This window comes from Oxyura jamaicensis, chromosome 2 (genome assembly GCF_011077185.1).
Source record: "Oxyura jamaicensis isolate SHBP4307 breed ruddy duck chromosome 2, BPBGC_Ojam_1.0, whole genome shotgun sequence".
NCBI classification, from domain to species: Eukaryota; Metazoa; Chordata; class Aves; order Anseriformes; family Anatidae; genus Oxyura; species Oxyura jamaicensis.
The window spans coordinates 135,350,834-135,421,450 of record NC_048894.1 but is presented as its reverse complement, the minus strand read 5'-3'; the positions used below and the strand labels follow the sequence as shown (position 1 = coordinate 135,421,450).

Here is a 70,617-nt window from a genome sequence, read left to right as displayed (position 1 = left end):
GCTTGGGGTACAACTTGACCCTGTTCTGGGGGCTCCCAGGTCCAGGACCGTGCCCTGCAGGGGTGGGCGCTGTCTGGTAAAGCCCAAGCTCCTCAACTCCCTTCAGCATCTGGTGAGGGCCAGCTGAAGGCCAGAGGTACTCCATACACCCTGTGAGAGATGATTAACTGATGTGGGCTCACTAGTGGTCAAACGGAGGAATGGTTAGGGGACAGAAAAGCAGGGGAACACCATATGCCTGGGATTTGTCCTCTCTCCACCCCAGTAAACATTGGCCAAGCCAAGTTTGAAGGCTCCTTGTATTCATTCGGCCTCCAGATGAGAGCAGGTGCCGGGACGCTGGCTCGGCAGCAGAGTAGGATGAGCAGGACCCATACATCGGGTGAACACATCTCTGGTCAGTCTCCACCAGCTTTGGTGGCCTTATCCACCAGCAGCTGTCCTCACTTGGTTCCAGCTCTGTGGCAGCTGGAAAGGCTGAAGTGGTCTGTGAGGGAGGAGCTCTTCAGGACCTTTAGCCTGTCCAGGACTGCTGGAACATCGAGTTTGCTGCTGCAGGTTTGGCAGAGGAGCTGCCGTGGTGGGGTTTTCTCCTGAAGAAAGACAGTAAATACAGGAAACTACAGAGAAGTTTTCAACAGGACAGAAAAAAAAGTCACCTTGCACACATGATTTTTCTATTGAGATGCACTTGTCAGGAGCCATGAAACCAACACTTCACTAAGAAAGCAAAAGCCATGAAGGGTTCATTTGCTGACAGGCTCAGTCTCCCGTGGCTGTTGAACTCGAGACCTACAGGGAAGTATAATCATTTATACTGTGTGAAAAATACTGGGTTTTATCCCTGCCTGCCACTGGAACACAGATGCCTACAGATGTGGGAGTTTAGCTCCCATCAGCAAGCGAGACCAGAGAGTGCGGAAAGCTTCCCAGGGGGAAGCAAAAGCAAAACAACCCCCAAACCTTCAAAGACAGCTTAGCAAGAGAGGCAGATCCCACAAGCTGATTTCTGTAGGCTCTGCTTATCATTTCAAGTGCTGGAGGTTTTGCACTCTGAAGGCTCACTTCCTCTGCAGTGCTCACAAAGCGTCAGCATAATAATACGGAATATTTTTCCCTCCTCCCTGGTGTCAGTCATTATCTTCCAGCCTCCCATGTGTCTTATCTGGATCATAAATGCTAACCGCCTGGGGGCTCTTCAGCAGAGTCCCGCACAGCACCGGGACAATAAATGCACACAAGTGATCCCCCAAGGCTTGCTTTCCCAATGCTGTCCGATTTTTTAAGACACCCGAAGAAAACCAAGCAAAGCAGAGGGGCCATACCCACCCGCCGTGCTGCCTGCAGTGCTACTGCCTCTCCTATCCACACAGGGCTCTGTCCGTCTGTCCTGACGTCTTGCCAGCCCACATCCTCTGGCTTTCAGGCAGTCCCTAAGCCGTCAGCAGGAGAAAACGTGCAAAAACCCTGCTCCTTATGTCTCCAGACAGCCTCCCATGCATGTGCACAAACAAAACGGGACCAATGCAAGACAACCCTCATCACTGAAGGCTGGCTCTTATCTGGTGCATGTGGAGGTGCCCTGCCCCAAATGATACCTTCCCGCTTCTCAAAATGGCCACGGGATCTGGGAGCACCCGGTTCCACTTCTCTGCAAGCCAAACCCACTAAAGAAAGTTGAAAAAACTCTTCTCTTTAGGTTATGTGCAGAGGCAGACAGAGCAGACTGGTGTCCCCTTGTAAGAAAAACAACACAAGAAAAATAGTAGTACCATTTGGGGTGATTTTACCCAGCCCATTAAGAACTGTAGCTCTGACAAGAGAGAAATGCAGATGGCATAACCAGGGAGACGCCAAATGCCCTGTATTAGCATGTATGTTGACTCAGTAGATGACAATTTATATTTATATATTTTTTACTGTGGTCCCAACCTATTCTGCTGCATCACCTTACGCAGCCACAAACCATTTCCTAGCCAAAAGTTCCTAGCCCAAAGACCCCACATGAGATAAATTAACTGCAGTAAACAAGCAAGCAGCTAACTGGAGCTAATTATACATCTGCCAGCAGCCGTGCTTTTAAGCACCTTAAAGGTGAACATTTTAATTACTTAATGTGCTCTATTGTTCTCAAATTAGATATGAGAAAAATAACATTGATCCAATCCTTTTTTTATTTTTATGCACCAGAGTTGGAAGGCAAGTAGCTTTGTAAGGGGATTATGTGTGTGTTAATCCTGTTTAGCTATGATAAAGTTCTCTGCTTCCTAGCAAGATGGTTTAACCCTCCTCTAACAGCCGTAGCCAGCTCCTAAGGGAGGAAGCTGGGGAATATGAATCACATCTTGGGATAGTTTGAAGAAAGAAGGGTTTGTCTCATATCTTTTCCTATGCTGAATATTGTTTATCACATGAGCAGGAAAACCAAATAAAATTTAGAGAGTCCTGTAATAAAGTGGGTGAACTACATGTTCATTCTGGCATGGATCCTTTCTCACCCCATAGCAGACTTAGTGTACCAGTGGCAGCCTGAAAGCAGACAGTGCCCCAGTGAAGATGGAGCTGGGGATTGCACCGGTGTGGTGGTGGATACGCAGCAGGTCCTCCGATGGGAGCTCCCCATCCCTGGCGCACACCAGTCCTGATTTCCACCCCAGTGCCCTTCTGGGCAGACACACGAGTTCAGGTGTGCACTCAGGGTTTCACAGCTAAGATCCAGGTGCTTACACACAGCTCAAAGACTTTTCCAGAGTGTGTGAAGGGCTCTCCAGGGCATATGGAAAAAACATCACGGTGTGAGGGAGAAGCAATGGGCAGATGAAATCAATGGAGTGACACAGGACGAAGGCCTGGGCCCATCTCTTGCAATTCAGGCACTCTCAGGAGGTGCTGGGGTAGCCACATGCCTGTTGTGATCCTTGGAGGCTCCTTCTGAGGTCAGCTGCATCTCCAGAGGGCTATTAAACCGTCTGTGATCTACCTTGCTCTTTGAAGGTGCCTACTGAACGTTGCCTGTTATTGGCTGCCAAGGAGGCCTGTGGTGACCCCAGGCTTCTGTCACCTGCCTCAAAAGTGACAAGTTCCCCCCACCTCCCCTTCAACAAGGGGGTGAATCCAGGCCTCCAGTTGCTGAGGGAGATGAGCAAAAAAAACAATTGTGGATGGGACAGGGGAACAGAGGCTGGACCAGACTCTCATGGGGCCACCGCTGTCCCCTGCCGCCCACGGAAAGGGGAAGCCTTGTGGGATCACATGAGATGGAAGGACAGAGATGAGCCCTGAACGCTGCTCAGAAACAAAAGCAGCATTTTTGGTTCATATTTACTTTAAAATAGTTGGCATCCCATCAAGTACAAAAAGTAATTAGTCCTTGATGAGAGATCTTTGACGTATCAAGGCGGAAGAGTGTGGCTGATGGCAGCAAACACCCAGGCCTGGAACATGTTCGAAAACAGCATTTAAAGAGCAGAAACCAGAAATTTCACCTGGTACAAACTCACTTTGGTCTTTATCTCATTTATTCTTGCTTTAACCAAACAAGGGAAACAGCAAGATGCAAAGGTGATCAGCCCACCCAGAAATTCTGATAAATGCAAACCCCCAAACTTGAGGGCCTTAAAGTCCTGGCATTAGGGTCAAGACTGTGTTAAATCATCCACTTCTACAAATTGCAAAGTTTCCTCATGTAGGTGCAAGAGTATAATGCCTGCCTGGGTGCTCCAACCCACACAAAATAGGTTTCTCATTAAAAAAGAAGGAAAAGTTTAAGTTTATGCAGTAGCCAGATTCCTACCTTATCTTGGCTTTGGGCTTTGTGGACATCGAGGTCTTCAGAGAGGCAATGGGTGTTCAGTGCCTGCAAGTCCAGGTGATCTATAGTGGTGTATTTTTAAGTCAGAATGTGCTTGGAAATACCATGGTTACTTGGCATGGGGTCACGGCTCTTGTATGCAGCCAGTTTGAACAGCCAGTGGTGCACAAGGAATATCCACAGCCACCTCCATAGCCAAACCAATGCCTCAGCAGCCAAGACCTACATTTGCAGGATCTGCTGGGAGATACAGGCCCATGCTATCAGCTACTCACTGCAGCTTTCCTCAGAAAAGCCCTCTGGAAACTTGCTAGAAGGCAGATGGTCAGATACGCTAGAAGCAAGCGGTGATCACAATGGAGGCCCACAACAGGGACAGATTTGCAGTCAGTAAGCTGAGAGGCAAAAGTGATCGTGGTCTCGTGACAAATTGCCACACCTGAGAGAAGCGAAAGGTCTGAAATAATCTCACACCTCAGGGCAGATGTGGCAGGGCCTGGCTCTGCAGCCAGAGTGGGCCCAGCACCTGTGTGTGCCCCAACAAGCAGCAAAGAGCCCATGAGACCAAGCCCCCATTTGCGTGTTATTTATTTTAGAACAGCTCCAGCTGCATTTTTTTTTTTCATGTGTGCGGGGGCTAACAATGGGCATTAGTCTTCCAGAGGGCTACGATTTCCCTTTGAGACTGGCTGCAATTCAAAACCAGCATGAGAGCCTCATTTCCAGCCCCCGGCTGATGTCCTGTCTGCAGCCCTGATTCACCCAGCATCGCTTGGATGGGTAAGCTGTGAAGAACACAAGCTGCCCGCCTCTTTCATTGCTTGGAAAGTCAGATGTGTTAGGCCACAGGTGTCAGTGAGAAAAGCATGGAGCTGCTAGGTCTGGTAGGAACCACGGTGCTCCAACACGGCTTTGCACAGCAGAAACACAAATCACAGAGCAGCCAGAAAGAGAAATGTGTGTGCTCCGACTAAAACCTGTGCTCTGGAGATCTCCTTTGCCCTACGCATGTTTACCTACCTTAGTAAACACTAGTTTTAAATCAACAGCCGAGGTATTGGTCATGAAAGCTCTTTGGAAAAGGTAGGTAAATTGAAGTAACCCAGCTAAATAAAACGAAGACCAGAATAGAAATGGGGGTGGTGTCGCCTCACTTCTGTTTCTTTTTTTGTGTAGTACAGTATGTTTTCATTTGTAGGGATTAAGAAATGTGGATAACATTTTTGGATTTACTACAGAAGCATTTTTTTATTATTTTTTTTTAGCGAGTCCCATGATAATTTTGTGGTTACAGTCTGGGAACTGAAGATCTGGGATCTTACTCTAATCTTTGTCTTCAGCTTCCTGAGGAAACATAGACAAGTCACTTACCCTTTGGCTTCATTTCTGATCTTCAACGTGAACTTACTGACCACCCCCATCAGTGTTGCAATGTCCTATGCATTGTTTCAAAGAAATTCCTTTGACATTAGAGTGGTGCAAGGAAAAAAAAAATAGTACAGCATGAAAGCTCGTTAGTGGTAATGACGTTACCGCTGTGGAAAGCAAGGGGCCCCAATGAACGACATGAGCTGCCTGGACCTGGAGTCAACAAGGGGAACGCTTCAGCCTGAGATGTTTTGAGTTGTTTAGAGAACATCCCCAGGAAATCGCATTTCAGCTCTAATGCAGCTGGTTTCTCCGCCCCAATCTCTGTGCCACTCTTCCAAACGCACTTGAAACGTGGGCAAATGGAACATGCAGATCCGGATTTGTGATCCAAGTACAGCAAAGTCAGCGGATGGGCAGAGCCACGAATGTTCAATGAGTTCCAAGCACCATTTTGCATCACCTGCTGCTTGTACAGCACAGAGGGAGAAAAAAAAAAACTAAACAGCACCAACCCTAAATGTCTCTGCTAGCTCAAGAAGAGGTCATACTTTCCTTCCAGATAATTTATTTAATTAATGTAAATGTTTCCCTTAGTAGTACTTTTCACTGCGTTCTTTTTCCGTGTTTTTTTATGAAAGCAAGTACTGAAGTCAGGCTACAACGAAACCACCACAGGTTTCTACTGGTGGTGAAGAGTTTCTACTGGTAGGGAAGAGCTTCAGAAAAGCAAGGACATCGTGTTTCGTCCTGCAAGGAACAAGGGCTGTAATTTCTTCCCCCAGCTGCCCCCAGGCAAGTTAAACAATCCAGACTCCTTTTTCTCTAGGTCAATAGGAACATCTCAAAGCTGACAGATAGAAGTCATAGTAAATGGTACAAGTCAGGTGCCCCACTGGGGTTTGGGACTGAAAGGATTCTCCAAGCCTTTAAAACAAATGCTCAGTGACAACGGGGACTTATTGGAAAATGGAAATTCTTTGGGGATGGCATGAAGTCCTGAACGCCCACTGAACTCCTCAAATTCTGAGTCGCATAAAGATGTGAGGCAATATTGATCTGCAGAGTGGTTTCCCTTCCCCAAACCAGGCTGCAGGGAGGAGTGACGGGCTCATCTGAGCAAGCAGACAAGCTCAGAGCTTCACTGCAACAGGCTGAAATGGAGGCCAGCCTGGTGCGGCAGTGCTCCTGGGAGCAGAAACCAAACCACCCCTTCCAACAGCAGTCACCCTGTCCCACCCCGATGCCCCGCACAAAGTGCAGCGGTAAGAGGAGGAGAGCCAGAAGAACCCTGCCCAGGGCTTCAGCCCAAAGCTCTTCTGCAGAGAGCAGGGCTTCCTGCACACAGGGAAGGCCCTTGGACAACAAATTGGTAGTCTGTATGCCTGGTAGCAACCAAAATAGAAGTTTTTCTCTCGCCTATTCTCCAAGGACTAGAGCTATCATTTCACGTTTTAATTAAAAGCCTCCCCAAAGCTACTCATTTGATTTTATTTTGCTTTGGTTGTTCTGCAGCAAGTTTGACAACACGGGCGCTTTGCAGGCCTGCTTGTATGGCACATGTAATTAAAGTCAACAGGAGTTACGAAGCCTTTACAACTGAGCCAGGGTGGCTAAAGCTGGCAGCCCAAAATTAGAAGCAACGTTTGGAAAACCAGGTCCCGTTCCCTGTGTTTGTGTTACAGCATCACCTAGAGGCTGCAGCTCGGATTCACGTCCATCCTCCCGGGCACTGTATGCTTACAGGCAGACTCGGACGCCTTCAAGCACCCAGACACACAGCAGTCACTGTCACAGAGGCTACACTCAATCGGGCCCTCAGCGTTTTGATGAGATGGCTCACCTGGTAGATATATACATACACACGCATGAGCATTTTATGCATTTTTTTAAGCAAAACCCACTGAAATACCTAATTGGAGGGTACAACAATTGCAGAACGTACTCTGGATGACATCCATAGGAATGCTACTGCTGTAAATTCCCCTACTCCAAAATGCATTAAATGAGCTATCCAGTTATTTCACGATCATCTGCAAGCCGAGATCCATGAAAACTATGAAAATTAAATCCATGTGTGTGCTTAGTATAGTCTGGCTCTTACATTGTTGCTGATTATAGGAATTCAATGTTTACAATTTACATTCTTTCCCAGAGTTTTTTTTTTTTTTTTTTTTTTTTTCCCCTCAAATTGAAGTAAAAACTCCCTTGGCATTATCAGAATATAATTTGGACTGTTGAGGGCAGCAGGAGCGCTCCTTTGTGAGAGAGGCAAAGTCCAAGCACGAGGCACCGATCCTGGTCTGAGAAATGAAGGAAGCACAAGATAGGATCCAAATTAAAGTTTGAGAAAGTAGCTGGGAAAAAATTATTGCTACCGAACATTCCCAAGGCCCTTTGGGATAACCACAAGTTGGACTCTTTAAGGTATGAAGAAGGTTGAAAATTTTGCTGCAGCTGTCTGTAGTGAGCAGCTGGGTGAAAGACATGCTCCAGTAGAGTTGTACAGGATCTGTTCAAGGTGTTCTGTCAAGCATGGCCAAGTGTATTTTGTCAAAGGCAACGGATCTGAAATCCTTCAGAACAAAAGTAGTACTGGTATTCCTTCCAGACCCAAAATGGGTCTCTAGAGGTGGTTTATGCATGGACTCTTACACACAGGCGGGTTATTGGACTGATAGGTATCATACAAAACACGAGGAGCTGCTTTAAGCCCCAAAGTTGCCTTTCTTCACACCTTCACAGTTAAGTCCTTCTGAACCCAGGAAGAACGAAAGGCATAGCAATAACTCCAAAAGGAGCTGGAAGCAGGCAGAGCTGGTGCAAAGTAATGCCTGACCTCGTTAGTCCCAGGCTGACTCTACCTAGAGACCACTTGGATGGTCTTGCTGACCCTACGACAGGTGTACTCCGCCTACTGCCACAGTGCCAGGGCACTTCTCTCCAGGGCTTACCTCTCAAAACTTGCTCCATGCATCATATGGCTTCTGAGGGAGGCAGGTACACAAATCTCCTTGGGGAAACACCAGCAGTCAAGCTGTCCTTGTGCTTTGAGCCTACTGCATGAAGTCTTGGCAGGTTTCTAGTCCTACTTCCTGAAGAATGTGTCCTCAAATCCTGACCAGCCTCCCCACCCCCAACCACAGAATTAAACTGAGTAACCTGGGAGGTGTTTGTCCAAAATTCATTTTATCCATTTGTGAAACTGCACCTTTATGGAACTACCTTGATTTGTTGAGACAGGCCCAGTCTCTGCCAGGGCTCCAGAAAACAAAACTACGTGGTGACAGTGGATAGATAAACAAGGCAGAGCAAACCTGGAGGGGGGGGAGGAGCAGAATATTTCAAGTTATTTTGAACATAAAAAGCTTAAAATCATCTGAGAAGTCTCTGGTTAAACAACACCCCGTGACCATGTAGTCTTTACAATTCTCCAACACAGTCAGGAGAAATACCAGTGGGAGAAAAGTGTCATGGGAGAGCAGTGCCTAGGCCTATAGGCACATAGCCACGATGGAGCTGAATGTGAGCACTCAGATACCTAAGACCAAAAAAACAAGTTAAATAAAAATAAAGTTAATGAGCTCCTCTCTACTTCTGAGAGAGCAATTCTGATCAGAAGCAGCAGCTCCTCTAACACACTATCACTGAAAGACCTGCAGCTGCCACAGCAGGCATGGACAGCAGTGCCTTTTTCAATCAGCACTGGGTCGCATTCCCCAAGACAGACACCACAGCAGTCCTGGCTCGAGCTTCCTGTCTGTGCCAAGTGACTATCAAACACAACACGCAAGTTCTGCCACAGGAGGAGCGAGCAGAAATGTACCTAATGTGGCTACAGAGTGGCTAACCTGGCTCATCTGACTCTACTCTGACACTGCACCCCACTGCTCTACCCTCAACAGCAACTACTAAGGCACAACTACGAAGAGCAATCCTTCAGAAGCAGCAAGGTTCCATGCTTACAAAGGAACACATTTTTGATGTGTTACTTGTTAAAGGATGCTTCATTTTCCAATGCTTCATTTTTTTCCAGTATTTTACAACACTAATTGATCAGAAACAGGATATAAAAAACATCTCCTCCAATGCTGTAAGCTGTGTCTTGAGAGAGGTAGTTATTACAACGTTTCATCAGGTCTTTTCACACTCTTCAGAAGATCTACACACTCAACATTTGCCTCTTTGCTGTTCTCAGAGGTTGAAAAAACTTCCGCATTTCACTACAACCTCAGAAGTTTTTGGCTCTCTATACAAGGTAGTATTCAAGTAGATAAGCTATATTGAAGTCTTTCCCAACAAGTATTCACTGCCTGTAGAGAGAAAGAACTACGGAAAAAAGGGGAAGCCTTTGCACACCGGACATCAGGCTAATGCTAATAGCAGAGGAGCAATCAGCAGCTCACAGAAATTGCTGTTATGGAAACTATGGCAGCAGCGTAAGCCAAAGCAGAGTATTTCTGATACTCGATGACACCATTATGCTGGCAGAAGTTTACTTGCTAGCAGCCTGTCTCACTGTTCTTCCACAGGAGGTCTCGTTTCTCCTTTGAAGATCTGTCTTGAGGCCATCTTGCAACTCAGTTCTCTCGCCCAGTAGTAAAACAAATCCAAAAAATAACGGGATTGTTTAAGACAAAGTTTAACCTGTACGCTACAGAAGCTTCAGAAGACACTGAACTGTTTGTATTTTCAGAGTTGTTGCACTGAAATAATACATTGCTGCTCAGGAACTGCTACATTTGTCAGCGTGCAATTACATACAATAAAATAATTTCTAAAGGTATGTAATAACTTCTCAAGTACGCAATCTTTTCCCATGCCTTGCAAGTACAGACAGACACATGGACACAGGTGACATGGGTTGATTTACTGAGTTATTGCAAAATACAATACTTTGCAATCAATACAGAGCAACTCTATTCAAAACTATTGAATACATGGTAACATCTGTGTCCTCTTGTGATAACATGGTAAAAAATATTAAAAGTTTTAACAGACGGAACAATAAATGATCATCTTCACAGAAGAGTAACAAAAGCACTGGTTGAAATTACACTCCCCCTGGTTAATTGGATGCTGTATATAATCTATACAGCAACTCCCGTACTAGAATCCAGTACTCCAGGCTAGCACTGGCTCACTTTATGCCTGCACCTTAAAACTCTTCATTTTTATTTAGTCCACTACACAAAGTTCTTGCCACAACCCTCCGCTTATGCCCTGCTGCCCCGAATTAGCCTCCCTTCAATGACTGACATCGCTGACGGACAGCCTCTGGAGGGCCAACTCAGATCTCTCACTGGCAGCAGGGGAGATCACCCGAGGACAGAGAAAGAACATCAGAAGCAGGAGAGCAAGGAGGAGATGCTGAGGCAGAATAAGTAGTTAAAAACAGGACAGGGCATCTGTGACTATTACAAAATACTGTTCAAGCAGCAGAACTCATACATGGATGCTTGTTGCTAAACAGCTTGGTGATTTGTCATTGTAGGTGTCGCACACACACCAAATTCAGCAATAGCGTAGTAAAATGATAAAATTGGGATCACCTGAAGTTTACAGCAGTGATCAAAAGCACCTTTCCAATGCCTGCTAGTGCAAAGCTCACATCCAGAGACGATGGAGCTGAAAATACAGTTGTCAGTCAGCAGAGGACTTGTGAGAACACGTGTGAATTCCAGGCAGAACTGTTGACAGAGGACAGGAAATACCATTTTCCAAGCAGCACTTGAAGAGTTTACTTGTTTCCCCTCACCCTAGCCCTCCCTCTTTCAGAGTAGCAAAAACAAACAAACAAACAAAAATCATGGGAAATATTTAAAAAGATGTTGTCAAACAACATTTCTTCAAGGCCAGCGCTGTTGTAACAGCATAGAGAAGTCAGTTTCCAACAAGACAACACTTTGTATTTGCCTTTTGAGTATTTAGGGTGCAGTGCAGCAGTGTAAGCACCAGGTCTGCCATTACAAAAGGTGTGCTTGTCCCCACAGACGGTGTACTTCAGCATCTGCTTGCACACGTAAGTGTTGTAGATACAGCTGGTGTGCATACACCGTGCAAGTACAAAACCGGCTCTCACCTTGCACAACTACAGTACTTACTATACCGAAACCATTCGGCTTCCAACCTCTTGCTTTGGTATTGAATCAATAGAAAATTTACAATGTCATTCTTCAGTCTTACACAGACTGACTTATTAACCAAGAAAATAACAAAGTAATGAGCTGAATAGCCAAAGAAACCTACAGATACATTCATCAATACGCAGCACACCACAAATAAGGAGACAATAATACATGGATCTGCTAATATGAATGAAAACCAAGTTGTTGCAGGAAAGCCTGAAAGTCTTCCTATCTCTTTTTCCCACGTAACATTTAATGTCACTGTAGCGATGCTGATCTAGCAGCTTCCACTGTGTCACCTCTGAAGTTGTACACTTACTTGATTGAAAAGGGGGGTGGGGAACAAAGGGCCTTTGAGGAGTTCAGCAGCAACAGTTAAGTGCATTGAAAATGTCCATCATCTGTGGCGCACGGGAATTCATGGATTACACAGGATACTTTTTTTCTCCTATTTACAGTATCATACACTTGTATAAAGTCTCTGCTGTATTTTCTTTAGTAGTTACTCTGTGGCAAATCAAAGTAACTTATTAATAGAAAAAGAAAAGCCCAGGTTCTTCTGAAGACTAGTGGCTAAGGGTATTACCCTTACTTAAACTACCTACCTCTATCAGCCCCAAATTTAATTGGCACAAAAACATTTTGATAACTTAATACAGGAACAGATTGCTCTTGATTGTTTACCTCTTGATTTAATCATTATGTTCACACCTGGAGCGTTATCCACGTTACTAGACATTGGATTTAATATTTCAAATCCCTCATCCTCCCCCCCAAGAAAAAGAAAAGAAAAAAAGCTGCATGAAAGAGTCACTTTGCTGTTGGGTGTCCTACTGCATGATAGGATATACAAGCCAAGGCAGAGTATCACGGTAATATCATGCTAGTTCTCAGACACCAAAGACTACAGCAAGTCTTTACAAATAATTATGTTCACAGAAGTAGTAAGCAATTGGGCTCCAGCAAAAAAAACAAACAAACAAACACAAGCCTGCCTTATCATCAGGCTTGGTAGGGCACCGGAGCCTTCAAAGCAGTTTCTGCTTTCAGTCTGAAGGAGCTGGGATTTCTTGGTTCCAGCTGAGGCAGAGGCAAATCAAAAGGGAGAAGGAGAAACACTTGCAATGTGACGCAGCTGAAAGAATGGCAGACTTGCACCTGAAGATACAAAATGCTGCAGTAAAGAAGGAAAACCAACTAAATGAGATATCTGTCTCTGAGGGCAGGAGGCACGGCCCTCTCTATTTTGCAACAGGTTTTTATACAAGGATTTTAAAACGTTTAAAGAAATAGAATATGTAACAGTCAAGCAGAAGGACAATACAGAACAAAAGAACGATATTTGAAGGTCAATTTCACATCATTTACAAGAAACCTGGACCCATTTCTCAGCTGGTAAAACACTGTCACCAGGTCTGTAGAGCCTTTAAATAAAAGCAAGCAGCTGGCTACGAGTGTGGAAATTTTAAATATTTACTAACTGTCGTATAGAAAAGTTTAGTTGTGAGAAAGATGGGCAGTGGCTTTTAGTCAGAAGATTGCATACTCTTCTAGAAAACAACAAAAACACAGTGAAACAAATCAATCCAATCAACCATGCAAACTGATTATCAGTTTACTAACCTTCATGTTTATGTCCTCAGCTACAATATTACAATGCGCTTGTAACACCTGAACACAGAACAGGGTGTACCTGCTATGACTAAATTGTATTTCTTTCCAGCATACTCTTCATTAGCTTTTGTTGCCACATGCTGAAGAAACTAGGTCTAAATCAGTGAATGGCAAGTATCGGCAGGTGATGAGTTGCACAACACTGGTGGCTCCCTCTTGACCATCCTTTTCTTCAACACCTTTTTAAATTTTAAATTAACAAAAAAAATAATAATCAATCTTCCATTTGAAAACTCAGAACCAGGTCTGATTTTCTTTGTCATCTCTAATCACATCGCAGAGTATCTTCAGACACCTCTCTTATTTCTTGCCAATTCCATTCGTTACTTTTGATTTGGAGTGCCGATTCCTCCTTCGAGATGAATGGCTTTCACTATTGACCGTAGGTTTTGGTGGGCTATTGTCAGCACCTGCTGAGAAATAAAACACTTTTTGATTATTTGACATTGACATGTTCTTGTCTGAAAGATAGTGAAGGCTTTCTGGAGCTATAGCATTTACAGTATGGAGTCATTCAGGCTAATACAAACTGACTGGTACTTGCACTCCATCTAGTGGCCTAATTAAAAAAAAAAAAAAAAAAAGAACAATGAAAACAACTTCAAGACCTGTAAATGTCCTCCTCCCACAAGAAATTTCAGAAGTTTCTCATAGCTGAATATAGTGGTGAAGCATCTTCTCTTTTGAAATGCCATCAATAATTCAAAACTCTACACTTTTATTACTGGCAGAAGTTTTATTACTATCAGAATTGAAGAACTACGAAACTGAAGTCACAGATTCAGTCTTTCTTGACAGGCTCTGTTTGACTCCAAGAAAGCAAAGGGAGGCAATGGGGACTGAAAGAAGAATCCAAGAGCAGAACATGGAAGAAGCTGAAGTTTGCAATTAATGAAGGAACTGATAAAGTCAGAGAACAAATATTTGCTTGGTTAGATTTCTACATTATGTATAAAGGAGAGACTTTTTGAATGCAAGCAATTTTTCTCCATATAAAAGTCCACAAATGGACTGGGAATAAGTTAGCATCTGCATCTAGAGAAATCACATTTGGTATATAAAAGCTCAGTTGTAGGTGTTTTTCAAGTATATGATAAATAAGAAATATTTTAATGATACTAACACATCTGGAGCATGAGCTCTGACAGGTCACTTCCAGATGTGAAGCTTGATTTTTTTCAATAAGCCTACACTAAAGAGTGAAAGGAAGAGTAAATTAACTGACCTCTAGTGTAGGGAAAAGTAGTTAGAGAGGTGGGCTGCCTTTAAGTACAGAAGAAGCTGTTTGACTATCAGCGCTGCACTAACTAGGCAAGTGTCAGCAAGAACATAAGCTCCTGGGCACATACTTTACTTTCTTAAAAAGCAGGAGTAAAAGTATAATGCACAGTCACATATTTAAAATCATATATGCAATGTTTAGGTAGAAAACCCACCCAGAACACTTATGAAATACATAATGTCCTAAACCTACAAGAATGCAAGAATGATCTGGAATAGCAGGAGAAAAAAGAAACTGCTCCATGAAAAAATAAATACATTTCTTAAGAGTTGGAAGAAAAAAAGACAGTAAAACCAAATAGCTTCATTGATGATTTATCTGTATAGCTCCTGCCGGGATGTTTAAGGAAGTCCAGCTGTCTCCAAGGTAAGTTTTTCAAACATCATTTCCTAATGCTAAGCAATAATGCTCCCACTTTAAGAACACACATGTAAAAGTGTCAATACCTCTGCTGAATTTAGAATGAAGCCAGGAAGCATCTGGACTGTACGGGCTGTCTTCACTTTCTGATAAGGTCTGCAAAACACAAGAGGGACACGTCACTGGGATGCTGGTTCTTGAGACCAGCACAGACTTGTACATTGAAACTGGCAGAAGTCCTGGTAAAACATACAACCAGCACTTAAGACGCTTCCCTTCATAGTTAAGAGGTACAACATAGATGGAACAGTAAAAATTCACCATTTGCCAGGTGATCTGTTTTATAACCAAGTATTCTTAATATTCCCCTAGCATTCCACCTGTACAATGGGAACATTAGCTGACCATTCATCCCCGAATGCTTTGCCAAGAATTAGAGCCTCGTTTTGAGTATCCAAGAGGACAGCATTCTTTAGAAAAAACAGTGTAAGCTGGGATCTGTCCAAAGCTCACTGAATTCAGAGTTCTTTCTGTTGACTTCAGCTAGACTCCAAACCATCCCCTTCTCCCCCATGTATGTCTTCTGGTAAAGAATCCTAATATCTAGTAGCTTTGTTGTTTAACTCTGGTATAAAACAAGAACAGGTTTCCCAGTAAAATACCTTTTCTCGGTGGCCATAGTATTCTGCGTACCAAACCATTCCATATAAACACAGGAAAGTTGTAAAGGCCTAAACAAGGAAGGAGAGAAAAAAAATATTATTTTTTTCTTTTTTTCAAGTTCCCTGCTGGTTCAAGGTCTTTGAGTTCCTGGAGATTCTGCATTTGGAGACTTTCATGCTCTATTTCTCTCTGCATCTTTTTTCACAGCAATTAAAACTTGTGCTCCAACTTGAGGATGCGCGCACGTTGCGCCAGCCTGAGGCACGCAGACCAGTTTTCAGTGGGACCATATGATCACTCCCATACATGCAGGATCCACTGTCAGTATGATTTTTGTCCTCATCCTACAGAGTCACCCTAAAAGGGCAGTTGGTAGGCATTTGTGGGTATTTTACCAGAACAATCAGCCTGGGAGAAAAAAAAATCTCTTTCTCCCTGCTCCATACTTCAGGTTGGGTTTCATTTTTGGTTTTGTGGCAGTGGTAAGACTTCAGTGTGAAGCAACATGCATTACTTATTAATGCTATTCATTAACTCCTGTTCTCTTCCAGAGGGCACCATGGGAAGCAGCTCCCAAATTATCCTCAACTGAACTGTCATTTTCTCTCATAAAGCTAAGTTCTACAACCACAGTTTGTTTCTTTGCTAAGTACTGGTTAAGTGGCTACATTCTGCTAGGTCAAGAACTGAGAAAAAAAGTTATTCTTGTCCCTTCAGAGCATGTTCTAAACGATCTCACATTTGCTCTTCCTAGGACATGCCCAAAGTTCTTTACCAGCATTCCCTCACAACGATCCCCTGCCGCCAATGTTCCAGAGAGGAAGCTATTTAGATGCTTTCAATGCCTTTGCTGTGCCTTATGTTTCACATAAGAAATCTCACTTACCACACAGAGAAGCCAAAACACAACATACAGTATTTGTGTTTTGGAAAAAAGATCCTGTCCAAACTTTATGCATACAATGGCTTCAAGGAAAGCAATAACCCTGTGAGTAAATAAAAGAGAAAGGGAAGAAAAAAAAAGTGTTACAAACACAAAGGACTTAACTCTCATGTACGCAACCCAGACTCAGGATGGTCAGCTCTAAACTAGCACTACTCTCTAGTGAGCACACATCTCCCCAACTACAGCATTAACTCAATGTATTTTTCATTCTTTACTTTTCTTTAGCATAAACAGCCCACAAAAAGTGCTAAGCTAGTAGTCCACTATTCCACAAGCCTCTGCTTGTCCAAGGAACAAGCAGCAATGCATGCCAATAGCAGAGATTTTCTGTTTATACCTACCACTGTGCTTCAGCCCTCACCAGATATAAATGTCTTTTTCCCTGCTGAACGACCAATAGACTCCCTGTTGGGTGAACCAGAACTACGCTTTGGATATTTCTCTGCAGGACACAAATTTACTACAGTTCTAAACAGGTTACTTTGCTCACTTCAGAAGTATTTTAATGAGAAAAACAACATGAAACAGTATTCCAGATTATCTAAGAGCCTACACGCTTGCTCTCGTTTATGTGTAAACCCAGGTCCACACTGTAATATTAGAGTATTTGTGGAGAAATGTGAGAGAAAAAATTGCTATATTTACTTTCCTAGCCAGCACTGTAAGAATAAAACCAAGCTCCATCTCCCTCATCACCAGGTATTTACATCTTGTCAGGTTCAAAGCTACTGAGTCCTCTCTGCCACTTGGGGTGGAACAAAGGGGCTACAAATCCAAAGCTTCCACCAACTCTTGATGCTGCTATGTTTTTTTCCCAGCAGATTACAGCATGAAGCAGCATGAAGAATACTTGCACTGTGCACACTTTCCACAACTAGATCAGACTGCAGATATGCAATCACAAAAACTTATTTGAATATCTATTTTCTGACTTTCTATACAAACGTGTTCAGTGAGAGCTTTGAACCAAGGGCGATCGTTGCTATAATCAATCCTCAGTGATTTCAGTCAGAAGGCAAACATTCAGAATTACATTTCCCTTCATCTTGTAAAAGAATACGCTGACGTTATTTCTCTTGGATAAATAGGGAGGGTATCTTTCTTCCTTCAGAGCACAAACTTTGAAAATCCTTCCCCCCAATTATAAAATAGCTTAAAATGCATTTTTTATAAGACTCTGAGATTGCCATCTGTAGCTGAAATTTTTTTTATACAAACATCTAAATTTCTAAATAATTTATATATTCCAGTAAAACGTCTATATTTAAATGCGAATCTCTGAAATGTTAACTCAGCTGCTCTGTCGCTACTAAGATGTTTATGCAGAAACAGAACAAGTTTATTTAATTCTAACTGTAAATTAAGTAGTCATACTAACTGTCTGATTGATAAGTTACCTTCATCTTCAAGCAACATCCATACCAAATCCAGAAAGACAGGTTACTCTGTAATGATCATTAAAAAAAGCCAGTACCTTTTTAAGGACTATGTATGTTGCAGTCTCTCTTTAGTAATAACGCATGTTTTGAGGTGAGGGAATCCTCCCCAGGTAAGGAGATTTAGGCTAACAGAATACATTATTAACTCCTACTCAGCACCAGTAAAACTGAACAAGAGCAGAAAGTTACTACTACCTTTTGAATATCCATTGGATGTTATGATCATGAGTTGAAGACAGTAATAGATTCATCCAGGAAGGCGGAATCTCAGTGAGAGAGGTGAATATTTAAGTCCTTCCAAACCCAAGGAGACATGTGTCATGTTCTCCAGGGTACATTTAAAGCAAGAGTAGAAACCCTTCAATTACATTGCAGCATGCTCCGCTCTCATCTCAACTAACTGTTGAAAAATGGGTATTGCTTAGGGTGACATAAGAGTCCCTGAACACAAGCCTGACAGTTCAGCACTTCCTTAAACACTGGGACATCCCTGAGACGAACAATAAAGGTGAGGGGCAGTGTGGCAGAGCACTATCTAAATTAGATTTGAGCATTTTACGGCTCATTGAAATGCTACGCTAATTTAAGCAACAGCTGCTTCTATTAAGATTGAGACAACTGGAGATAAGACATGCACCAATCTTGACTATGAGAATGAAATGCCTGTTTCCATTTAAATTCATTGCCATCAGAAATGAGCTTCTTTAATAGTTTCTTAACATGTACATTTTTTTTTTTTTTTTAAGACTTGATTTAGGATCTTTTATGCTTGCCCGTTTGTAAGTTTCCAAGTCATAAACCAGAAGGGACATTACTGTGTTATTTGCAAGCTTTTACATTACCACAACAGCATACGCTTCTGGTTTCCAGAAGGCTGCATTTTAGTCAAGCCATCTAGAGAAGGAAGTTCTCACCAGAAGCAATCTTGCAAACTCTTCGTTTAAAGGTCTCCAAGAGATGTTGAAAGAGATCGTAGTCAAGGTAACCATTGTTCACAGTGTTATTCTTTTCCCTCTTCAAGAACAGAATAGAAATTTTTGAGAACTGTGGTTTGTTTCACTGTCTTTTGTTGTGATTCCTCAAATAGCAGCAATGCCCACCTTGACAGCCTGGTAAATGTTACTCTAATGACAGGAAAGCAGTAGGTGCAAAAGCTTTATCTTTCTCACCTGACTGAGAATACGGGCAGCAAGGCCAATGCTACTTTGAAGGAGGCTAGCTTTATCCAGCAGTTTCTACATCTTCCTTTTATTCTTCTCCTTACTCATTCCATCAGTTCTCATGTTCTACCTCTAAATCCAGAATTTTCCTTTCATCTGAACTTGCAAAAAGAAAAAAATCTCTCTTTACTGTTATTTATACTAAAACTACTACAAGACAGGAACTGGCTTCATCCAGTTTCAAGCCTGTTTCTGTGCTGGACTCATACTTAATACCTCTCCAAGTGCTTCAGGTTTGCATGCAGCATGAACACTTACCCAAACACCCAGCACTGAGTTCCCACCCTCTTGCACTGCGTATCTGTGAGGTAGGCATAGTATTGCCTGCGAAGGAAAACACAAGAAAATTCTTCAGTGATGTTGGAAGTCCCCAGAACATTTACATTTAGAAAACTAGTTTATGTTACAAACGGATCTGTACTGAAAATGAAGCGCTGATGCTTGAATTCACATGCAATCATGCTGGATGTCTACCAGATGGCTTCAATTCTAGCAGGACAGATTATCACATAGATCAAATAGCTTGAAACAACACAGAAAACAATCCTGAGAGCAAGGACTGGGAAAGTACCCAAACTAGTAGGCTAGCAGAGCTACATATCTGCCTCCTGTCTCTCCACTGAATCTCCAATGCTTTTAGGCAACACACAACAGATTAAAAGAATTAGAAAATCCCCCACTTTTTCCACAGTTTCTCTTTAATTTGCTAACAATTGCACTTTCTTGAGAGACATGGTTTTGAATCTTGGAAGTAAATGAACGTGGCTACCCCATATCCTGGGTGAGTGCTCTAACTGGCATGTTTTTCTTTTCTCACTACTTTGTAAAGTCTAGAGACCATTCTGCTCTGTTTTGTTAAAGCTCTTAATTTTTTAAAAGAATTTTAAATTCCTCTCTTTCAAAAGAGAGGAGAACCCTGAATAAATGAGAACAAATGAGAACAAAGTTCCTTTCTCCAGTCTCTGATTTCTGCTGACAGATGGGGAAGCCAAGCGTAATCAAACAAAGATTGTTTAAGAATAAAGACCTCTACAGGCTGTGAAGTGCCATAAAACACCTGAAAACTCATTTAGGAAATTATAGGATGTTTAAGGTGATTTAATTAACAGTGTGAAATCACTGCACATAACTTCAGCAACTACCAGCTTTAAAAAGCACCATTTTCGGAATAAAGCAATGCATGGCTACTATTTAACTGTCCAAGGTAACATTACACTACTTGTGAATGGGAAATTCCTTGTTTCTTAACATCAAAACTGTGAATCCTGTCTACATTCAGCTATGTCACAGCAACAAAAAAAAAAAAGAAAAAAAAAAGAAGAGGACTGTGAAATAGCATGCATGACTAAAAGCAGGGTAGTTTCTACAAAAAAAGTTAACACAGCATATATGTTGTCCTATTATTCAGGATAAGGTAATGCTCTATCTTATGCTAACATTTCCTGTAGACAAGAAACATAAGGAGCTCAGTTAGAAAAAACAACAGCTCTATTTTCCCTCATCTACAGTTTTGAAAGCATCTGACTCATCAACTCAAACTTCTGCATGCACCCAGTCCTTGAGGATAAAGTATGCAGCTGCTACACAAACAGAAGATGGAACAGACAGCTTCTGCATCCCTACGGAAACACAGATGTTACCTATCTTTTACCTTACTAGTTTACTGGGCAGAAAAGACACTTTACTGAGAATTGGTGTTTGGTTTTGCTTTTCATGGTGGCTAAAGCATGAAGTTCTTGAAATGAACTGTAGTCTTTCACAAATTACATGCTGTTCTTGGGCCCTTCAAGTTACTCTGAACATGAGAAAAAAAATTACCTTACAGTGGGTGCTGTAATGATTCCAATGAAGAGAATTCTCCCCCAGCTTAAAGGGTGGCTTGCTTGGAACACAAAGATATGTTTCAAAAAGAATGTGTTCAACTCAGTCAGCTACATAAAAATAGAAAGAGTCAGTTAGCAGTGCTCAGTTTGCATAATTCTTAATAAGTTACTATAACAAAATTGCAAAGATTAATATGGTAACTTAAACAGAGAAGGACTATTTAGTGCTCCTCTATGGCCTTGCTTGTTAGGCTGAGGATTTAAAGTGAAAGTATTTAAATATGAAATATGAAAGTATTTAGTCTCTTTAATGAAACCTGGATGAGATACTAATTTGCACTGCAGAAGGCTCCTGGAATCTTTCATATACTAAATCATGTACGAATAACTGAGGCAAGTTTTGTAGAGGGGTAGAAGAGATCTCATCTATTTAAAACTGAAGCCACCACCACCAACAACAAAAAATTAAAAAGTTCTGGTTCTCCTTTCAAAAACTAAATATGGCAGGTTAACAACAAAAAACTATTTTAGTGATTCTGTCAGCATTTGCCTGACTACACACCCAGTCGATTGGAACATATCATGGAGTCCGGCTGGATCCCAGCCAGAATTGTGAGTATCAGTGATCCATCCAAAAGTCAAGGGGAAAGAAAAACAAACAAACAAACAAAAGAACACCTGTCTGGCAGTTTTTAAAACTGTATCAATTGCAAGGAGTAAACCAATGGCCAGTGCAGCAAGCTATAACATTTGTGTTTTTCTCCCCCTTTCCACAGATTCTGTAATTACACTCCCGAACTATCATGTAACTCCTGTGAACAATGCCCTGACCAGCTTTGTATGATCAATTCATTTCATTGTGCATTTCAATGACAGCCATACATTGCATCAGTATCTTTTAGCCGAACACAGCCAATAAGTAACTGAGCTGATGGCAGCTTTGATTTCACAGAATTTGCTTCTTACCTGCCAAATGATCATGAAAAGGTAGATTCCAGCCACTCTTTGAAATGAAGACTTAGGGTCAAACCAGCGGACGTAGGTCCAGCTGGCTGGGGTGAACTGTAACACAGCTCTTTTGATTTTCCCTGTGGTTGTGTGAATATCCCTAGAAAAAGAGAATGGCTAGAGTGAAGACAAGGAAGAGGCAAGGGAAAAAAAAAAAAGAAAAAAAAACAATAGCCACGTTACGGATGTTTCAGAACTATCACGCTTTTTTGCTGGATAGAAGAGATCTCTACAGGAACAACTGTGTACCAGGCAAGGGGGAACTGCGAAATGTGATCTGTTAAGCATTTCAGGCAGGACACATTCTGCTATGAAAGCCCACCCACCTCTACCTTGAGTCAGTAACTACCTGAAAAACGTATCTCTCATTCTCTCCATGAAGGAAAAAGAAATGAGGATTACAGTTCTCCAAATACCTTGAAGAATCTAGAGGATATTTCTCCTTAGTCTATGCTGCCACCACTCTTATCCCAATGCCTCTTTGTTCCACAGCTCGAGGACATCAGTCCTTCAAGGATCTGTGAGATCTGTTATTCATCAAGTGTATAAGAGTCTGGCTCCACGGGGTCAAACATACTGCACTTACAGCACACACAGCCCTTGATGTTCTGGTACTTAGATGCGCTCTTCCAGAGAAACGTGGTAGCCCTGTTATAAGCTAGCAGATTTTTAAATTCTCTTTTGAAAGGGGATGTGAATGGAGGTTCATCCGTCAGATGAATTATGGTTATTGCTTTTGGTAACAATTCAGATGAGCAACACCACCCAAAAGACAGGGAATTCTATGAAAAAATCCAGTTTTCAACCTATTTCCCTGGCCCTTCTGCACAAAAAAAAAACAGATTCAGATTTCATTTTTGTAATACTTATGTTCTCTTAGGCTAGTGGAATCTAAGGTTAAGGAGGGCAGGGTGGGGGGAAATATTCTAATCTTTAAGATCCATGTTTATTCATCAAAAAAGGGAAAAGAAAACAAAAGGGCATAAGCAAAAGCTTCTAATTCTCTGCAGTTCCTCCTCACATTAAAGGTCCAAAAAGTCTACAAGAAAAATAGCCCACCAGGAGAGTAAAAACTATTTCTGCCAAAGATATTTGCTATCTGTTTTAACTCTCAGTGAGCTCTCTAAAATCAGAGGGAATATCAACTGGAATGTTCATTGTTCTGTCTGAACTGCAATGTGGGAAAACTGAATTGAGGCTGAAGGCCTCAGAGCAATGAATGAACTTGGGAGTAAGAGAAGAAAGCAGCACACAAGTCCACACAGGATACAAATCTGGAAGTTAAGGTTTAAGCTCCTTTTCCATCTCTGACATTATCTCAAGGCATTAATCTCTCTGATATTAACTCAAGTTGCGCTGTCCTTTGGCAACTCCTTGTGCTTAACCCTGTTTCATCTATACCATTGGTAAATGCAGGTAATGATGCTGGTCACCTACTGGCAGGGAAGAAGGTGGGCAAAAACTACAGAAGAAACCACAGTGGTAGAGCTAAGAATTGGAACCTACTCAGCCACAAGCTGTTGCCCTTTTACACAGCAAACACTACTTTATTTTGAAAATACTTCATTTATTTCAGAGGGTCAGCAGTGGGGTAAGGTAATTCACAATGTAGGTACAACCAGCCTGATTCCTTTTTTGCTCTGACAACTAGTGCTGACAGACTGCCACATTAACACCTCATCAAGCCGAACCCAAATCTAGAGTTTACAAACATTGTATAAGGAGAAAAGCATTTACAATTAGCTTTGTTCATTGCCTTCTTCAAAGTTTTATTTGTATAAAATAACAAACTGAAAATGCAAATAGCTTTACTTCCTCCCCCCTCCATTTGGCATCACTAATTGTAATTTAGATTGCAAAGAAAAACTATATATATAATCATATTTGCAAAGATATGCTCTGAAGTAATATTAATATAAAACAGATTTTTAAGACTTAAAATAAATGTACAGCACTATTAGCATGTGCAGATTGCATGTTTTTTCTGCACTACATGCATTTTACATATGCAAAGAAGGTCCATTTTCCAAATAATTTAAACGATATTTAATCAAACTTTAATTTAGACCTACTTGAAGCTTGCCCAGTGATAGGTCCTCATCTCCAAGAAACGACAAACTACCATGCCCAACCAGATGCCACCCCCGTTACAAAGCAGGATGTCCAAAATGACTTGATCCCACCAGCATTCAGCAAAGTTAGGCAGAAGGTGCATGAAGAAGAGCTACAGAACACAGCAAAAAGATTCTGGGTGAGGAACGGCACAGAATTAATACAAAGTCATTTTTAAGAACACATTCAAATATCAACTTTTCAGTACATGCCATACTTCAAGGACACGAGCCACAATCACTGAAATTTGATGGGAGTCCTCCCATGAACTTCAGAAGGCCTTGGGTAAACGCACATAAGACCTCAAGGCTCCTTCTCACCATTTCCTGCTGGGGCAATGCTGTACGTAATTATATTGTTCAGCTTTTGGCCTCAAAGAGGATACACAGAACGTTTACAGAAGTGCACGAAGCAAACAAGACTACTGCACTTCTTGGAGGAAAGGAGCTATTCTGTGCTTTAAAAAAAAAATTGATTTTTTTTTCCCCTCTACCATTTTTTAAGTAGTATGCTTTCTAAACCAGCAATAAGATGCAGTAAGTAGAATGGACCTATTTTTAAATAGCTGTCAGCAATAAAACATGCTGGAATTCAGGACTTAAGACTTGTTCTAATTTGCTTTGCTGCTATGCTTGATTCAGGATGGCTCCAGCAGTTAAGAGCATGCTGGTAAGCACTAATTGTGAAGGTACTTTAAAATGAAGATACTGGAAAATAGCCCAGAAACAAATCAATGTCAGACTGAAAAGCTGCCACCACCGGGACAGAGCAAAACAAATTCAGGCCCTTAAAAATTTCCCCTGGAAAATGATTTACTTCTTTAGCAATCAGTTCCTTTCTGAACTTAACCCTCAGCTTAAATGAAGACCACTGTGAGGCATCAGTAATGCAGTTAAATGTGTTTACGGATACATTCAATAGCTTTTGGTAGAGTGGAGGAGGACAATTGGCCAGATGGCCATAGCTGAGGTAAGATACAAGCATAATTTACTGAGAAATGGATTCAGCTCTTCTCATTCTCCTTTAAAAGGAAAATAATTGCATTATTTGTTCTGTATGGGAAAATAAAATAATAATTAGAAAAAAAAAATAGAGCAACCCAGAAGTTAGACTGAAAAAAATCTAGCTGTGGACTGGCACTCGAGAGAGCCACAGGTTAAGCAGTCCCCTTGAAAAATTCATGCAGATACTTAACAAAACACACAGGTAAGTAAATAACCCTCCCATAAGCATGGCACCAGTTTTGTCAGTAAATTAACATACATAATTTGATTTGTGTGTCTGTGGAAGATTATTGGTATGATTTTGTGGCAGAGTATCTTTTGTTGACAGATGTATAAATAAAATACCCCCAAAAATCATGTGTGAAAAGGAAAAAGAAGAATGTTCTGGTTCAAGAATGACTAGTGGTCAAGTTATAATAAATCACAGTGCCTGATGATGACAAGTGACCCTTCCTTTGAAAACTCTTGCAAAATGTATCAAAGCATCTTGGCTGTCTGTACCACGGCTGTATTGAATTTCAACCTGTAAAGAAGAAAATTTGACTTCTCCTCAGGCCTTCAGCTTGTCAGGTCTCGCTTGTTATCTTGCTACAAACAGCTTCCCTTTCATGTTTTAAGTAAGTTTAACACGAAAAGGGACACTAGGCTGTGAATCTCAATATGCAATAATCCAGACAAAGGCACCAGGAGTTACAGACAGGGAGGCAGCAAAGAACAGCCCACGGGTGTCAGGCAGTCCTGAGCTGCTCGCTGCTTTCTCAGAACAAGAGAGCAAGGCCTGCCCACGTCCCAGCTTTAATCCGATAGTAAGCAGCGTGAGCCAAGTGTCTCATTTCAGAATGGGGAGCCAGCTCAAATCCATTAATGCTAACAGGAGATGCTCAGCTAAATCCCTATGTAACTGCCCTGATAACTTCTGCAGGTTTCTAATGACTCTCCTGAATTAACCAATTCATTAAAAGTCCATTTGGGTGGTGATAACCTCTCCATACGTTGAACCTTACCCAACACATTGTCTGTCCCAGTGATCTGCCTTTCAACAAGTGGGAACACTAGACACCCCATGTGGTGTCAAGTTGAAGACGATGGTTGTGTAAAGATCAACTGAACGATAAGAGAGTGTGTGAAACAAATCCAAATTTAAACTTCTCTTCCAGAGGGAAAAATGAGTAAAAAAACTACCAAAGCTGTTCTTTGTGAATGGGTACTTGTGAAATTCTGAGCTTAAAACAGTTTCAAAATGGCTTAAAAAACAGCATATCGTTGAATGCCATAGAACAAAAAATATTTTTTGAATATGAGTTCATGGCACCAATATTTTCAAACCCCAAAATTTAATTTTAGACAACTAGATCCTTATCTACATTTCTGAATTATAAATGCACTGTCAGATTAGCCAAGCATTCTCAAGAAGGTAAGCTCTAAAGAAAAGTAGTTTTAAAGATTAATTTCATGTGTGTCTATCTACAGTTGGTATTTTAAGTATGACAGGTTAAACTACACTGCCCTCAAAGCTGATAAAAAGTGGATTTTTTTTTCTCTCCGAATTCTCCCATCAAAGAATATCATAAAGCTCATTTTTTATAAAAACACATCCTTGCATTTTTGGTGACACATATTCTAATTAATCAGCTTGAACTCTCAAAACAGATCTTACAATAAAGATCAGCAGTCCAAGCAATAGTCAATTGACTAAATCAAGTTAAGTATCAGTAGATTTTTTAAAACAACTTTTGACACTTTCAAGTCCCATTTTAACTGACTGAAACACATGCTTGGGAGAATTGTGGTAAAGCTGGATAACAAAAATAAGTTAATGGTCCCCCTAACCATGGTACAGGGGACTACAATGGGTATGAAATAATTTAAATCCTGGTTCAATAAAAACCACATTTTTATGTCAGTGAACATAAATAAATGAGGCTTGTGGGGTATGATTTAACTAAAAAAGTGGCTATGCCCTCGGGCTTCATGACAGAAAACAGCACACTGCATGATGTCCTGTTATTCCATATAGACTTCCACCCCTGAGTCCTCTCACTTCCCTTGGGGATCTCACAACTCCTTTTCACTGTGAAGTACTTAAACATCTGAATGGTGTATAAATCACACAAAATGTTTAAATGCGACTATATTTGGAGTAAGTGATCATGACAGGTATTGCAAGGTGAAAAATGAGAAAAACTGCTCAAAATCAGGGTGTACAAATCAGCAGTATGAGGGTTGGCTCCTATTACAGCAGAAATGCAAAGTATGGATGGCATCACTATGCTGACCAAGACTTCCCTTGTATTCAAGTAAATCATCACCTGCCCAACTTACCTAAAGCCCATTTCGCTGTTCTCCACTACTGCAACCAAACCAATTGCTCTGCACCTGGTTTATAAGGCTTAAAATATAAATCTATACTGAGAACTAGTGAGTCATCCTTCTAGGAACATTCTCCTTCTCCCCCAGAAGGATTAAAGGCTCAGGTGTTTTCTTATACTTGAGATAAATGGGTGACCTACCTCCGTGAGCTCCCAGGTGATGCTAATAGTCCAGCACAGCCCATAGCTGCGGATCAGCAGAGCCTTCATAGCCCAGCCCCAAAAATGCCCAAAAGCAAATATATCAAAGTGGCTGAGGATTCTCTCCCAAGTGATAACATGGCAGTTCACAGCATACTCCTGTTAAAGATAAAAGATATAAACAAACATAACTTCAATGAACAGGCAACTACAGAAACACTAGAATGAGGGAATTTTTTTCTACCCAGTGGAACAAGCCTGAAAGTATAAAGATATTAAAGTATACCCCCCTCTTCTTCTGAACTCTGCAGGAAAACTTGTGAGATCAAGACTCAAGGTCATCATTGTACTGCTCTAATTTAAAGGGAAATAACGTAGACATTGGTGCTTAATGGCGCACGTATTTCTCACGTGATAGAGGAACAGCATAAACAATAAAATCAGTAATAAAAAGAGCAAACAGTATTCCAGAAGAGTTATTTGCTTTCCTTTTGGGGTTTTGATTTGAAATAACTACCTTTCCCCACCTTCATGCTGTCTGGGGTTCAGAAGTGCTCATCAATAAACAATCCTCACCAGTTTGTGATGTCAAGATATTGATCTCGATATTCATTTCAATATCTTTATTGCTTTATTTTTCTCAATTTCCAAGAACACATTCATATTGAGAAGGCCATAGGGATGAAGGAGGGGAAAAAAAAGTGAACTAGCAACAGTTGTCACAGATGAGCGGTCAATTCCTTAAGAATATTAATATTTCAGTCACCAATATCAAAGGAAATGTGTTCTCTCATTATGTCGTACAGTGAGAGATAGAAGTCACTGCCCAACTTAAAATTGATATATAAATCAGGATTCTACCAGGAGGCTGAATCTGAGGGGCTGTCTGTCTGTCACTGGGCACAAACTGAACTACCCCAACTGGAAATGCACACATACAAAACCCTCTGCTCTCCAAGCCTCCTAAAATATACATTGCCATCTGCAGGTAACAACACAGCACTGCTCAGAGCTGCTGAATAAAGAAAGGCTTCTCCCTCAGGCCAGAACTATTGCTACCCCTGCACAAATGAACTGTGATCAAGTTGAAAAGGGGTTGGTAGAGAAATGATTAAATCCTGGTCTCCATAACAACAAAAATGCAGGATTTCACACAAATTCTCTTCCCATCTCTCACATTCCCTGTCAAGAGGCAGATAGGTCCCACCATGAAACTCTTAAGTATCCTTTGGTGGTGGTGCTCCCTGACGTGAAAGCATGCTACTGCTTCTTGCAGATGCCAGTGCTATTGATCACTCAGAGAAAGGTGTTCCACCTGTCCTAAGGATGGCAAAGCTGCAGCTTTAGTGCAAGTACCCAAAGGGATCTGAAACTGGTTTATAAGCTGCATTCCAAGCACAACTGGAAACCCCTGGGCAGGGTGTTGGACAAATCCACACACATACACACACATGAGCTGCTGTCCTAATTTCTGCTTCTTTTCCCTCACACATATATAGAGAAAAACATCCAGGATCAAATCCCAGGAAACTCTGAATCGAAGTCATTTTTGGTACCTTGATCTACATGCACAATAAGTCTTAAAGCCACTGTATTTCTTTTCCTGAGCAAAAGCACAAGCAGCACTCAACATACAAAGAAAGGTACAGGCTCCTAGTTATGCCATGGTATCTGAAATTCTGTGATGACTGGACACAGTAGGGTTACTTTAAAAGTAAACTTCTTTTTCAGGACCCTGGTATACAGATGGAAAAATGAAAATATTTTTGCTTTTATTTTTACTAGGACCTTTTCCCCCCACCCCATACATCATCTTTTCAACCGCTGCTCTGCCAGTCACGAAGTGAAATGTGTTTACCTTCCTTTTATACACTAGCAACTTTGCCAAAACAAGAAGAGACCAAGTTACAGCCTCCATTATCATTGCACTTGAAAACTTTACTCCAACTTGCTTTAAAATACAGTTATCAGGATCAGTAGTTCACAAGAAGTTTCTGCTGCTGCTACAGTTATTAAATCTGCTGTAGTGTAGTTCTTTGCCAGCACTAATACTAGTCCTCCCCTGACCTGAATTTATTTCTAGCTTAAATGACAGGAGAGCCAGGTGAGCCTGGCTTACCAGCAGACTCTTCATGTCAGCTCCCTTTTGTTGCTCAGCAACATCACTAACGCCCATGCTCAGGCTGCATTTAGGAATGTGTCCTCCCAGCACCCTAACAGCAGGCTGCCCGTGCCTCACCGCCACCACTGAGCGTCCTGCAAAATGTCCCACCAGGGGCCTCTCCACAGGTCACAGGGAAACTTCTGCTCCATGCCTGGAGCACCTCCTGCCCCCCTGCTGAAGTGGCCTTGGGGTCTGCAGGGCTGCTTCTCACTCCTCTCTCCCAGCTGCTGTTGTGCAGCCATTTTTTTTTTCTCCCCTTTCTTGAATCTGCTCTCCCGGAAGGCTTTTTTTCACACCAACCGATTTCAACGTCAGTAAATAGCCGTTGACACAAAAGGCTCATTGACTCTACCGAGTACAGGCACAACCTTGCATTGCACGTGCCAGTAAACCCAGATTTATCCTTTCCCACCCAAGTAAAACATACCTAAAGTAGCCAAAATGTCCAATAAGGTGCCGAGGATACGTACCATAATATCTGCTTCCCTTGTGGCATACCGAAGATTAGGATCCAGCCAGTACATCACTGCTTTTACCTGCTCAAAGTTAAGGAAGAGCACGAACACCAGGAACAGAAAATAGAGCACACTGAGACCTGCAAAAAGACTCTGCTTTAGAACCACATTCACAAACAAAACTCCTTGGGACACAGGAGGTCCAAAAAGCTTTCAAACTGGTACTCAATACATGCCCCCTTTGCACAAATGAGTTTTCAACATACAGTGGCTACAAGCAAAGACATTTAAGAAACAAGGCAGGTGGTAATCTTTGAGCACTCCGTCTTTTGTATTATCTCCTGCTTCATGTGATACGATATATACTCAACTCTATCAACCCAGCCAAAAAAGTATCAGTCTAGACAGTTTGGGCATGAGTAACACAAGTCGGCGATCAGGAAGCTCTGCAGTAAGAGAGACATCAGGATCCTAGGACTGGATTGGCTTTTTGCCTTTAAGTATTGTTGGTCTCATTAATGCAAGCCTCCAAGCCTAAACACAGATTTCAGCACCAAGATCAATTTACTAATCTGACAACAAAGAGTGGTTACAAATATAAACTGGAGGACTGGCACGCTTGAGTTATTTTTGCAAGCTGGAAAATTTGCTGTTTGAAGCTTCTGAAGATAAAGACGACGATACTCTTTCATACCATTAAGAAATACCAATGCATTTGAAACTACCTCCTCTCTCCTCCCATTATCTGAGTCTGGATTTTATAAAAAAATAAATAAAAACTTGTATGAAGTTAAGAAGTATCCTAGGTGTAGATCTGTAGATAGATGAAGCTGTTTTTGGGAACGTATCTTTAAATTACTCACAAGTTCACAAATACCTAAGACCACACTGGAAGAGGCACATGAACACACCAATTCTACGGCCTAGCACTCAAACGTACCTGTGTCCTGCAGTGATGTCACGGAAGGTAGAAAAATTAACATGAATAAACTTAGCATCTGCCATGCAAAACAAACTATAACAATTGTGAAAAGAAGAACTGAAGTGTTATTAACCCCCAGGATATACTAGAAAAGTTCCTTTCAAGTGCACTCACATGCACAGAGTCTATATTGTCTTCCGCAGTACATCCCTAAAAGGCATCAGGTAAACAGATGCCAAACTACTAAAACAAGTGCAGCCTGTGGGTGGGGGTGCATCCTGAACTGCTGAAGATGTGCCATTCCTGCTTTTCATCGACTGTACAGATCTGAGACCTCTAGCACGGCTAAGTCACACCAAAGGAAGCAGGATTGCAGAAGGGAAAAAGTCACTCATGATTTTCCTTGCAGTTTTTCCCCAGAAATATGGGGGGGATCAGGCTCTGACTGGGAAAGCTCTTTAAATTTACATTTGCTGTAATCGGAAGTGAGCAGTAGGACCTCTGTTTCCCCAGCTTCAAACGGAGCAGGATTCTTTAACCAGTACTATCTAATCAGCAGTATCCTCCCAATGTCAACAGATGAGTAATCAGCTACTTTGGGAAGCTACTTATTTTTAACTCTATGAAGTGGCAGGAGAGAGGAACATTCATAGTCCCGTTAAAAAGAAAGGGACCAGCTTTTAAGCCAAATCTGCCTAATTCTCTATAATATGATTAACATTTAGGCTGTGTTCTGTGAACTCTAAATCGCTTTTAAAATGTTTATGTTCCTGCCACGTAATTCAGATGTTTAATGAGCAGGAGTTCACTCAGTAACTTGCCGTTAATGGAATTATTTTCCCAACTGTGAATACAATTAATATTTTGTAATACAATTAATATTTTGGAATAAGTAATTTTGCTGAAGTTAAGAAAAGGAAAAGATACACATTAGGAATATTAATAAATGCATATTCAATGGTACAATTCTGCTATTTAAGAAAAGATAGCATGTTTTGCAGATAAAGATTTACTCAACTGGATTTTGTTAGAAGTAAGCTAGTTCATATAGTAGCTACAAAAAGATTTTTTGAGTTGGGAAGAGATGGCATAGAGGGGGGAGGGAATTAGGAAGCATATGGACAAAACAGGATTAAAACAGAAACAGCGGGAATGCTCTTTCTCTGATGATTTAATTTACACCATCCCAACACAGAGAAACTCCAATGATGTTCCCAAACGTAATTAAGAACAGATTATAAGCAACTGCTCAGAAGTGGGAGGGAAGAGTCATTCACATAAGTTAGACACACAATTATGTTTCATGACAAATCCATTCATCGGAAAAGAAAAATGGTCGGTCCTGCCGAAGCACCGAGTCAGAAACACAACTTACACTTACCAAAAACCATTCGCCATATTGCAGGGTGGGGGCGTGTAAAAGGTCCTGTGGAGGGTAAACAAAAAGCCTGTTAGAAAACAGTCAGTAAGGACGGCATTTCTCATCTGAAGTTTGACATAAGCACAGATCAGTTCTCTGTCAAGCTTTGTAACATACCCAAAACTTTAGGGCTCCTGCCTGCATATTAAAAAAAAAAAAAAAAAAAAAAAAAAAAGTAACAGCAGATTTGAGAGGGGAAAGAGACTGCCAATTAGCAGGACATAACATTCAATTATTTTAACGGGAGCTGTTCCTAGAACAGTAATATACCATTTGCTTAGCATATACCGTATCTCAGCTAAGAATCTCTTGCTCTGCTTTCTAGACCACAGCTAACTCATGGCTTGCTCTCAGGGAAGTCAAATACACTCTTTTTGCGTGCTAGCAAAGAAACACGGTGCTCAGCCTTCAGATGACCAAGAAATGTTAGCAAACAGGCCTCCTAAAACTTCCAAACTAAGTATCATACATCTAATAGCATCTAAGATATCTGTGCTCTTCAGCAGTGTCACTATTATTTACTTCAAAGATTAACCTGACTTTATTAGATTAAAATCACCTGAGTTAATGCAAAAAGCAGAAAAGATGAGTCTGGCAAAAGTGGGAAACACCTAAACATGCAATGTACATTTAGGGAGCGAGATGTGGCCAACTAGTTTTTTCAGCGCACGCTGTGGATTGCTCTTTCACAGTTATAAGCATGGAGTTCATTTTTCTCTGACACTTGTTTTTCAGGGAGTGTTTTGTGAAAGCCATCAATTAATAATGCTCAAACATTAGAAAGATACATCCCAGGAGCGTGCCATGAGCACAATTACTGTTCATTTATTTCTGAACACTGCCGATCCTAAGACTGTTTGGAGTTGACCCAAGAATTAGGCTCTTGCTGACAGCAACAAGCAAAAATTTAAAATAAATAAAAACAGGAAAGACAGCATTTCCTCTGCAGAACTAAGTGTCACCCACAGATCTGACCCCTTTTGGACTTTCTGCTCCCTATACAATTACCAAAATCTTTGTCTGACTTAAATTTCTACTGAGCAACTGTGGTTTTACATTGTAATGTGAAGTAGATGGTTCCTAACCATCACCAGGTGATTTACGTGTTACATCTCGGCATTACTGTAGAATTACACTTGTTAAAACACACGGAGGCAGCGTGTTTTGAAACATTACTTAAGGATCTGGCAGCATCATTACTTCACAGTCTGAGCTGCAGCTGTGCACCTGCAAATATGGATGCTGATTTTGAAAACCCGACTTCCTTGTTAGGTACGGACAAGCTATAAATAACTGGCACTTCACTGTTATCTCCACTCAGTGCGACTGCAACCCGTTTTTATACTGTCCCTTAACATAAGGGAATTCAGAAGAGTAGAGAAAAAAATAATTTAAAAGTGGCATTTTAATCAAAATAAATGTGGTGGCAATAAAGGCAAATTCACATGCTGCAAAAAATGATGTATAGACCTTACTCACCATTGGGAAAAGCTAGAACACTGATGATTAGAAAGAAGAAAATCACCGAGAGGATACCCCTCCAAATATTTTCCTCTGGGACAGAATCATCCCTGAAGAGAGATAGAGAGAGAGAGAGAGAGAACATCAAAGTGTTAAAGTATTATTTTGAGGATGAAGTTGAAAGGCTCTGAAGATGTAATTACTTAAATAAAGATTACATGGAAATAAGCATGCTGGTTATGTACCGAGTCAAGACAGTAATTGCAGCAAACGATTTTCACTCTGCACTTCTGGCTATCCTTTCCTACAAGGTAGTTAAACATAATCAACACCTGCAAACCAGGAGCATTGCTTCTGCTATGACTTCTGACAGTACCTAAATTTAAAGCAACGTGAAAAAAATCCTGTTGTTTTAATTTTCACAGAAAAATCATTAAAAGTACTTTTACACTGCAAATGGTGACCAAGACCAAAACTCCGGAAGCCTGCCTGCAATTCCCGGCTTCCCTTCTGCTGTTTTGGTTGACCCTGCAATCCCCTTCACTTCCCTTGGTCTGTTCCCAATGCCAAATGCCTGAGGTGAGAGCAGGGTCAGGGAAAAGCTTTATTCCAATCAGCCTTTAATATTTTACTGTTCCCTAGTCACAGACCCCCTATGCCAGGGTTGGGGGTAACCCACAGAAAAGCATCTTGCCTCATACAGCTTGGAAACTGTGTATAACAGACACAGCCAACCCTAAAAGAAACACAAAAAAGTCCCAGACAACTTTAGAGGGGCTACAGCTCTTTCTGGCAGAGCATTTGTCACTTTTCTGGATGGTTCAGTATTAATCTCTGACAGCACAGATGTGCTCCACACTAGATATATTCACTGCAGCCATAAAATCTCTTTGCCAAATTATTTCCCTTTCCCTCAGAACCGAACCTTAATAGCTCCATGACAGGCTTTCATCATTAGGAGACATTCGAGCACTGTGTTAGTTCATCTGTATGGCAGCAAAAAGTACATTAAACATGAATGGTTTCTCTGCAGGCCTTGGGGACTCCCTACAGCATTTTCCTTAAACCAGCTGACTCCAGACTTACCACTCATTTTCCAGCAGCCACGCTGCATGGGCTGACACTTCATCCCAGCCCCAAATCCCCAGCTCCAGGACTTAACTCTGGCTCTCTTGGCAACCCCCAGAGCTCGTCTCATGCAGAGCTCTTCCCAGACAGAGCCTCAGGCCCCGAGGGCTCAGCCAAAGCCATATTCCTGTTTTAAGGCATGCAAATACCACATGCTGTCACTGGTGCCACCAACTGGGGGAATTTCTTTATTTTGAAGAGATTACTGAAGTCACATCACTGCACAACTCAGTGTGGCCAGGCAGGGCTCAACGGCTCCTCTTTCCAGGAGAATGGTAGAAGCATTTTTGGCTGGTTTGTTTGGAGGTGCCTCTCAGAAGGGATAGGTAACCGATCTCCTTGCCAGAAGCAGGTAAAGACAGGCAGCAGCATGAGACCTGCTGCAGCGTGCTAGTTAAGATAAGAATTATAATGCTTGCCCAGAAGAGTTAGTTTGAGGACATCGAAGGAAACAGGGAGGCAAAATAACTGGTGGAGGAAAGACGTGATCACAACAAGCTACAATCAGGAAAATGTGCTAAATCATCTCCTTGCTTAGCCTCAGGAACTTTGATGCTGACTTTGAAATATCGGCATTCATGCAGCACAAATGAGATTTCTAACGCTCGTGTGGGAGGACGGAAGAAAATTCTCTCGGTTTAAACCCACTTCACAAATGTGTTTTTCAAGTCTGGCGCTTTTTGAAGCAATAATAAAAAAACAAAGCACCTCATAACTTCATTATCTTTTCTTCTCTCCTGATCTTCTCCCTGTTCCAGGGCACTGCATTCCACTAGCATCTTGCAAAAACATAAAGTAGGTATTAACTCACAGAGAAGAATTGAGGACACTGAACTGGGGTAAAAATAGCAAGGACGCTATATTTAGAGTATAGGGGAAAAGAAGTCTTCCATAAATGCTGCTGTGCTCCACAAACATCCCCTCCAGCAGCCACCTGCCCTCCTGCAGGCTGCCTCGGGGCTGGAAAAGGGCCACATCCCTCTGCTCCAGGGAGGAAAAGAGCAGGGAAAGCGAGAGCCACTCCATGCCTCCGCTCCGAGGTGCGGCCTGGAAGCAGAAGAGCCTGTATCTGGCTCGTTCAGCAGGAAACAACCTCGGCAGCTGCAGCCATTGTCAGAGGCACCAGAAGGATGTGCTTTAGAAACAGAATGTCCACTACCCCACGCTCTAAAATGGAGAAGCTAAAAACGCTCACGTTTCTTCCTCTGGGTTCTGATTACTGCTCCTGGAACATTGCTCCTATCTGAAGTTCTGTCTCACCCTCATCTGCCAGCTCAAAGGCGGTGTCATCTGCTCCCAGTGATCCCAAGGGAGGGTTGGTACAGCCACGGGAAAAGCATTTTGTAAGTTCACGTGAACCCTCGTGTATTTCTGGCACTGAACGATTACAGAAGAGGCAAGAGAGACTTTAAGGGAAGCCAGATTTCCTCTGCCTATGCTGAAGTTCCTGAAAAAATACATTTTGCTGAACATCAGTATGAATATATCATGGAAAAAATCCCCTGCTTTATAAATTGATCAGGAGTGCTACGGAACATCTGACAGCACAGGGGAAGCAAGGAAGAGGAATCATTTGTCACACCTTACTGAGCACAGGAGGTGGAAATATGAACACAGCCACTGGAGACTCGTGCAATAAGCTGATGGGAGCAGAATGCCCACAGCTGGGAACACACACTGGAAGCACGTGGGGAGCTATTCCCTCCCCACTCAGCTTCTCAAGAACATATGGTTTGAGCAGTGTCCCAAATAAGGCAACAGAGGCAGCGCTCTGGTATCACTCTGATTTAGGAAATTCCTGTGATGGCTGGAAATAGCAGAAAAGGGGAAGGAAAAATAAATAAATAAATAAAAATAGTAGCTCCCACAAGAGAAGTCAATAGGTACTTACACACAGGAAGTGAGGCTGAGCAGAGAGAGAGAGAGCAAGGGGGAAGAACACGAAACCAAAGCGAGTTAGAAAGCTAGCAAGACAAATGGAGAGAAAAGCTAGCAATCCTCTTCAGAGAGAAACAAACCACCTGAGAATTCAGGAAATATTCTTTGGGCCGAGAAGAGTGCATAATCCTGAACCTGCTGCCTGACTCATTCTCTGCTTGGAAGAATTAAAGGCAGGAGCCTTTTCTTCTCCTAAAGGTGAGCAATCGATTCCATTAGTCCCTCAGAACGATGTCTGGATGAGAATTCCCCAATACATTGTCAGTTAGACCTAAATTAGCCCAACAGCAGGACAAGTTATCAGACGGGAATATGAGGCAGGAGGAGCACTCATAGCAAAGCTTCCTGATTAAATATTGTACCAACACACAGAAACATCTCTGATTTAACTATTAAAAAGGGATCCCTCAGATAATGAAAATTACACACTGAATTGTATCTCAGGCCTAGGGATAAGTAAGGATGTTCTTCTGTCAAAAGCAGAGTACAAGGCCATTGCAATCTGCAATTGCATACATACAGCATCACTAAAGCATAAATAAGTCCAAAACCTGATGCACTAGCTCAGCCAGAACCTCTCTGGAATCCCTATTTGCCCAGAAATCGCATGGGAAACTGAACCTAAAGGGGGATGCTAATATTGTCTTCACAGTCCCATTCAGCAGGAGGCAATATGGACAACCTGGAACAACGCTGCGAGCTACCCCACAGCTGCACTGCTATACTTTTTGTTTACAGGTAAGGCTCCTGAAGATACCTGTGCCTGTCCTCAGTTTTATTTCCATGCACGACTGCGGTGGTGAAGTCTGTTCCTGTGGTGGGGAAAGGACGTGGCTATGCTTATCAGTACTGGAGCCTACGCCAACAGGCAATGGGCCCCAGATAAAGCACGCTGCATGAAAACGATGACACAGAACAGTCACTGCCATCCACGAACCCATAGCAAATTACCTGCCGGCATGATGTCATTGCCGAGCTCTGTGATAACCTAGTAAAGAGCCATTTTTGGGCACTGCTGGAGCCACATGCTTGTTTTTAACACAAAGACCACCAAGTCCAAGGAAACACCACAGAAGAACGGGGTGCTTCTCTGAGGGGGAGTCTCCCACACCCCTCGGGCCTGAGGGGGGCCGTGCAGCCCAGAACCCCACAGGGATCTGATAGGGAACCCCCAGAATTCCATAAGGGCCCCCCAGAACCCCATAGGGACCCCAGCCCCCTCCCCTTCACCCCGGAGCCCCCCAGGGGCCGCTTACCTGGTGAAGGCGAAGGCCATGAGGCTGAGGATGGTGAAGCTGAGCAGGGTGATGGTGTGCGGCCGGTAGAAGAACTCCAGCGTGATGTCCTCCACCTGCTGCTCGTTGATCATGCGGAAGTGCAGCCGGTAGTTCACGTCGTCCTTGCTCAGGGTCCGGCTGCCCACGCACGACGCCATTTCGGGAGCTTTTTTTCCCCTTTTTCCCCTCACCCCAAAGCTTCGCCTTCGGCCGGCCCCGGCCGGGCCCCGCCGCCGCCGCCTCCCGCCGAGGCGCTGAGGGAGCAGCGCCGCGCCCGCCGCCCCCACGGGCGGGGCCACGGCGGCCGGGGGAGGGCGAGGCGAAACGGGAGAACTTGGGGGGGGGGGGACGGAGAGATCCCCCCCCTCTTTCACGGGCTGTGGGACGGCCCCTCCGCGCCCGGACACCCCTCTGCCTGCGCAGGAATGGTTTCGCCGGGAGCACGCGGCCGTGTGTGGAGAGGAGGGCGCTGAGAGGGGCAGGTGAGGCGGCGGCGCGGCCCAACGGCCGTTAACGGTCCCCAGCGGGCGTCAACGGCTCCTAACGGCTGTTATCAGTCCCTAACGGTTGCGCTCGTCCCCCCTCCTGGCTCAGTGACCGTTCCCCCGCTGGCTGTGGAGGCGGTCAGCCCTCCGGTGGTGGGGGTTGTTGGGTGTGTGGAGCTCTAAAATGGCTGCCCGGGGGGCGGCAGGCTCTGTGTGGGGGTAATTAACGCTCCGCTGCCTGCCCGCTGGGTGAGGTGAGGGCAGCGCCTTCCTCACTCCTCCTTTTCTGGCCGTTCTCTCCCCGCAGGATGCCGCGCTGAGGTGGAGGATGGCGCTGTGGGCTCGGCCGGCCTCCCGCTGCTGCTGCTGGCTGAAAAGAGCCTGCTTAACGGAACTGCAGAGGCTGAGGAGCTCCAGCAACGCGGTGCAGGCATGGCAAGGGGCTGCCCCTCTGGCTTTGCTGGCCTCTAGACACAGCTTTCTTCCATGGGGATTGCAGACGTACAGACATGTATCCGTAGAGAGCTGTTCGCAGCCTGCTAGTGGCGGGGATGGATCCTCATCTTCTCCTGAAAGTAATTTGTTACCAGTAAAGCAGGAACAAGTGAAAACAGAAACAATCCCCGACCTGAACACAGAAATACTGTGTGAAGGTAAGAGGCCTTGAGGATACCCTTTCTTCTTAGTCTGCAGATCATGCTTTTGATATTGCCATTGGCTCTCCTTTTTGTTGTCCTGTTTAATTAAAATATTTATCTGAATTTTGTGACTTTCACTTAACTTTTGCCCCATAGCTAACAGAATTCCTGTGATAGCTCTAGCCTATTAAGAGTACCTTTAAGCTACAACAAAGATATAGCATGCTGGGTAGAAATCTCAGTCTAGAGCAGCCAACTGAGGACCTTCTCATAACTACTTGTAGTAGCTGAGCAGGTGTCGGGGAGGCCACTCCTGAAGCAGCTCTCCCATCGATGCCATACGCCTGAGGGGTGTTCCAGGATGATTAGGAATGGGCAACAGGAGGCAGCAGAGCATGAAGCCTCCTTAAGAACTGAGCTTTGTCAAACCCTCTACTGAGGGAAAGCTGATAGATCCAAGGTCTCCTTGGTGTTGTTGCCCTGACAAACTAGCTTCACTTTCCTCTAGTAAACATTTTCAGAGTGGCATTTTTTAATCCTTACTCAGGTACTTATATCTGAGGGAGGATAACATATCCCACTCTCTGAAAAATGGTTTTAGTATGTATGCTGAGGAAACTTGATCTGGAGTTATTAAGCAGTCCTGTATGTTCAGATTCAGCTTTGATTCCAGCCAGCTTGGATCTTGCAGAGCTTATTTTTGGGGTGGCTCAGAGATGCAGCTGAGGTCTGTTTGTTTTTGCAGCTGGTTCTGGAAACAGTGCTGCACCAGAGCTGACAGGTCAGACAGCTTGTATGTGTCCACACCTGCGACGCAGTTGATCTACGTGCCAGATTTTTATCCACAGGCAGACTTACTGGTGTGCGTGGAACAATTTGCCTAGTTGGCAGTGCATAATTGGAGAAACATAATTGGTTTATTTTTTTCCTATTTTTTGTCATTTGAGGCGTGTTTTCTGATAGGAGATTCAAAGAACTTGGAGCAGCCAAAAATGCATGTCTAACAAAAAAAAGTAGCTAAAAATGCTACCAGAATGGACCTTGGTGTGTCTTGGTTTGGTTCTGAAGGCAAATGCTTCATACCCATTCATAGAGAGCTGTTTTTACTGTTTAAGTTGTTAATGTTGCTAAAAGTGTTTCACCATGCTTCTGTTGATGAGGCTTTGAGAAAAAGAAGTAGCAAGAGATGCAATAATTGAGCTGTTCTGTGCAACTTTTCCTAGAACATCAGAATCCAGCTTACTTTGGAACCTGTCTTCTTGTTCAGGTGTAGCTTTGTGTTTTTGACACAGAAGAGTGTCACCTTAATTTCTAGAAAGCCATCATGCTAAGGAACTGGACACAGAAAATTGCCATCCTGAGGAGTTTATAATTAGCACGGGTGATCAGCTTGACAATTGAGGTGAATGCTAGCAGCCAGCCTGCAAAACAGCAGTCTTGATCTGTCTGCTGTGAGCTTCTATCAGTGGAAAAATAAATGAGTTTAGAGAAATGTTTTCAAAAAAGACAGTGAGGTCTGTGACTTTGAACACACTTAAGTAGAAGCAAATTTAATTATGCTTACTTGGAAACCTTAATAAGTAGGCAGAGCTCTGTTTCTTTGGCTGTCAGAGCTGGTGGCAGTCAGCAGCCACCCTGTAATGGGTAAGACATCATGGCTCAGTTGTAGTTGGCTTGAAGGTCAGAAAGAGCTGCAGCCCAAGCATTGAATTTGGAAGAGGACACAGGTGGTGCATTTATCAGGCTATCAAAAATCTTTGTGTTAGCTTTTGGTTTGGATGTAATCAAGCAAGATTAAGTCTGTGAAGACGTGACAGAAGACTTTTCAAGAAGATGATGTGATCTGTTGTGTGTGGCGATCAAGCTGGGAGACTGACGGCAGGCTTGCTGGGGGCTAAGCTTGGATTTGGCCATGTGAGCAAGACTTGACGGGCAGTGGCAAGGCAGTGTTACAGAAGCAAAAACTGGGAGCAGACTGTTTTCATATGCTTTCACACAGCAATAGTTTGGCTGTTCATCTCTTGCAAAATGGTCTTGTGTTTTGAAATGGATTCAAAGATCTGCGTAGTGTTTGAAGGGAACAGCTTTGTCATTTACAAAATGCACTTTGCTCTTCTGTATTTATTTCCTAGACTGGGATGATGTTCCGCCTTCATCGGCTTTGGAAGAGATTTCTGAGGAAGAAGCTGTGCAGATCCTTGCGGATCCACTTCTTCCCCTTCAGTCTTCCACACTGCGGGATTATGTTGATCACTCAGAAACCCTAACGAAGCTTGTCCAGCTAGGTATGTGTGATTTTGTTTGTGTGGTTTCCCTGAGCTTTGGAGTTCCTGTAATTTGTGCTTTGATCTTAGTGGTGGCTTTGTAAATTTGAAAATTTCAAGCTATAGGATCACTGACCATTGCTACAGGTAGCAGAATGTTATGCAGGGTGAATGGAAAAAGAGAAAAGGCTGTGTGAGTTATTGAATGCTCTATTAGTTAAAGACAAGGCTGCCTGGCTCTAGTCCCTTAGCATATCTTCCAGAGCTTCTGGAGGTAGGGAGCACTTTGTGCAAGTTGGTTGGTCTTTTAATTTGGGCTGGATAAGGATGTTTTAATTTGCTGCAAAAGGTACTGCAGCTGTCCCTCCCAGGAAGGAAGGAGAGCAATTGCTATGCGGAACCGTAAAAGTGGGGCACAGTAGACTGAAGAGGAAAGAATGAGGGGGTGGAAGAGAACTTCAGTTTTGATCAAAAAGCATTTGGACTGCGCAAGAAAGATAGCTGAGTCCAAGGCTGCTGGCTTCTTCCTCACTTCCCAGAAGTGCAAGGAATACCAGAAAGGCTGGTGAAACAAATGTTTGCAACAGGGAGATCTGGCACTGTGCAGTAAGAAATTGGTGTGTGAATCACTCACTGCAAAATTGTCCGAGGCGTAATGGAGTTAGGAATTCCTTGTACAGATGCTTCCATGTGACAAGAGTAGGTCACTGCGTGTGGCACGTACTGATGTATTTGATTCCTCACGTGCAGGATTCATTGGAGATGTCATCCTTCAGAAAATAATCTTAGCAAAAGTCTGAAACCAATCTGCTTGTTTTATCTGGAATATTTCCATCATATAGGCGGTATCGTGACCTTACTGTGTTAAGCAATCAAAGTATACTAAATAAGTGAAGAAAAAAAGAATTGTCCTAGAAACATCAGCATGCCTTTCTGAAACATTTATAGGGAATGAGGTCTGTGTTTAATTAAAACAGTATCTCATTTTATTTGTTGTAGGAGTTGACTTATCCCAAGTGGAGAAACGTCAAAAGGCAGGTCAGCTCTTACTGACCTTGGATTTTGAGAAAGATATAAAAAAAATACTCCTGTTTCTTAAGGATGTGGGTGTAGAAGACAATCAGCTGGGACTGTTCCTGACCAAAAATCCATACATCCTTGGTGAAGACCTGGAAGCTCTCGAAACCAGGTATGCCTTTTAAGTAGCAACAGGATGTTAAGCCCCTGGCCTTGAAGATGTAGTTTTGGAGTTGTCTTAAGCTTGTCTGAATTCCCGTTGTAGCTGCTTACTCCCTCCCTCAGTCCCTTGGCTCCATGTTCCTTTATCATCAGTCAGCATTAATATGGTAGCGGTGTTGTAAGTTGAGTCAACCCGCTGATCCATCTGAAAACTGACCATTACCAAAATTTATCGTTTAAGTTTTCAGTCAGACTTGTGAGGTATGTGGCTGTGTGCTGCTAGTTTCCCTGCAAACGATGAGGAGAAGCGTACTTCAGAAAAGAGGAGAAGCAGAATAAGACCGTCTCTTTTGGTAGCAGCTTGGAACTGACTCACCAAGGAGACTGCCCCTTGAATACATTACCTAAGATTTTGTGCCTTGATTTATCCATCTGTAATTATGTGCTTGGGACTGCATTAGGCCAAGCGCTTGAATGGGCTCAACTCTTAGGTGTGGGGCTGGTCAGCCACATCTCTCCATGCATTTTTTGCTTACTATTTGTTAAGTGAATTGTGTGGCAGGCTGGCTTGCAATGGGAAGACAGTTAAAAGTTTGGAAGAGTGAGGATTGCTCTAGTAGCTGAGGAGCTGTCAGGAGAGGTTGGATAGCATCAGCTGTGGGTAAGGTATAGCGGGAACAGTGGGAATGGTCAGTAGTGCTGTGCATGAGGGAGTAAGATACCTGAGCTGACCAACCATTTGCTTGGTATCAAAACGTATACCCCTTCTAGTCTTTCTGTGAGGAGCATTAATATTCGTGGATTAAGAGCAGGGAGTAGGGAAAGACTAAGACATGGCTGGCAGCAGCTTCTGCTGGTGCACAGAAGGAAAGGGTTTCTGCAGAACGAGGTTCCTTGTGTCTGCCGTGACTGGAGGTGCAGGCAATCGCTGCTGCTCATCAGGTCCAATTGTCAGGCTACCTGTGTGCATACGTGACTGTGCTCATCCTGCAGCAGTTTCTAGTGTCCTACTTACTTGTCCAGCACTGGTGCAAAGATCGGCTGTTCAGGCAAAAATGTCTGTTCCTGTCTCTGCCACAGAAGAAGCAGCTTGCCATCCTAAGCCACTCCCTTTACCCATGTCAGATTAGATTTCAAAATTATGCTCCCTGAGGCTTCCATTAAGTTGGAGAACAATGTAAACCTCCTTTTTTTTTTTTTGTTTTATTGTTGTCAGATATTGATTGCTCATGTAGTGATCTGCAGATGTGGAGATACTGATGACTGGTCATGGATTTTGTCTTCTATCAATCATACTTCAAAACCATATTCTATATGATATATGTAATTTTACTGTGTGGATTCTGCAGTAAAAGAAGCAGAGCAGATCTTTTCTGTACTTAATTTTAATAGCAGCACAGTGTTTCAGTGACTTTTTTCTTGTTGTCCAGCCTAAACTGAGCACAAGACTACCATGAACCAATTTTCATCGTTTGTGTGTTCCCACTTGTATTGCACTGGACTGTCCCTTGGTGTCATTCAAGCTTGTATGTGCATGAGGATGAATGCCAGTCTCTTTAGATCTCATGTCTTACACCAAATCTTATTTAGTTAGCTGCCTTTTGGAGCTGGGGTGTTTTTTGTTGCTGATGTGTTTGTTTTTTTTTAAAGCTTCATGTGTGCGTGTGTTTACCAAAAACCCCAAAGGTGGAATGGCTTTTTTTTTTTTTAAGAAAAGTCATTATGTTTATGGGCATTTATTCAGAGACTGCAAGGGAAACAAGCTGTTTTCTCCATTTACTGTCAAACCTTTGTTTTCTGTATCACCCCCTCCTAGTCCTCTCTAGTCTTTTTAATGTCTCAAATCTAGATCCTGTGTACTGCAGACTGTACTTGTTGCAGTCTGACTTTGTAGAGAACACTCACTTGAGAACATGGTGCATTCTGAATATGCTAGCTATTCAACTGAAAGTAAGCAGTGAGGAAATCAGATAAATATATGCACATACTCCTTTTTTTTCCAGCAGCATGATTTAGAAAGTTGGGATATGTGTCAGTCTTTAACTGAAGTCTGCTAATTTCACTGGTTTTAGTGTTGTCTGGATCAAGCTGTTTAGCAGTATTGCTTGTTCTCTGCCAGCCGTGGAACATCATCTTCAGTGGCCATTATTTCATTAACAATTCTTTGTCTGATCAGTTCTAAAGATATAATGGGATAATACTGGTTTGTTCGGTTGGTTTTTAAGTACCTTTATAAATGTGTAGCTGAGTTGAAGGGATAACAGTGGGTAAAACAAGATTATTGAGGAGCCGTGTGTGTGGCAGGGTCTAAGATGTTACTGACAACAGCTGTTTGTTCTTGTGTCTGAAATCAACTATCAGGTTTTGCCACATGTGTGCACCTTGGCTGCTTTTCCGTAGATTTCAACTGTTTATGAAAATACATTCATATACTCTGAAATAATTGAGTTGTAGATTTTGAGCGCATATTTTTGTACAAATGTTCCTTGCTACAGGACCAATGTGGTAGCTTGTAACTCTGTTCCAGTCTTTATCCTTTTTGGCTAATGGCTACAAATGGTTTCTCTTTTCCTTTGCTTTACTGTTTCCTTCTAGATTTTTGCAGATGGGATATTGTTAAGATACAAGATACTCAAGGTACCAGCTTTAGACTGTAGGAGTGTACTTCATTGGTTTCTCTTGTAGTTATAGATGTCCTAGCTTTCTTTACTCAGCTGTGTTTGCTTGTTGTGTACCTTTTTAATAACAGATTCTGAAATTGAGTTAATTCATTCTTCCAATCCATACTTTCATTAGGTGTGTTGACTATAGAAAAAAAAAAAAAAAGGCAGGAGAATGGACATGTATTCACAAAATTACATTAGGCATTGCATTAATTCAGTTCTTCTTTTGCAGAACAACTCGTGTGTGCATACGTGCTTTGTAATGAACTCAAAATATCTCAGTGTTTAGAAAATCCAGAAAAGAAAGACTGCCTGCTTAGATTTTGCATGTAGTAGCTGTCCAAGACAGAAATCTGAAAATACAGCTTTTGGGAAAACAGGTATACTAGCAGACTCAGGTCTAACAGAGACCTGGGTTTTCCTTCTTTCTCCTCCATTGCATCCTTTTGTTCTGTAAGTAGTCTTTCAGAAACAGCACCCAGAAAGAAACTAGCTCATTCTTCAGCAGCAGTCTTGAGTCGAGATCATCTGAGTTCCCTGTACTCTCCTGAAGAGTGTAGTTTTTTCTCTGACAAGCATTCTAACTCACCTGTGAAGTCAGATTTGTTTTTCAGTGACTGTCCTATGTCGCTATTTAGTGAAATGGGGGATGAACAGTACAATGCAATTTCTTATTCAACAGTTTGATTTTTCAGTAAGTTTATCTCACTTTGGCACTGATGAATGCATTTATGTAATCTCTAAGGTAAGTGTGCAGCAGAGTGAATGTGGCTCAGATAGCTGTCTTTGAAAGCTGAGTATCACCTTCATATAAATGCTTTGCTGCAGATGGACACGGTATTGGTTACATCACTCTGGAATGTTTTATTGCTGTGGATTCCGTGTTGCCAGGAAACAAAACACAAATTTCAATAGATTTGGCATTTGACTTCAGATAAACACTGTAAAAGTCAAAACATTCCATAACTCATAACAATTCTGACAGTTGCAAATCAGTGTCTGTACTGCAGCTGCACCAGATGCTTTATTTTTACGGTGTTGTTAATGATGACTTAAAACATGCTACACACAACTGCTGACTGCTGTAGGAGAACGAGGGCTGACCTTGGTGCCAATGCTCACAAAGTTATCTCAAGCCATGGTCAGATTGAATGACTGTTCTTCTCTGATATACCATCTCCTAGAGTCAGCTGATTACGATCTTGCTGTCCCTCTTTGAAACTTTTTGCCTTTCCAGGTTACAGAGAAGTGCTTCAAGTATGAATCTTAATGACTGGTTTCCAGGATAAAAGGAGGGGAGTCAGGACAACCAAAATATTTTTTTATTATTATTTATCTGCTCATTTAGCTCTGTTTCTAGGATGCTTGGCAGTTGTGTCCTTGAGAAATTGAATGGAAGAAGTACAGCATAGCCAAACTGCAGCATTCAAAACATAACAGGATAAATTTTCAAGGGAAAATTGTTTATTTTTGCATCCTGGATTTCTTCCCCTTCCTAATGTCCTTGTCTCTCAGGTTTCTGTAGCCAGTTTCATCAATGTTGTCTGGAGACTAAGCTTCTACCTTCTGTGTTGGGATACCTGCTCAGGTGGGAATTGGTTCTCTAAATGTTGTTCTTAGATCTTCTCTGAAGAGATTGTTTCACTTTACAGTTATTTCATTTCTGAGGGTTTGTGGAAAGAAAGGGAGGTAGTAGTGGCTAGAAGGTACAAGAAGGTATTTTACTTTTTTCTCTCAACAAGACATAACGTAACACAGTCTTTTTTTCCCCACTATAATACCATGCATCTTTTGCTGAGTATCTACTCCTGCAGAATGTTCTGCAGTCTAAGCAGTATCTTAATTAGTCAGATGAAATCAGTTCTTGTATGCCCAAAGTTCATCTGACAACAAGTACTTCTGTTTCTGATCATGTGTAACCAAAGGGAACCTCTTCAGATAGCAGTATGTTTTTGTAAGTGGTAGCAAACGGGTTATTCATGTCTCTTTTGTATGCTGTATTTTCACTCTCATTCTTTTTTTTTTTTTCTGGGAACCATTGTAAGTAGTACTTGAAGTAGGATTTCACTTTCACTGAATTCAATAGAAATTGGAAAAAGTTTTGAGTTGGAAAGAAAGAAAGATCTGTTAAACATAAAAACTTTAGTCAGCCCCTTCACCTTTCTGACAACCAGATGTTTTGTGACTAAATCCTTGGACCAGTGACTGAAAGTAGGGACCTATGGTAACCAAAGTAACTTCAGCTGATTTAGAAATGTCTCTTTGGACGATGTCTCTACAGATGGCATTGTTGTATGATATTTCTCCTCCAGTGCTATTGGCAAAACAGGGATGTATGAGGTATAGTACTCTGTTCTTTCAGCAGTATAAATGGAATTGATTAAAATAGCAAGAGGCTGTGTATATCTTCTTGTCCATACCCTGTGATGATCTATTAATGTGTTTGCAATCTAGGAGACAGGCTGGTAGTTAAATGTAGGTTAACATAGTTATCTGCTTAAGTACAGCTGGAAGGAATTAAAATCTGTCTTCGGTATTGACATTCTGCTCTGAGGTTTATTTTACTTCTAATTAATTGGAAGGGATGGTATTTTGCTTTTATGATAACTGCAGATTTCCCCCTAATTATTTTTGGCAGAGTTGCATGTTAATGCTAGAACATCTGTCTGTTTATAAGATATCACTGAGGAATTTAAGCAAGTACTGAATAAATGGAGGCAATAAAATTTTCATCACTAGATTTTTTTTGTTTTTGTTCTCTTTCTAGAGTGGCTTACCTAAAATCAAAAAAATTTGGTAATGCAGAAATTGCTCAGATGGTCTCAAAAGCTCCATATTTGCTGTTGTTTTCAGTGGAAAGATTGGATAACAGACTGGGTTTCTTCAAAAATGAACTTGGCCTCAGTGTAAAAAAGGTAAAAACTATACTCTGAAGTCTTTAGGTACCTTGTCAATGGCATCTGTAAAGTCTCAGAACATGAATGCTTACATGGCAGTGCTGGGAGGTTATTCACAAGCCCTGTTGACATTACCAATGTAACACAGGATTACAGGAAGGTATAACATGATTTTAACCTTCTATAGATGCAATAGAACATCTGACATTCAAAATATCCTTAAGTACAGTTCTTGAAGACGATCAGCTGCAGGATATTGACAAAGAAGCATGCGTGTACCCAGTTTTATTATTTGCAATAGTTCACAGGACTGAATCCATTGGTGCAAGCAGCTTTTTAACTTGAAGCAGATTAATTGGCTTTCCATCTCTTCAAAATACTATAACATACTTCACTCATCAGTGAAAAATAGTCCAATCTGCAAATATAATATCAAACTAAATGCCAAGTCACGTGCTAGTTCACCAAGAGTAATCTTTGTTTCTCAGAGTGCTACCGCACTGTTACATGCTTAGCAGGTATTTAGCACCGAGCTTTGGGATAGTCAGAGGAGCTAGTAGCTGGAGCTGCTTAGAGTGAGTGGGCAGTGTGAGTTATTTCCTGCAGTAGCTGGTGATTGCAATAAATGTCAATTTTCAAAGGGAATCATGTGTTCTTCTATTGGCTTCTATTAGTTGAAGAGTCATAGCTGTCACAGTGCCTGTTCTTTGCCTTTCCAGGCTTGAGGTAAGAGATGTCTCTGGAAAAGGGTTTAGTCATTGCCTTGTACTCAGGGTGGATTACAAGTAGTCCCATGGCTCAGGGGATGTGGAGTAATTTCTTGTGCTGCCATAATGTTATGGTGTTACTAGATCTCAAGGTAGACAAATAAAGCACTACAGTTGAAAAATCCTTTTATAGCCTCTAGCAGGTAGTGTTTTTGTTTACTTCTCTTTAAAGAGATGGGGAGAAACAACTCAAGCACTGACAGAGGGCTTTTCAGCATGCTTTCTACTTCTGGGGAGTGTTTCTACTCCTCTCCCCGTCTGTTTTATAGTGGCTATGGTATTTTTTGTTCTCCACATTAACATGGTATTTGTGTAACTTTTTGCATCTTAATACATAACTGTTTCATGTGAAGTCAACTTTGGGCTAGAGAGAAAATGAAATATAAATGAAAGTGCGTCACTCTCCCAGCTGCAAAAAAAAATATGTATTTTTCTTTCACACATATATTTGTAACTGTGCTCTCATGGTAATCTTTCCTTTGTGTGTGTTTTCCCTAATTGCAGACAAAGGATCTGGTAATTCGTCTGCCAAGGCTACTGACTGGCAAATTAGAGCCTGTAAAGGAGAATCTTCAGGTAAGCTTATTAGTAGAAATTAAAAATATATTGAGTACCTGCATAGTTTAAGAGTTAACAGAAGGTAAAATTCCTTGGAGAAGAATCCTGTACAGAAAGAATTTCATGAAATAATTTTAGTGAAGATGGAAAATAACTGAGGATTTTGTCAGACTTCTTTTCCTCTACGGTTTGCCAGTGTACAGCATACGTGGAACAATGTCTTATTCTGTCTTCTATTCTGATGTAGGTTAGAAACTTCATCTGGGTCCCTTCCTGCCAGATTTTGCTATCTGATGACACAAATTGTTACCCTTTTTTTTTTTTTTTTTTTTTTTACAATGAGTGAAAAATAGGGCTTGCTCTCTCCTTTTTTTCCCTTAATTACTGTGTTTTTTTGCTAACTTGAATTGTTCATGAGGATTTAGGAGCAAGAAATGTGCGTTTGATTATTTTCCTCTTGGCAGGTAGCTAGCCTGCCAAAATGTGCATTTGACACCTATTGTCTGATAGCAGATGGTCGTTATTAACAACTGTTGGGTAAATAACTTCAAACCCACAGGGACTCCTTTCCCCTTTGAAAATGTAACTGTGTATTGGTTTAATTATTGTGCTGTAAAGCCAGCTAGGCCAAACAGCATGATGTAGTCTAACAATTTGAGAAGTCCCATTATCCTATAACGCATAACTATGAATTAAAATATATAATTTTGACACAGGCTCACTGCTCTGAAACCATTAAGCACTGAGAATCTTGCAATCTGAAATGTGTGTGTGTGGTAAGGGAGGAGACTGGGAAGTAACAGCCTGTTCCAATTAATACTGCTTTCTTTTTAATGAACATTGTTTCCACAGGCGGGGATTCAGTATATTATAATGAATGTGTTTTTTGAGACTCTCAGTTCTGTGTGACTATCTTGTCTATCTGTAAGGAAATATGAAGTGCAGCATCCTTATTTTTAACATATGTTATGAAGAGAGGGGAAGGAATTTTAGGTCCTTGGTATTGGAATTATCTACTGATAATTAGAAGCTCCAGCTTTTCAGGAGGTTGGATGTTTCTGACTCAGAATCTGAAGTTAGACCTGTGTGATTTAAGCTGATGGTGAGCAAGCAGCATTCTTAACGCATAACGCTGTAACACCGCTTCAAGGAGTGATTTGGTGCTACCCCTCACTGAGCGGGCTGCTATTTAGAAATAATGGTTGCAACTCACATTGACTTTCAAAAGATACCGATCGTGGACTAAGCAGGCTCAAGGATATATTATTCCATCCTCCAAAGGTCTCTTCAAGCATAATTAGAGATTCATTGAGAGGGTAAAGCTGGAAAGTTTGCATTACCACCATCTGTTGTGGGAATCATGTAGGGTATGTTGATCATTGCTAGGACTTGCACAGGAAGGATATTAACATACATGATGTAGAGAGTTACTGAGTATTAAATATATTACCTGAGTGCAATCAAAACAAATTACACTTGAGCTCACTATTTATGTCGAGGAAAATGTTTCACAGAGTAGAAAAGAAAAGGCAAAGAGATTTGCCACAGTTAACTGCAGTGGAGTCAGCTGTATGGCTCCACTGATTTAACAAGTGTTACTTGCAGTTATATTTCTTACTGCAGTGAGCTACCCCTGCTAACTCAGATCTGTGGAAGGCACCACAACAGTGCAAACACATCTCTTTATCCTTGAATGCTGTCTTAGTTGAATAGCGTTCCTTGTGATGCACAAATATTTATAAAGCAGTTAAGGAAGAATCAGGAGTCAAACAACCTGATTAAAGTCATCTCTCGAAACAATTGCCTGTAAGGACTTGGAAATCCTACATTATCTTCAAAACCCAGTTCCATGCCCTTCAGTCTGCGTTTGCCAGGCAGTCCTGGAAAAGAGCTGTCTTGGCACATCAAACTGGACAAACAAAAGCACCATCTTTGTGCCAACTGTGAAGAAGTACCTGAGCTGGTTTGAAAGTCTGGCTCTGTTGCCTGGCAAGCACACCCAATTCATGATGGAAAACAAGCTCTTTGTAAATGTCACTGGAGGATAGAAGAAATGGTTGAATTACCAGACACTCTTCTATGCTGAATTCCTTTCTCAACAACTCAGTGAACTGCTTGCCATCCTGCATGTTGGGAGGAGTTTTCATCATTTTATTGAAAAAATCTGTTTTGTTTTTCCTTTTGGGAAACCATAATTGAAGTCAAGGCAGTCTTTGAAAAAGACATCTTACTTTAGACATGAACCAACTGTAAAATAAAATGAATACACTGCGTATTCTACATGACTCTTTCAGGTTCAACTGAGGAAGGATTCTCTGGGGAGAATTTTTGTGCTTGTAACTGCCATGTGCACTGAGACATCAGCTTTTTTGTTCATATCTTGGACAAACTGAAAAATAGATAGCATTCACAGAAGCCATCTTAACTTCAGGAGTACTCCATAAGCAAACTGCACTTCAGTCCAGGATGATAAACAGTTTAAACTCTGTGACTTCAGAGAACTGGGAGATGATATTATGGCTTGCATTCATATTGCTGTGTGACAACAGGTAGAAGAATTTTGCATAAGTTTATTTCAGTGGCATGTTAAAATAAGCTGTTTGTTGTAGCTGACTTTTGAAAATCAAGTTCTATTCTCTTTCAGGTTTGTCAAATTGAGTTTGGTTTTCAACATAACGAAATTCAACAGATAGTGTATAAAACCCCCAAGATTTTAACTGCAAGTAGAAAGAGACTCCGACAGACGTTTGACTACCTGCACAACATAATGGGCATTCCCCACCACATGCTTACTCGCTTTCCTCAGGTGAGCTGCTTTTAATCTGGGAATAAATTGTTGTGTGCGTAACTGTTTCACTAGTTTGGTGAAAGTGGAAGCTTGCTGTATGCAGGGCACACAATACTTCAATTTATATGTGGCTTTTACTCTAATTGGGAAGACTTTTATTAGCAAGTCAGCAACTGTTGAGTATTCGAGTGTAAAAGTGTCCTTCTTCTCTCCCTTGTGTATGTGCCCTTCCAGCCCCAAGTCTGATCAATTTTAAGTTTTTGACAGAAATAATCATGCCTGTCTCTTTTGGATTCATAAAAGAGAATTACTACCAGCTTAGGGATTCATTGTCCTGAAATCTTCTGTGTGTAAGAGACATGAAAGAAGACAGATTATGCAGAGGATCTGCTCAGTAAGCAGGATAAACATATAACCATTTATTTCATATTTGCTTAATTAAAAATTAAGTTTTGTACATCCCAAGATCTGAAAATACAGTTTAAAGGCAATGGAAGTTTTTTCCTTTATGCAATCAGATTGACCTTCCTTCTGCTGCAGCAATAAACAGTGAAAATAAATGAATTTCTTGATGATTTTTGTTCCATCTTCTCATTACAGTTATTTCCTCACAAACTAAAAGTTCAAAGTATTTCTCACTTCATCAGGCACTGACAGGCAGTCACTCCTTTTCTTACAAGGAAAAAAAAAGTACAAATTGCTACTTCCAAACTGCAACAACAACGCTCTTCCTAAAGCTAATACTAACTAATTTAAACTTAACTAGATAAAAAGCCAAACTAGAATAGGGAAATACGACTCCTTATCTGGATTTTGGTGACTTATCTTGGTATCTAACATATCTTAGCACCAATGCTTTCTATAACTCCAATCCATGTCTCACTTTTGTCCTCCTTGACCTGTAAATGATCACAAGTCTTGTTCACTTCCGTCTCGGTTGTCTTACTGTGGCTTTGTGGTGCTTCACCTCATTATTTTTGTTCTCTCTCCAGAAGAGTAAGTGGTTAGTTTCCTCCAATCTGTGTTGTTGGTGTGGTCAGTCTTTCTCTTCTCTGTTCTTCCTTGCCATCTTCAAAACCAATGAGTTTCAGGACATGACTAGAGCAGCTGGGCCTGTAATTTTTGTATTTAAATACAACCTACCTGATGGTTGACATAAATGAGGGGAAAAGGTGTAAAATATTTTCTTGCTAGATCCCCAGTTTGTCTAAAAATGCTCTTTTTGTTTTTTTAGATTCATCAAAATCTGAAAATTAGACTACCTAAAACATTCTCCCCTTTTTTTCTTTCTTAGGTTTTCAACTCAAAGCTATTACGAATTAAAGAGAGACACATGTTTCTTATATTTTTGGGAAGAGCCCAGTATGACCCAGCAAAACCCAGCTACATCTCTCTGGACCAGCTAGTATCCTTGCCGGATGAGGTGTTTTGTACAGAGATTGCCAAAGCCTCTATACAGGACTTTGAAAAATTCTTAAAAACTATTTAATTATTAACACATGTAGAAAGGAATAGAATAAAGTTGTAAAATAAACATTTTTTTTAAAATGCTCCCTTTTATGGTCTCTAACTTCTTAATTATTTGTTTAAGAAGTCATTATTTATGAAACACTACTAGGATGTAAAGGCGTACAGTAACTTTATGGTGAATTAAAAAGTATGTTTCAAAAGGATTAGGTAAGTATATGTTGATTGCTATTGATGTGATCCTTGTAATTAATTGCTAACTTTTAATTCAGTATGAATGATGGAGCATGCTAACAAAAGTAAATTAAGGTGATTTTTTTTGTTGGTTTTGTTTTGTTTTCAATAACTTCAGAGGCTTGGGAGATGGAAAAAATGGCTAGTGACTTAATTTTTTTCCCAGTCATTTTAAGAGCTAGTAATGTTATTTGTTCTTTTGTTTGGTAGAGAGAAGTATGGTATGACATATGTGAAGCCCATCATAAAAGAAGGCACTTTTCAACAAGTTACACAGGTGTTTCCTTGTAAAACTGGCTGCTGAAGTTAGTATCCTACAAGCTAGACAGTGAAACTAGCCTTGAAATGTAACAGAAAATCAGCAAATTGAATCTAGCCAAATTAGAAGAAGAAATGCTCCTTCTAGATTTCAGGGACATGTCTATTTTTTAATCTAGTTTTAAGTCGCTTTTGCATTGTTGAGAGGCAGAAGCGGTTTTATTCCACCCTGATGTGATTTGTATGGCTTTAGTATAGAAGTAACCAACTGTAAAAAAAAAAAAAGCTATAGCTATAGTGTGTACTTAATTGATAGTTATCTTGCTCAGTTATAACTGAAGTAAAATAGAAATTGTGGGAGTATTAAAAGTAGTTAATATGATCAGTGAATAAACCACGTTAATACAGAATTATGAAATGTTTCACAGTGTATTTGGGCAAAGTGAAGAAACTAACTTTGCACAACTAATAGTTTATTGTTTACAAGTTTCTATTCTTTCAGTTAAAATAGGTCAGGAAATTGAAATCCAGATGTTGTCATTTGCATTTGAGCTTTTTATTTAATGAAAATGTTGTTTTTTTAAAAAGGTTAGTGTTGGAACTTAAAATACCCATTTGGGCCACAGGAGTAAAAGCCTGAAGATCCTGTGTGCAGATAGCAGAATAAAACGCAAAAGGTTAAATTCCCCTAATCAGGGGGGAAATACAGTAACGTTGAAGGGCAGTTTAAAGAATGAGAAGAGCAGTGAGTTCTCGGCATCACAGCTTGGGGCTTTTACCCAGAATAAAAATCAAAGTTGAATTGCAACACCACCCAACGTAAGGAATGGCATCAGGATAAGCAACACACAGATTGACTTACCAGAACATCTTCATCTGAAACGCAGGAAAAAGCTGCCTTTGACATCTGTCGTGATGCTCTCTTGTTCCTGTTCTGATCACGACAGAGATCACTGAAGCCCTCTGTCATGTTGACTGTTCCTGCTGGAGATGTACAAATACCAGTTGAAGTGGTGGCTGAAACTGGGATGGCTAAACACTTCCCCACTCCTTCCTTTCAAACCCAGATATCTAAATCTAAATTAAGATCAGATTTTTAACTATGAATTGCTAATAAACTACGGTCTTCAAGCAATCTAGTAACGATTACAGAAAATGTGTGGATTCGTAATGCCAATTGTTTTGCAAATTTACGTGGCTGTCCTTAGCGCTATCACCATGTGATAAACCATTACAATTTATAGAATACATATGTTGTGAATTTCTTAAACTTCGAGCTTCTAATTTAAATGTAAAAAATAAAATACTGCTGCTAGAGCAAAACGGGTTCCTTGAAATGCTAACTGTGTGAGCTCGTGCCAAAATAGCTTCCCAGAAATACCATGAAGAAAGACAACCGAGAGAAGTGCTAAAAGAAAAGGGGAGCGGGGAGAGAAGGCCTTTCCGAGTCACGCCAAATGCTTTTTGGCTGCAAGCTGACAGAAGTTTCCGACGGCGCTGTTCCTGCTGCGGGACAGCGGCTGCCTGAAGGGCGCCCTCGGTGCTGCTGCGAGCCTGCGCATCGCGCAAAGCCGCCTGAAATTGCCTGGTGGGGCAAGACCGATGATATAAATCAACTTTTTTTCCTTCATTTTATTTTTGTTTTTGTCTTTAGGAGCGCAGCGGGCCGTTTCTTCAGGGACAACCGGCAAGGCGCTGACCCAAAGCAGCCCCGGCCCCGCTCCTCCCCTCACGGCCGTGCCCGGATCGAACCCGCCCCGCCGCGCATGCGCCCCTTGCGCTCCCCAGCAGGCAGCGCGCCGCGCCGAGGTCATCATGGCGGCCAGGGCGACCGGTGAGCGGGGGGGGGGGCGGCTCGGGAGGGGCGGCGGGGGTCGGTGGTGAGGCCCTGGCACAGGCTGCCCGGAGAAGCTGGGGGTGCCCCATCCCTGGAGGTGCTCAAGGCCAGGCTGGATGGGGCTTTGGGCAACCTGGTCTGGTGGGAGGTGTCCCTGCCCATGGCAGGGGGGTTGGTTCATTTGGTGTGATTTCTTCTTAGCTCCTAAAATGCGAAGGTCGAAGTCTGACCAGGTGATATGCTGGCAGTGTGCTGGTGTCCCGTGTAGTACTGGCTTTCTGGAGTGGCTTCATAAGGCAGCCCACCTGGAGTCATGAAATATAACCTTGTGTTCACTGCATTGCCTGAACTATGCTGATTTTAGGTTTCCAGACCCTCGTCAAATTTAATCTGTTACTGCACAGCACTCGACTACAGATAACAGACAACCAACCCACCTTTGATATCCAAAATCACAGCTAAGAAAAGATCAGTATCCTGCATTTTGTGTGCTTTGGTTCTTAAAGCCAACGATTCTTCTGAGGCTTCAGTGTTGACCTTCCCATTGACTTTGGCAGCTGTGTGAAAAAAGCAGGTCTGGAATAGCATTTAGGTAATTGGAGAGGGGAGCAGAAGGTTAACAACATAATATGCTGGTCTTGAAATTGCATTAACCCATAATGAGAGCTGTGAAACTTTGGTAAATGCCTTGAAAAACAGGGCGGTAAACACTATGGTGTTAGCTCAAGTAAGAGTTACAGCACTTAAAGCTGTTGCTGATGTGTTTGGGAATGAATTGTTAGCAGTGCTCCAAGTCTTAAAGTACTCTAATGTTTAAATTGAGTGGAGCAGAGGTCAGAATATCTCACCGAGCAAGCGCTTGTTCTGTATGTTTGGTATCAGAGTACTGGAAAGCAGAGAGGCCTGGTCATACGTGCTCAAGTTCAAACCTGACGTGTTGCATTACTGTACGTGAAAGAGGTCAACGAATGCTTACGTGCCGTCGTAGCGGTGTGTAAGGTTGCATTTTATCGTGTTCCCCGACTGATGGCAGTCACTTTCAGTTTCAGGCGGTGGCCGTCTGATTGACAGAATCCGCAAGTGGTATTACAACGCGGCTGGATTCAACAAGCTTGGTGAGTGTTTCTTTGAGGCTTAAAAACTTTGCACTATTAACAGTTCTCCATCTAGTTATGGGTCATAACTGGTTTATGTGCGTGCAATTTGATGCACATCTTTTACCAACGTTAGCTAATACTTTTCTTTCAAGAAGAAAACTATCAACAGCTTCAGTCACTGTGACTGCTACCTAGTAATGAGTCAGTGACTTCTTTTCTGTTGTTTCTGCTCTTCTCAGTGAAATAACTTGTAACAACTAAGGTTAAGTTGGAGCTGTTGAAAAAACTTCCAGAAAGCAATCCTGAAAGCTTGATTCTTTATTTTTTTCCCACTGAGTTAATTGCATGGGTTAGTACCTGCTAATCTTGTTACCTTCCCAAGGGCTGCATTCCAAACCGGAGAGATTGCTGCTAATAGCCGTTGGTCTGTCTGGTTTATTTGTGCAAAGTATTCAACCTGTACAAAAGGATTTAGCTATTTTTGCACTTTGTTCCACTGTAACTTGAGCTGATGTCTCTCTGGCCTGTATAATGGGAAAATAGCTGTAAAAATAGTGTAAAGGTCGTTGCCTTGATGGTATTATCATTAATTTGTCCCTTGTTATTACCAAGTCTGTTTCAACAACATAGATTGTAGAATTGTTCTTGAATGACAAAATAATATGAATATTCAGAGACTTACTGGTACTGGCTGCAACTGCAGGGCATCATTTAAAGAAGTTCACATGCCTGCCCCAGGAAAGCTAGAAAGAAAAAAAAAAAATTGAAAGGCTAAAGTTTGTCCTTTGACCACTCACTTCTAGAGGTGAAGTGCTATCTATCCACTGAAATTCTTGATGGCATTAATACGTTTGTTCCATTTTCTGTGAATGTGACTGAAATCTAGTGGGTAAACTAGCAGCCATGCATCTTGTGGATTGTTGGATTGGTTAAATTTCAGAAATTCTTCACTCCAGAAACAGGGTGGGGATCTTCTTACGCTGTCAGAAGGCTAGTTACACCTCCCTGAACTAAGTTCTGATGGGGGGAAGAAGTGGAAGCACAGGCACAAAAAATTTTCAGCAGGTTCATGTTTCCTTTGCTTGTTGTAGCTGATGGAGATCAAGGCATTATGCACGCTGGAGCTTAGAGAATAATTCTTACGTACTGAAATAGTCACATCTGCAGTTGACTGACTGCAGTGGAATCAGCTCTTAAATCCTTTACGTAGACAATGATCTGAAATCAAGGATATGTAAAAAAGTGAGCAAAAGTCCACCCATAAGATCATGAATAGTTACTGTTCTGCATATATTTTGCATAATCGTATGAAACCCATTGAATCAAATACCGATTTTCCATATTCCTTCTTAAGAAAAGGAGCAAGAGCAATCAGAGTATGTGAACGTCAGCAGTCACAATGTGTTCTCTGTGGGCAGTTAGGGGTTCTCTTTGCCTCGGTTGGTTTGGGTTTTTTCCTCATAATTTTGCATTTTAAGTGTTATGTCCATGTTATGCAAAAACACCTGTGTTGGTCCTAGATCTTAGGAACTGCTCAGTGATAATGTAAAATACTGTTGGTGCAGGATTAATGCGAGATGATACGTTCTATGAAGATGATGATGTAAAAGAAGCACTGAAGAGACTTCCAGAGCATCTTTACAATGAAAGAATGTTTCGCATAAAGCGAGCACTTGACTTAAGCCTGAAACATCAGATCCTTCCAAAAGACCAGTGGGTGAAATACGAAGAGGTATGTGTACGGGGTCGCCTCACGGTGGAGATCTTTAAGACTGATCATTGCAGTGTCATTGGGATTTTCAGTTTTTGTGAAGAGATACATGCTTACATGTTATTTAATTTATAACGAGTATGAGTGTGCATATCATAGGATACCTTTGAAAAACACAGCTTTTGAAAGCTGTTTAAAAATCTATATTTTAACATTGGAAATTATATCTTTTTGCTCAAGATGACAAAGGCTTAGACTACAGCTCAAAACTATAGCACTTCTATATTCAGATGAAATATTCTAAGCTGTCAGGTAAGGAAGTATGCTCTAAGTGGCTTTGAAATTCTTTTGAATGAGTTTCTTGGTTTTGCAGAAAATCTTGAGCCAAAGCTTTTACTCTTGAAAATGTCAATAATTTAAAGGAAGGTCTTGTATTAAAATAAATGTCTTACTGTAATTTGAAAACCAAATCAAGCTACGCCTTTCTTTTTATTTTTAATTAACATGTTCCTTTGTAGCGGAATAATTCAGACTTTGCATTACTGCTTGTTTCAGTTTTCTCCAAATCACCTGGCAGGAATTTTTTCACTAAACTTTGGACTGGAAGATAATATAAGAGCATTAATTTCTCTATAGAAGCAGAGGTTGCTTCTTGTGGTGTTATTGGTCATATTTTGGTATTGACTCTGCATAAGTTGCTTGAGCAGCAGTTTGATTTGCAGTTACGCACGGTCAAGGTGTTCTGTTTGAATCTGTTTGCAGTGCTGTTTAGAAGCTAAATTCAAAATAAGTTTCTCCAGTGCAAAGAGTATTTTACTTGGGCTTGATCTAATTAAAGTGGCTCTTGCACACTTGGATATTTGTCAAAAAAAAAAGTTGTTTATGAAGGTATAACTGAAACCATCATTTTACTTGTTAATGTTGGTGAGGCATTAGGAATTAGCAGTGGTTGCATTAGAGAGTTTGTCATTGCAGACTTGGTAGATACCAAGCTTATCTTTTCCGAGTGACCAGTGCAGTTCTTTTTTTCTCTTCTCCCGCTGTACATTGGTTTGTAGTCAAATCTGAGGAGGAATGAGAGAGAAGTAATCTGTAGGATGGTTTGAGTTGTTTCTGGACCTCCCTTTTGAGCTGAAGTTTACTAAGTTTAAATATTCTCTTCTTTTTCAGGATAAGCATTATCTTGAACCGTACCTTAAAGAAGTAATCCGTGAACGACTTGAAAGAGAAGCATGGAACAAAAAATAACTATTCAACTACTACTTCATGCGAATGTCCACATATTTCTGATATCTCTAAACATTTGGTTATTGAAGTCTTCAGGGAGGCAAATGTGAGAGGCTGAAGGAATACTTGTTTCAGCTTGTTCATGGGTTCTGTTCATCCAACTAAAATAAACGTGTCAAAGTATAAAATCTCCTTGGAAGACTTCTTTGTAAATGTTAACAGGCTAATGTTCAGATCTTTCCTATGAGCATATACATTACATATTAGCTTAATGGTATGCAGTCTTCATTCCAGCTTCTTACTCTTTTCAGAGTACAGCTGTTTCCTGCAGTTAGAGGGTAAAGTAAGAATTGCCCAAGGCTGCTGCTGCTGCTAGTTACTCTGTTAACTTAAAATGGGGGTGCTGTTTCCTTTGTCACCACCTCTCCCTGGAGACAAGAAAAATGGGCCAGTGTTTGATGTGACAGTGGTGTCATGAGACAGCAGCATGTGATATTCTGTGTATCTAGGCATGTACATATTTCAATAATGACAAATATAAGTGACTCCTTAATCATGAAATCAGAAAATATTTTACTAGCTCTTTATACCATGTGAGCATGTGAGCTCTTTATACCTTGTGAGCATTGACATGTCAATGCTCACAAGATTATTTTCATATAAACCTTAACGACTGTCTCATTTCATCTTGATTTTATCCTTTTAAAAAGCTGATGTGCTTTCTACAGTATAATTAACATCCTATATATATTTTTTTTCTTGGCCTAGAGCGTGTTATTTACAGTGAGTGGCACCGGTTACTTTAAACTGTCATGCTAACAGACTTAACAGTAGAGTTGCACAGAATTTGGGCTCCACTTCAACCCAGAAGCAATTCAGCTGTATCCAGAAAGTACCAGCCCTGGCTGGCTGAAGACCTTGAGTTTAGTCTTCCATAGTGTAATGGTAGTGTTAATTCTGAGACAGTCTTTGGTGTTGCACACAAATTGCAGAATTTGAGGCCTATTAGATCCCTCAATATGGAGTACACAATCTTGTGCGATAGTAACACACTATCTCTTTTATTATGCATGCTTGCATGCCAAGTGCAAGTAATCTGTGGACCAAAAGCAAGAGAGCAGTTTTTAAAAAAAAAAGTACATAAATATGGAGCAAACCATGCCTGTACCTTTGGATTAATATGTAACCAGATAGCTTCTATTCACTTCTAATCCATATCTTTGCTTTGGTCATGACTCAGACTAGTTTTTATCTGATTGCTTCAGTTGCTTACAACTGTAAAGTGGATAGAGTGATTACTAGGTGAAATATTTATTTTAACGCTTCACAACCTGGTATAGTAAAACAAAATGCTACAAAAGTATCTGCATCACCAATATTCCTTAAAAAAAATGTGTGGAAGTTACATCAAGAATGCGAGGTTTCCTTCATCTCCTGTAGAGAAATCTTATTGAAGCATATACATCGTTTGCTGATGGGTTTTGACAACTTCCTTATTTTCTTCAAGGGACAGATAGGACCTCAAAGTTCCACACTTCTATTGTATGGAATTATTAGAATACATTTTTTTTTTTTTTCCCCTAGTGGAATTAGATCTACTCCATTACCTATTAAATCATATTAGAAAATGTAATTATCTAATGGAAGTAGCATTTGAAGGGCCTAACTGGTCAAAGTTCTATGAAAGCTACAGTTTTGTAGAAAGATCCTATCTGCTTCTTTGACCGTAGGTTTGGATTAAGGTTCAAAGTTTTTCAAAAATCATTTGTGGTTAGACAAAAGGGGTTTGCTGGCCACGAGCGCTTGAAAATAGTCTGACCTTTGAGGAGGGTGCCAAGCATCCATGTGCCAATTGGCATCACACTCCTGAAATCATTGACCTCTTTACTCTCATATATCATGTTTCAAGAGTCAGAGGCAAGGAGTAGTGGTTAATAAAACAGTCTTTCCAAGTGGTCTTTATTGCAGTTTCAGGGGATGAGATAAAAGGAAGCAGTGTCAAAAGCTCACCTGTTGACTGTAGCTGAGATTGACAGCTTCCATGTCGGCATGCTTTCAGATGCTTCTGACTTGGATTAATCAGTTTGAAGTTCCCATACAGCACAGTAGTTTTCCGCTTAAGTATTTTTCCAGAGTTTAGAGAAGACTGTTGGCTTAGTATTCCTTGAGACCTTCAGGAGAATCTAAAAATACCATGAAACGAGGAAGCAGATCAGTGTGAAAGGGGAACAACTGCCCTGGAACCAAGAGTTGTAGCACTTCCATGTTAGAGACTAAGCTCTTATCTAAAATACATAATGTAGGATTTGGATGCTTTTGCTACCAGCTAGCAATTGAGAAACTTGGAAGACAGATAAAAAAAAAAAAAAAAGGGGGGGGGTCCATATATCTATAATCTCCTTGCAGCACTTCCATCCCACCTGTGCGGCTGTGGGTTCCTGCCACTTTTTTTGGTGTAGGCTGTGTGTTGTTCTGTGAAGAGGGTAAACACATAGCTGCAAAACCCTACAATCTGAAAAATGGTCTAATTTTCAGGAAAAGCTTGATAGCACTAAAGGAGGATATATTGACAGGGATGGAAAGATAGTCTGATGAAGAAGAAAACAGCATTCTATTTTGGAGAACTAGTATTTCTGTCATGAGGTTCCTCTGTAACGCTGTGCAAGGCACCTTGTCTGTTCAATGGTCTCTGACTTGCATCTGTGTTAGTGCAGAGTGGTTGCAGCTCATTTCAATATTTCTGCTCTGCAAAACTCCTAGACAAAAGTGTTGGTATTCGTTTGGGCACACCACTACAGCAGGTGGTGCTGGGAGCAAATCTCATGAGGAATTTGATTTGAAAAAGACCTCCTTCCTTGTTCCTAGGATGATGAGCGTAGAAATACAGCAGCTGATACTTCTGTGAGCTGTGCAGAGTGTGGCAGTTGAGGTTGTGCTGTGTACAGAAGAAGATTGAAAAGTACTCTTAAATGAGAAAGGGGCTCCTACTGGCAAAAACGAACCTGTAACTTAAGGTCATACCGTAATGCACAAGGAAGCAGTGTGCATCTTGAGTTTCCAAACTTGATTTTGAAACCTTGATCTTAATTTATATGAATTCTATATAGATTTCTTGAATTACTGGGAGCTTTTTCTAGCCTAGGTTCACAGCATTTTAGGCACATCAAAATTATTTGTGTCAAATTAAGAAAGTCCGAGCTAATCATTTTAATCCTGCAGTTTGACAGTTTTAGCTTGAATTAATTTTCATAATTTTTAAGTGAACTTTCACTTCACTTGAAGTTCTTCGATTAAATACATAGTGAAATATAAGAATAGGTTTTGATTGCTGAAGATCGTGTTTGTTATGGCAGACTGATTTCTTTAAATTTCACATCAGTCAACCAAGAAACAATGGATTTTTCTGCAGCTCTGTAACGAGAAACATATGCTTGTTTTACATCCAACTCCCATCCAAAGGAGAGCTGCAGCAGATACAAATCTCCTAAGAATTTTGATGAAACATCATGCTTGTCATTGCAATGGAACTGTTTTAGCATTATTATGCTAAACACATTCCTACTTGAAGCATTTTCCCTCTAGGTAGCAAAAGTCAAAGATTATCCTGGGGGTTTCACCGTGGTGCTGTTGTGCCATTGCAGTCAGCTTTTGTGGACTGAAATGTTGGCCGTGGTAAGGGCAAATTTTGCAGTGCAAGGCAGGGAGATGCAACCTGCACCACCGCTGCTCTGGGGTGAGACCAGAGCTGGAACTCGGTGTCCGTCCTGGTATGCAGCTGCCTTAAGTGCCTTGAGTGACTTCACTTCTTAGCCTCTTTTCCAGCTAGTCTAAGGCCCAAAGGACTGAGATTTTGGAAAATATTTAGGCGACTATCTCCGCTGTAAACTGTTTGGGTTAGTATCTAAGTACCGTTGGAGAACTGGGCCTGATCCCAGAGCTCGGTTTCCCCAAACTCCTCTGCAGGCTGTGCAGAGGTGCAAGTTTCCTCAAGTAAAGTTATGTAAATGCTGCAGTGTTGAATAGATCTTGGATTACCCAGGACATCAGTGCTGGGCTAAGTGGCAGGCTGGTCTCACAAGGTGATTTCTGGCATCCCAGCTTGGCTTCTGATTTCCTGGCAAGGTGGGTCTTCTCCTAGCAAGCCTGGAGAAGACCACCTTGATACTTCTAGTCACTAGTGATTTAACATTAGTTTATGCTGGCAGGCCATGAGTTTTATTCCTTTTTCTTCACAAAAAGCTGGTGCTTTACAGGCCACCAGAGAGGGTGACACCTGTGTGGCTTAACTGGGAACCCCCAGTTCGTGGCGCTCACTGAGGCTTCAGTCTAAAGATTGTTGGAGTATTACCCATCAAACTGGGTCTGAAAGGTGCCCAAGCTGTCTGTCCTGCTGCCAGAGTGCTCAGGGATGACTGGTGTCCATCTCCCCTGGCCCAACCTCATCTGTTTCTTTCCATGAAAACCAGAGGGGCTTCAGGAGGATACCCCAGTAGTCACAGCGCAGGTCTGGGAGCGGGGAGTTCGCATCTCTGCAGTGAAAGAGGAGACCTGGATCTTTCCCTTCCAAAGCCTAAGCAAGTGCTCTAATTGCTGTTGCTGTTTTATGAGTGTGTGCTGCTTTAGTCCCTACTCTGGGAAGGGAGCTGGGGCTTGAAACCTGATCAGAAAGAGGTACCTCACTCAGCACAGCTGGGCTGTGCTCTCTTCAGCATTTCCTAAAGTGGTTCCCTGCTGGCCTGTGCGGATCTGGTTCTTTGTGTCTAAATCTTCTGGATTGCATGGGGAGGCTGGAGAGTGAGACACCCAGCGAAACGCTGCTGTGCTCAGTATTACAACACCTAAGCCCTTTTATGAAGCCTCATACTCCCGCCGCGGCCCGGCAGATTGAAATGATTGTTTATAAGCAGCAAAGTGCAGAGCCCAGGGCTCAGATCTCTTCAAGGCACTTCAGACGGCTTTTGTCTGCGAGCTGTGCTCCCTGGTGGAGTATTAGCTTCAAAAAGACACTGCTCTGAAGCAGTCGTAAAAGCATCTAGGTATGTTTGGTTTGCTTCAGTTGACCAAAACTTCTCCAAATGCTGAAAGATCCTCAGCTGTGTTCTCATGCCGAAGAAGATGGAGGAAAGCTCCTTTAATTTTACATCGGTGTACAAGCAGGGCTGTGCTGATGCTCGGAGCCCAGCCTGGCTATTAGAGCTAACGAGACTGTCGCAGGAGTGTGGAGGTGGCTCTGATAAAAAGCAAAATGTGTGCTGCTGCCAGGTGAGGCTTGGCTCAGCTCTGCTCTGTGCATTGCAAACGCCGAGTTACCAGAGGAGAGGTGAGATCAGCATTTCTGAGCTTCACTGAGGCGCTGCTAGAAATCCTTGCACTGCAGCAGGGCAGAATCAGGACCTGAGTCTGCGCTGGGGCAAGGATGCCTTCTCCTCCCCTTGCAAAATACAGAATAAAAGAAATTCTGGGAAAATCCAGCAAAGCATATTACCTTCCAGAGCTACAGTTGGTTTAAAGACACTCCTACTCCTGTTATAGGACTGCTGATACAATTAAGATGTGTTTTGTATCTGTAGTGTAAAGTTTCTGCGTGGTAGCCCAGGTCCACCTGGCTTGCCCCGAGGAGCATCGTCGTGTGGCTTGTCTGCTGCCCACGCCTGGAGGACAGCTTCTGCTGGGAGCAGCACCTTCTGCGGGACAGCTTGTAGGTTTGCAGCTGGTCCCAGCATAGATTTTTGGTGCAAGATTTAGGATACAGTGTGCCAAGCTTTGCACAGCCTCCTCCTTACCTGGTTGTGAGCTTTCTTGTGGAAAGGAGGGGAGTAGCCATCTCTACCCCTAGAGCACTGGGAAATTTATTTGTTTCATTCTTATACTTGCCTTTAAATACATACATCTAACCCCATGGATCTGCTGTGTGGCTGGACACCCAAACCAGCCGTTAAAGCCTCAATGCTTTGCAGTGATTCAACAAACTTCTTTCAAGGAGAACAAGAGGAGGTGTGCTTGGAAAGGGGACTTCTCTTCCAGCTGCTCCCATCCAGCACTTTAAAAACACATAAGACACAATAAAGCACGTGTTGACATAAGTGATCTTCAAAAAAACCATTGGATTATTTTGAAGGAGTATATACACACGTGGGGAGAGTTATCATCCTTCACCCAGCAAAACAATTACATCAGTGCAGCTTGGAGCAGGATCTGCCTTAAGATCTCCCAGATGTTGCAAGCAGCACAGCTGCTGATCGGGTGCTCTGTAATTATAAACTGTTAAATGGAGGAGGGGAGGAGCAGGGCACGGGAGGCCTCGTGAGCTCGTGTTGGGAACGAGCCCTGCTTTTCTCCTCCCCACCCGTGAGCAGGGCACGGGTCTCACGGGGCGTGCTCTGAAGGACAGCAGAAGGCACCGGTGTCCTGAAGAGCCTTCAGGCCTCAGCAACCCAACAGCTGGGAGATGCTTGACCCTCAGGAAGAGGGAAGGGTTTAGGAAGCTCCTGTGCTGGCATTTCCATGGGGTGACACATGCTGGTGGCCTGGTTCCCCGGTGTCCCTTCCTCACCCCATCGAGGCTGGTTGGCCCCAACGGCAGGTGGGGCTGTGCCGTAGCAGTACAAGCACCACCAGAGCGTCCTGGCATTGTCTTCTCTTTTTTAATTTCATTTTTCAGGATGACAACACTTTGGAGGTTTATGACCAACAGGAGAATTTACTACTAAGTCATATACTGATGTAATGAAATCTAATATATGCTGTGTAATGAGTTATGAGATGTTATTTAGTTTCAGGGTTTTATTACTTCAATCAGTTATGACCATATTTCCTTTTATATGATTGCTCACTCTTTAAACATACCAGATGACTGTATAAAGAACACCTAATAAAGTCTGGAGATGTTAAAATATAAATGTTTTAATTTTTGCCATAAATTTCTTTTAATTCTACCAATAGTGGCTTTTGCACTGGAAGCGGTGCGGTCATTGTTAGAAGCGCAGGCCTTGTCGGCGTTGTCCTGGGCCCTGTAAGAGGAGTAGATGAAAGACCCGGCTTAATTACAAAGCACAATTAGTCACTAATGGTCATGCTTGGTCCACAGAAATGGAAAGGGTTTTGGAACGAAGCTAGAAAGAAAATACCCATCTGTGATAGAAGCCATTGTCTTAGTTTTCCTCTCCTATTTATCAGTGCAGCTGTGACATCCTCGCTCCTGGCTGCTACAACTCTTCAGCAGGGCAGAATCCGGCCTCGTGCTCAATCTTCTACATCACGATCAAATCTAAGAATGCTCTCTCCAAGTGCATTTTGGCAACCCTCCTAATTTTTCCACGTTTATGTGTTGCATTTAAAAGCCATTTGGGACAACTTCATAGCGGTGGAATTATGTAGCTGTGAAATAAGACCAGAATCAAGTCCTTAATAAATCCACATTTAAGCAAGTGAGGGACTTCCCCTGCCAAACAATTGCAGGAACCAAGAGGTGCAGTTTCCCATTCCTGATATATTCACAGCTGAGTGCTCAAAAAATATGGTGGAGGACATTTTATGGTGGTTAACAAGCCTTGGGTAAGACTTGGTGTCTGTGGTAGTGCAGATACTGCCCCGCTGCCTGAGCTGCACCTGCCCGACCCCCGTAGCCTGACCCAGGTGGGCACTGCTCCCTCCTGCTGTGGGCTGTGGACTTCAGCCCAGGCCCTGTGCTGGTCCTGGAGGATGACGTGGCACCGCAGATCTGTCCTTGCTGCTTGGTGCAAGGTGCAGAGTCCTGGTGGCTGCTCAGCAGTGTGAGGAAAACCAGCCTGGGTAGCTCTAACAACTGCTTTTTAGTTACAGCTTCATTCAGCATTTGCAGCAAACAGAAGTGTTTTCAGCCGGTTTGGTCTGCCGTGGCTGTGACTGCCACCTGCATCGTGGCCCGAAAATGCCTCAGTTCAGAGTGGTGATCCCTGCTGCTCTACTGCCTGCGGCAGCAAATGCTGGAGCCCCAGTTTGGCAGAGATCTCTCAATCCCCATCCCCAGCCTCTGAGCCTTCTCCCTGAGCAGCCCGTGCCTTGGTTTAGCTGTGGTTGGTATCACTGTGGTCTGTAAACCTCCTTTTGCTTCGGCAAGGCAGGGAGTTACCTCAGGAGAGTTCCTTTGCTTATTGCTTATTCAGTTTTTTTTTTTTTTAATTAAACATATGTCAAAAAGCTGCACTCCTCCCAGTATTTATTCAATTACTGGTAGAGATACTAACAGAGGGGAAAAGCTTTAAAAAGTTTTAGAGGATTTAAAATATCCAGTTTGCTTCTCCTTCTATTAGCTCTACCACTAATCGGATAAATTCAAGGAGAAGAATTATGATGAGTAATGAAATAAAGACTTCGCTATTCACAAATCCGGGATAATAGTTCAGCGAAAGAGAATCCTGCTCCAAATGAATGGCCAAGCATGCTTAAAATGTGTCTTCATACAGTAAAAAGGCAAAATTTAATCCCATTAAAAAGAATGTTGACAGTGGCTCAGAGTGGGGAACACGCTGCTGAACTGCCCTGCTCTAACCCTGGGCGTAGGAAAGGCTGAGACAAAGCAGCACGCCGAGTTTGACACATCTCTGCCCTTTAGGTCCTTAATGATGCAATGAGTTGCCAATGCATTTGATATTGTTTAACTGGAGAAACTGTCGTATATGCAGAAGCTAAGTGATGTCGTGCTTGCTGAATGTGCCCTGTATGCTGCCTCATATGCGGAATTTATTTGCATATCCATAAAGCACTCAAAAAGCAAGTCCACGTGTTATTTTTAATTTGCAAGAAACAAAATCTGTGTCCCATATGTCTTACTTAGCGGATAAAAAGACAGGTAGGCTAGTTTCTCACTAACCACAAATTGAACAAAAACACTGTTCCCCCTCCCCCCACCCCACCCCCCACCCCCCAGGTTTTATTCTTCACCTTTGCTACTCTGATTTTATTTTGTCCACAGTATTTTAAGTGGGATCCAGAGTACTTTTCTCCAGGAATTTCATATGTGGCACTCAGCTGCCAAAATAATTACTTCTCTTATTTCTAATTAAGAAGGATATAATATATACTACAGAAAAGATAGCATGGCTGTATGATTTTCTCACGGCCACGTATTATACCCTTGGAGTTTCAGCTATAGATCTTGGGAACGATAGCATGCAGAAAGCTCCAAGCATCAGATTTTCAAGCTGAAATCAGCGCTGACTCCATACAAGGAATGGCAAAGGGTGCTGTGGGGGCTCAGCATTACATGCTGCTCTGACACGAGTGCTGCCCAAATCTCTGCAGCCCAGCTGGGCTTTGGCACAGCTTCTCCCACACAGGAGGCTTTTGTGATCGTTTGCATGGCAGCTCCTTGATTTCTGATAGTGCGGAAGGAAAGTGCGTTCTTTGACTTATTAAAATAAGTAAATATCAAGGGTGAAAGGTATTAATATCCAGCATTGCCCACTAAATCTTTATGAAGGTCTTGCCCTTAAAATATCAGCTGTGAGGTTTTCCTCCACAGTTATTTGCAATATCGTTCCGTTGTGCTGAACGAATTGCTTGACATAGCTTTGTGTCTCTTTTTACTGTAACTACTTCTACAAAGATTCAAACTGACAGCTCCTACAGCAAGGCACGAGGAAATACATTCGAATAGTGCATGTGTTTTACAGCGTGAGTTCAGAGAGTACGCATACATCACAGGGTACCCCGGGGAATAAGAGGTAACTACGGATATACGCACAATGCGTTATCTTTCAGCTCTTGATCCATACTCTGGCATTCACTGGCTAACTGGACAAAAAAAAAATGGTCCCACCATGTGATGGCAGAATAAGCCACAACGTGAGGTTTAGAAACCACAGAAAGCGGCAGCGCAGCAATGGGATGGCCATGCTTTTCCAGTGTGGGTCATGGCTCTGGGGCTCTTCAGAGGGGCTGCAGGCCCGTGCCAGCAGCCAGGCCAGTAGGATGGTGCCACCTTGATGCTTCCCATGGGTTCCTGCAGGGGATCAGAGGGGCTAGGGGGAGCAGAAGGGTCCTTGTGGATGATACACCCTAGGTGGGCTCAGCACCCGATGCTCTAAGGGCAGCCCGCTGACAGCAGAAGCAACAGGACACGAACGTTGTCGCCGAGAGCGATTAAAAAATGTACGGTTGTGCAGAATTCTTTAAGCTCGATTACATGAGTCAGGAACTAGTGAAGGGTTTGAGGAGCTGGAAATAATTGCAATTTGTCATATCAGGAGTCTCCTTCCCAGAAACAGGCTGTGTAAGCAGTGGCAAGTCGGCCATATGGAGAACAGATGTCTCCAGGGAGCTGAAAAGAAGATACTTTGCTAGTACTAAAAATATTCAGTTCGAGGAGGTGATAACAAGTGCTTCTAAAGGAGAAGCAATTATTTATCATTGAGGAGACAATTTTTACTGTTTCCTAGAACACAAACCTATATG

General features: G+C 42.0%; 3 protein-coding genes across 6 annotated transcripts; 2 read left to right on the top strand and 1 right to left on the bottom strand.

The window, feature by feature from the left end:
• Positions 1-10,028: 10,028 nt before the first annotated feature.
• On the bottom strand, positions 10,029-38,399 carry PTDSS1 (phosphatidylserine synthase 1). Of its 2 annotated transcripts, none has more exons than XM_035316667.1 (13): positions 38,093-38,399; positions 33,789-33,880; positions 32,271-32,315; positions 29,983-30,107; positions 27,349-27,507; positions 23,795-23,946; positions 21,681-21,822; positions 20,710-20,822; positions 19,150-19,215; positions 16,173-16,272; positions 15,286-15,354; positions 14,710-14,779; positions 10,029-13,391 (listed from the first exon to the last, which is right to left on the bottom strand). In XM_035316667.1, exons 1-13 carry the CDS (start codon positions 38,269-38,271, stop codon positions 13,282-13,284), a joined length of 1,422 nt encoding a protein of 473 aa, XP_035172558.1. In that variant the 5' UTR covers positions 38,272-38,399; the 3' UTR covers positions 10,029-13,281. The 2 variants fall into 2 exon arrangements, with proteins under 2 accessions (XP_035172558.1, XP_035172557.1); XM_035316666.1 differs by having other exon boundaries at positions 10,029-13,394; positions 38,093-38,398.
• Positions 38,400-38,469: 70 nt separating this feature from the next.
• MTERF3 (mitochondrial transcription termination factor 3) lies at positions 38,470-53,905 on the top strand. 3 transcript variants are annotated; one of them, XM_035316669.1, is made up of 8 exons: positions 38,470-38,595; positions 38,906-39,251; positions 41,369-41,521; positions 42,500-42,689; positions 48,110-48,257; positions 49,511-49,582; positions 52,209-52,370; positions 53,647-53,905. In XM_035316669.1, exons 2-8 carry the CDS (start codon positions 38,927-38,929, stop codon positions 53,839-53,841), a joined length of 1,245 nt encoding a protein of 414 aa, XP_035172560.1. In that variant the 5' UTR covers positions 38,470-38,595; positions 38,906-38,926; the 3' UTR covers positions 53,842-53,905. The 3 variants fall into 3 exon arrangements, with proteins under 3 accessions (XP_035172560.1, XP_035172561.1, XP_035172559.1); XM_035316670.1 differs by lacking the exon at positions 38,470-38,595 and adding an exon at positions 38,712-38,817; XM_035316668.1 differs by lacking the exon at positions 38,470-38,595 and having other exon boundaries at positions 38,863-39,251.
• A 2,119-nt stretch (positions 53,906-56,024) lies between these two features.
• LOC118161377 (cytochrome b-c1 complex subunit 7) lies at positions 56,025-60,371 on the top strand. The gene is made up of 4 exons (XM_035316671.1): positions 56,025-56,145; positions 57,192-57,263; positions 58,811-58,977; positions 60,127-60,371. The coding sequence occupies exons 1-4, from the start codon at positions 56,127-56,129 to the stop codon at positions 60,202-60,204; spliced, it is 336 nt and encodes a 111-aa protein (XP_035172562.1). The 5' UTR covers positions 56,025-56,126; the 3' UTR covers positions 60,205-60,371.
• Positions 60,372-70,617: the final 10,246 nt, after the last annotated feature.

Coding starts and splice junctions, on each gene's coding strand:
- PTDSS1 (XM_035316666.1), bottom strand. CDS start 38,271: ATGGCGTCGTGCGTGGGCAGCCGGACCCTGAGCAAGGACGACGTGAAC. Junction 33,881..38,092: donor ATGGCCTTCGCCTTCACCAG/GTAAGCGGCCCC, acceptor ATCTCTCTTCAG/GGATGATTCTGTCCCAGAGG. Junction 30,108..32,270: donor AATATGGCGAATGGTTTTTG/GTAAGTGTAAGT, acceptor GTCTTTTTGCAG/GTCTCAGTGTGCTCTATTTT.
- MTERF3 (XM_035316669.1), top strand. CDS start 38,927: ATGGCGCTGTGGGCTCGGCCGGCCTCCCGCTGCTGCTGCTGGCTGAAA. Junction 49,583..52,208: donor CTGTAAAGGAGAATCTTCAG/GTAAGCTTATTA, acceptor ATTCTCTTTCAG/GTTTGTCAAATTGAGTTTGG. Junction 52,371..53,646: donor TGCTTACTCGCTTTCCTCAG/GTGAGCTGCTTT, acceptor TTTCTTTCTTAG/GTTTTCAACTCAAAGCTATT.
- LOC118161377 (XM_035316671.1), top strand. Junction 57,264..58,810: donor GGCTGGATTCAACAAGCTTG/GTGAGTGTTTCT, acceptor CTGTTGGTGCAG/GATTAATGCGAGATGATACG. Junction 58,978..60,126: donor AGTGGGTGAAATACGAAGAG/GTATGTGTACGG, acceptor CTTCTTTTTCAG/GATAAGCATTATCTTGAACC.